The sequence below is a fragment of the Pisolithus orientalis genome (genome assembly GCF_024613125.1).
Source record: "Pisolithus orientalis strain OTSU chromosome Unknown F5J12scaffold_30, whole genome shotgun sequence".
NCBI lineage: Eukaryota > Fungi > Basidiomycota > Agaricomycetes > Boletales > Pisolithaceae > Pisolithus > Pisolithus orientalis.
Window position 1 is genome coordinate 322,514 of NW_026260811.1, and position 70,917 is coordinate 393,430.

General features: G+C 45.9%; 9 protein-coding genes across 9 annotated transcripts; 4 read left to right on the forward strand and 5 right to left on the reverse strand.

Moving 5' to 3' along the window:
* Nucleotides 1–6,088: 6,088 nt before the first annotated feature.
* Nucleotides 6,089–6,497, forward strand: F5J12DRAFT_784881 (uncharacterized protein; the record flags this gene model as incomplete). The annotated part of the gene is made up of 2 exons (XM_051743126.1): nucleotides 6,089–6,186; nucleotides 6,275–6,497. 2 exons carry the CDS (start codon nucleotides 6,089–6,091, stop codon nucleotides 6,495–6,497), a joined length of 321 nt encoding a protein of 106 aa, XP_051597342.1.
* A 2,950-nt stretch (nucleotides 6,498–9,447) lies between these two features.
* Nucleotides 9,448–9,837, reverse strand: F5J12DRAFT_724819 (uncharacterized protein; the record flags this gene model as incomplete). Its single annotated transcript, XM_051741567.1, has 1 exon — nucleotides 9,448–9,837. A coding segment is annotated over one exon (390 nt), but the record flags the coding sequence as incomplete, so codon positions are not given.
* A 1,449-nt stretch (nucleotides 9,838–11,286) lies between these two features.
* F5J12DRAFT_895482 (uncharacterized protein) lies at nucleotides 11,287–11,626 on the reverse strand (the record flags this gene model as incomplete). Its single annotated transcript, XM_051747834.1, has 2 exons — nucleotides 11,287–11,466; nucleotides 11,516–11,626. The coding sequence occupies 2 exons, from the start codon at nucleotides 11,624–11,626 to the stop codon at nucleotides 11,287–11,289; spliced, it is 291 nt and encodes a 96-aa protein (XP_051597344.1).
* Nucleotides 11,627–13,651: 2,025 nt separating this feature from the next.
* Nucleotides 13,652–16,457, reverse strand: F5J12DRAFT_784882 (uncharacterized protein; the record flags this gene model as incomplete). Its single annotated transcript, XM_051743127.1, has 13 exons — nucleotides 13,652–13,714; nucleotides 13,841–13,886; nucleotides 13,938–14,017; nucleotides 14,147–14,256; nucleotides 14,314–14,423; nucleotides 14,490–15,099; nucleotides 15,127–15,325; nucleotides 15,400–15,582; nucleotides 15,679–15,742; nucleotides 15,794–15,843; nucleotides 15,990–16,152; nucleotides 16,203–16,373; nucleotides 16,435–16,457. 13 exons carry the CDS (start codon nucleotides 16,455–16,457, stop codon nucleotides 13,652–13,654), a joined length of 1,872 nt encoding a protein of 623 aa, XP_051597345.1.
* An 8,927-nt stretch (nucleotides 16,458–25,384) lies between these two features.
* On the forward strand, nucleotides 25,385–26,209 carry F5J12DRAFT_895486 (uncharacterized protein; the record flags this gene model as incomplete). The annotated part of the gene is made up of 5 exons (XM_051747835.1): nucleotides 25,385–25,465; nucleotides 25,515–25,798; nucleotides 25,849–25,974; nucleotides 26,033–26,107; nucleotides 26,158–26,209. The coding sequence occupies 5 exons, from the start codon at nucleotides 25,385–25,387 to the stop codon at nucleotides 26,207–26,209; spliced, it is 618 nt and encodes a 205-aa protein (XP_051597346.1).
* A 1,756-nt stretch (nucleotides 26,210–27,965) lies between these two features.
* Nucleotides 27,966–28,388, reverse strand: F5J12DRAFT_895487 (uncharacterized protein; the record flags this gene model as incomplete). Its single annotated transcript, XM_051747836.1, has 1 exon — nucleotides 27,966–28,388. The coding sequence occupies one exon, from the start codon at nucleotides 28,386–28,388 to the stop codon at nucleotides 27,966–27,968; it is 423 nt and encodes a 140-aa protein (XP_051597347.1).
* Nucleotides 28,389–47,792: 19,404 nt separating this feature from the next.
* Nucleotides 47,793–51,101, reverse strand: F5J12DRAFT_928852 (uncharacterized protein; the record flags this gene model as incomplete). Its single annotated transcript, XM_051749464.1, has 10 exons — nucleotides 51,033–51,101; nucleotides 50,886–50,981; nucleotides 50,374–50,686; nucleotides 50,048–50,324; nucleotides 49,859–49,986; nucleotides 49,675–49,762; nucleotides 49,601–49,629; nucleotides 49,130–49,477; nucleotides 48,244–49,084; nucleotides 47,793–48,184 (listed from the first exon to the last, which is right to left on the reverse strand). Exons 3-10 carry the CDS (start codon nucleotides 50,656–50,658, stop codon nucleotides 47,793–47,795), a joined length of 2,388 nt encoding a protein of 795 aa, XP_051597348.1. The 5' UTR covers nucleotides 50,659–50,686; nucleotides 50,886–50,981; nucleotides 51,033–51,101.
* Nucleotides 51,102–51,345: 244 nt separating this feature from the next.
* Nucleotides 51,346–51,654, forward strand: F5J12DRAFT_895493 (uncharacterized protein; the record flags this gene model as incomplete). Its single annotated transcript, XM_051747837.1, has 1 exon — nucleotides 51,346–51,654. The coding sequence occupies one exon, from the start codon at nucleotides 51,346–51,348 to the stop codon at nucleotides 51,652–51,654; it is 309 nt and encodes a 102-aa protein (XP_051597349.1).
* A 1,302-nt stretch (nucleotides 51,655–52,956) lies between these two features.
* Nucleotides 52,957–53,631, forward strand: F5J12DRAFT_849480 (uncharacterized protein). Its single transcript, XM_051746465.1, has 4 exons — nucleotides 52,957–52,989; nucleotides 53,014–53,282; nucleotides 53,313–53,413; nucleotides 53,465–53,631. Exons 2-4 carry the CDS (start codon nucleotides 53,163–53,165, stop codon nucleotides 53,541–53,543), a joined length of 300 nt encoding a protein of 99 aa, XP_051597350.1. The 5' UTR covers nucleotides 52,957–52,989; nucleotides 53,014–53,162; the 3' UTR covers nucleotides 53,544–53,631.
* The last annotated feature ends 17,286 nt before the right edge of the window (nucleotides 53,632–70,917 follow it).

The following is a 70,917-nucleotide window of genomic DNA, read 5'->3' on the forward strand; positions in this document are numbered from 1 at the left end:
AGACACTCATCATTCAACAACCAGTTATGCAATGTTCCTTGGAACATCCCTTATCTCTTGGTGCTCTTGTAAACAGAAGATGATCACACTCTCTTCTACAGAAGCTGAGTATATGGCTCTCTGTGATGCCACATGTCAAATCAAATGGCTTCACATGCTATTCAATGAACTTAAACTTAAAACTGAAAAGACCATACTTTACTGTGACAATATGGGCACTCACTTTATAGCTGAGAACCCAGTCTCAGATGGACAATCTAAACATATTGACGTCCAATGGCATTTTGTATGCAAATGTGTACAAGATGGTTTGTTTGGTATTGAATATGTTCAAACTGACAAACAAAAAGCCAATGGTCTTACCAAATCCTTGATGTGACAAAAGTTTGAAACTAATCACTTGTCAATGGGACTTGTTAATCTCCCATTTTAGAGTGAGGGGGAGTGTTGGAAATATTTAATAGTTCTGACCATATAGATTTACATGTTTTGATACACATGTAATGTCACATGACATGCTGAGTGATACAGCTCCACAATGATGTCAAATGACATCATTAACTACATCATGTTCCATGACATTCTCTGCTATTCCTTACCTTAAGTGGTAGTTACAATGTAGCACCTTCCTTTTATGCTACTGGTCCATGTGTACTGCTACATGTATATAAACTCAGGGATTTCTGCTGTACTCCCCATTGTTCTACCAACAGAACAATCCACTTGTATTGAGCCCCAGCTCTACTCATTAAACCCTCTTCAAATCTACTGTTCAACTCAAGAATAAGGCAAGTGTTCTGTCTTAGCTCTTTGTCCTTCCTGTCCTCTGTGCAATACACACCTCAGACTTCTGTGGTAAGAAGGCTGAGGTGCATGAGGAAAAACTAACTGCCTAAGTGCAAAGAATTATTATGTAAGCTTGTATGCTGTAAATAAACAAACACAGGGGACATATGTTCCAACACACCCCCTCAGTGTAGTAAGTCTTGGAAAATAATTCCCATACCAAGAGAAAAGAGGTCATGCTTCTTGCATGACAGTCCCTTGGTGAGAATGTCAGTGACCTGTTCGTTCATAGATACATACTTGATGTCCACTTCTCCACCCTCAACATTCTTGCAGATAAAATGATGACAAATGGCTATGTGTTTTGTGTGGTCATGGAACATTGTGTTACTCATCAGAGCTATTGCAGACTGATTGTTGACTAGAAGGGGGGTAGGCTGTGCACTTGTGTCCATATCTAGTTCACATAGTAGGGTCCATAGCCAGAGTATTTCTTTTGCAGCTGCTGAGACTGCCATGTATTTGGCTTCCATGCTAGACAGAGCAATGGAGGTCTGTTTCTTTGATGACCAGCTAATAGCTCCACTGGACAGAGTAAAGACATAGTTTGTTACAGAACAATGGTCATTTACATCTGCAGCCCAGCCAGCATCAGCATAGCCTATGAGAGAACTTGCAGAGTCTCTCATGTACTGTAAATGCATGTCAATGGTTTTTCATAGGTATCTGTAAACACATTTGAGTGTGGTCCAGTGTTGGTCACCAGGGGTAGCCATGTGTCTGCTAAGCACACCCACAGTGAATGTGAGGTCTGGCCAGGTAGCCAGCATAGCATACATTAATGCTCTGAGAGCACTTTGATACTCATGTAGGTTGTGAAGGGGGGCATCAAGTTTCTCTAGTTTTAAATTCTGCTTGATAGGTGTAGACACCATGCAGCCATCCTGCATACCCATATGGTCAAGGATGAGTTCTACATAACAGTGCTGAGATAGCTCTATGGTTCCCTTGTCACAATCTTGTATAATTTCCATGTTGAGGATCCACTGAGCCCCACCTAAGTCAGAGACTTTGTACTCAGCTGATAGCTGGACTTTGAGGCAGTCAATAGCCTCATGGCTCTTTGAGAGGATCAGTTTGTCATCAATGTAAACAGCAACTATAATTAGGATCCCATTTTTGACTTTGTAGAAAAGGCTGTGGTCAGTGTCACTGTGTGTGAACCTGAGAGATTCAAAAACTTCTCATAGTCAACTGTACCAAGCTTTCAGAGCCTGTTTTAGTCTGTAGAGAGCACAATAAAGGCACCATATGACATCACTTAAGTCTTGGAAGGCAGGGGGAGGACAAAGATAAATCTCCTCCTTGAGTTTTCCATTCAAGAAAGTGGATTTCACATCCATCTGGTGAATCTCCCAGTCATACTTAGCAGCAAGAGCAAGTAGAGCTCTGATAGTGGCAAACTTAGCTACAGGTGTGAATGTCTCTGTATAGTCAATGCCATGGACCTGCATGAATCCCTTTGCAATGAGTCATGCCTTGTACTTATTGATGTTGCCTGTAGGGCCTTGCTTTATTTTGTAGACCCATTTTGAATCTATAACTTTTCTGTCAGGTGGGCACAGCACCTCATATAATCCAATAGCATGAAATGTCACCAATTCATCAGCCATCGCTGTGTACCAGCAGTCAGCATCAGTTCATCGCATTGCATCTGCAAATGTCATAGGTTCATCATCACATGTTGAGCTTGTTTGGTATGTGGTAACATTTTCCCTTTCTGGGTCATTGCCACTCTGCCTTGCCATTGCCACATCCTTGCATGTGCTCCTCTCTGTCTCTGTGCCCTCTCCCTCTATCTCAGCATCCTCCATGGATGGTAGGGTATGTTTTTTATATGCATTGATGAAATAGCACTGATTGTCATCTTGAATAGGTGCCTTTTTAGTTTGGGATGACCTGCAAAGTGCCAAGGGGGGAATTGGGATTGGATAAGGACCAGGAGGCCCAGGCATTGAGCCAGGGTGATGTACAGCCACAGACAGCACTTGGCATCAGTGCTCAGAGGGGTGTTCTGCTTCATTATGCTCATGGTTCAACCCACTAATGTTTTTCTCTGTTTTAATATGAGTTTTAGCCTCAGAGCTTGAGCAGCTGCAATCAGCAGGGATCGGCATGCCATTGTCAGCCACTGTCTTGTTGTTTTGACTACCCCAGGTGTGTCCTTCACCATTTCCACCATCTGACTCATTTTCAGAGTCATCTGAGCTCAGTTTGCTCTCTGGTAGTTCAGCCTCCCTTCAAATCCCTTGTGCATGAGTTGTGGGTGCTGTATGCTTCATTTCCTTAGTTGCCACATCTATCTGGACTTGAGACATGTCTGCACCATCCCCTTCATTGAAGATGGCATCATGTGTTTCAACAATTTGCCCAGTAGGACAATGTATGCATAGGTACACCTTCTTATTCTCTGAGTATCCCAAGAGTGCACACTCAAGGGACTTAACATCCAGCTTTTGACACTTTTCCTCTGGAACATGGATGTGAGCTGTGCATCCAAAAATTCAAAGATGAGTGACCAACAGTTTGTTCCTGTGTACACCTCATAGGGGGTATTGCCTTGCTTGAGCACTTTAGTCAGTAGTCTATTTATTATGTGTGCTGTGTGCAGTATGGCATCCCCCCAATACTTGTTGGGTAGTCTGGCATCACTGAGCATAGCACACATGGACTCAATGAGCATTTGATTCATCTGTTCAGCTACACCATTTTCCTGTGGTGTGTAGGCATTCATCTTTTCATAATGAATTCCTTTGAACTATATTCCCCACCACCATCGCTTTGAAAGTAGTTAGGGCATTGTCCAGTCTCTGCTTCAGCTCTTGCAAAGTATTCCTTGGTGAGTCCAAAGACTTCATCCTTTGTCTTGATTAACTTAACTACCAGGTGGTGTGAGTGTCTGTCAATAAATGTTATGAAGTACCAATGACTGGAGTGTCCTGCAGTCTCCATAGGTCTGCACATGTCCATGTAGGTCCTGTGCAGTAGACTTGGATTTTCTACACCTGACTTCAACAGTATAGGTTCCCAATGCTGTTTGCCATCGTGGCAGGCCTTGCATGAAGTCATGTTATGCTCCTTTGGTCCTGTCAGCTCCATCCCAGACACCATGCCTTTTTCAGGTAGTCTTAGGACATTTCTGATATTTGTGTGTCCAAGTCGATGATGCCAGGTGGTTAATGTAGCCTTAGATGTTGTTGTACATGAGGTGAAAGCCATGAAGGGTTCATCTGGATTTAGTGCATCAGGAGTATTGATAATGTATGCAGAATGACTTCTGGATACAATGCTTGCTTCAAGTATGTAGAGGGACTTTTGTTTAGTAGCCAGAGCTACAACCTTGTTGTTGGCATGCACCCTACACTCTCACTCTCCAAAGGTGACTAGAAGTCCCTTTGAGGCTAGTGCAGGCACTGACATGAGGTTTGTGTCTAGGTCTGGAACATAATAGACATCTCAGAGGATAGTCTCGCTTGTGCAGCCATCCTCAAGGTGCATGGAGACTTTGATTCTCCATTTCCTGATAGCTTGTATGGTTCTACCATCACCAATGATCACTGGCTGTGAGGGTGACATTTTGTTGAATGTTGCAAACCATGAGTGTTGACAGCACATGTGTGCTGAGGCACTGGAGTCGACTACCCACTCTGACACACTGGTCTCAGGGCATGCACATGCTACAAACAGGCAAAGAGGTTGGTTATCCTCTTCTGTGACTGTTGCAACCTTGGCTGTTAACTCTGCTTTGTCTGCCTTCTTTTTGTAGCATTCATCCTCTGTATGTCCAGTTTTGCCACAGGGGGCATAATTTCACTTCTTCTTCTTTTTCTTCTTGTCCATTGCTTTTGACTTTTTTCCTGGGTTAGTCTTAGCAGCAAGGGCAGAATGTGCTGTCAAAGTTTGTTGTGTTTTTTCTTCTACCAGGACTTGGGATATGACAGTCTCAATAGTGAGCTTGTCATTCATGGACATAAGCATTGTCTGGAGAGTGGAGTATGACTGTGGGAGAGAGATTACCATTGTGATTGCTACTGGCAAGTAATCGAGGGGTTGGCTGAGCAACAAGAGGATGTGGGCTTTTTGCTGCATGGCATTTAGCTGCATTTCCATAGGCTGGTCATCAGCAAGCATGCCATGAAATGGTTCTCCTATAAGATAGGCTATGGATTGCTTTCCTTTTCCTTCATACCACTTGCTCAGCTTTGTCCAGGTCTCTGCTGCAGTACTTGCATACAGAGCACTGCTAAGAGGCTCATCCTTGAGTGTTAAGGTAATCTGCATGCATGCTTCCTTGTCTTTAATTAGCAATTCCTTGTATTTGTCTGGGTTTGTGTCTGCATCTGGAGCAGTCTTCTCCATGCCAGCAACTACATTCCAGAGGCCTTGTATACCTAGAACCTTCTGCATCTGAAACTTCCACATTTGATAATTTTCTCCATCATCTGCAAGGGGCATTATATTGTAGAGTTGGCTTGAGCCTTGGGTGACCCTAGCACTAGTAGATGCAGAACCTGATGTGTTTGCACTTGTTGATGAGCCCAGTTGCCTGGACATTGATGCTGATGCTCCAGAGGACATGTTCATAGGTTATTTTGGTGGTACCACATTTGAGTTTGTTGATACTGTAAAGGTTAGAGCTGCTTGGGGCTCATAACCTCTTGAGAGAAGGCTGAAAGAAAGACTCAGACTTCTGTGGTAAGAAGGCTATAATATTAACAAGCTAACCTGAAAGAAAGGATTAAGGTAGAACATCAGTAAGGTAGCTGTAGAGTTAATATAATGAACACACCTCAGACTTCTGTGGTAAGAAGGCTGAGGTGCACAAGGAAAAACTAACTGCCTAAGTGCGAAGAATTATTATGTAAGCTCATATGCTGTAAATAAACCAACACAGGGGACATATGTTCCAACAACATAATGTACCTACATTGTACTGTATGACAGGGCCAGTGGAGGCTGACAATTTGCTGTGTCCCATGGGCCAGTGGAGGTTGAGCCCTACACTGAGTCATCCCTGTGCTGTATGGACCAGCCCAGTTTCTATTATCAAATAACACATGAGTAGGCCACAATCAAATTGTCCCTGTAGTACCTGGAGTAGCCTAGTGTAAGATGTCACCTGTCCAGTGGCATGCTGTGGCATGTGTAGATCAGCACTGGAAGGTGGCACAAGACCTCAGCATGCTTCAGGATAGCTCAGCAGTGTAATGTTGTAAGATTTTGGAGCACTCCAGGGCATACCATGGCCCTCTGGGGTGAGCTGTGGCATATGTTCCTAAGTGAGCTGTGGCAAGCCAGCCACTCTGGAGCAAATGGTGGAGCATGCCATTGTCCTCTGGGGTAAGCTGTGGCATGCCAACCACTCTGGAGCAAATTCTGGAGCACACTGCAGCACATGTGCCAGAGTATACCATAGCATGTGCCACAGCATGCCAGCCACTCCAGAGCAAATTCTGGGACACACTATGGCACATGTGCCAGAGCATACCATAGCATTCCAGAGAACTCTGGAGCAGGCCATGGCCCTCCAGGATAAGCTGTGGCATTCCAGCCACTCCATAGCAAATTCTGGAGTAAACTGCAGGACATGTGCCAGAGCATACTATAGCATTCCAGAGAACTCTGGAGCAGGCAATGGCCCTCCAGAATAAGCTGCAGCATATGTTCCAAACCAAGGTGTGGCATGGCAGACACTCTAGAGCAAATTGCAAAGCAAACTGTGGCACATGTGCCAGAGCATACCATAGCATTTCAGAGCACTTGGGAGCATGCAATGGCCCTCCAGGGTAAGCTTTTGGCATATGTTCTGAAGCAAACTGCAGCATGCCAGCCACTCCAGAGCAAATATTACCAGCATACCCTGCATGCCTACCCCTTGCAGATACTACCAGAATTGGCATAGCTTAAAAGGTTGGCATTCAGTGCCACAAACTAGGATGCAGCACCATGTATTCAGAAGCAGTAGCAACTGGCAGATATGGCATTCTGCATTATGGCACATTGCAGCATGCAGCATAATTCATGGGGAAGTTGTGGCAACATGTACTGTGGCACCTGGCAGCACCTGCTCCATAAGTCTCTGGAGGGTTGTGGCAGCCAGTGGATATTGCTCAGCACACACTGGCAATGTGGCCAAGTCAGCTAGACTTGACAGGGATGCCTGGCAGCTGGTGGCATTGGCATGGCATACAGTGGCAAACACCTGACTGGCTTAGGATCCATGTCAAGGCTTGATGTGTGGCATGGATGGTTCTGCATACAGCAGCACACAGTTAGATGCAGAGGAATAAACTGGCAGTTCTTGGCAGCCAATGGCATTGACCCAACATACTGTGGCACACATCAGGATTGAGTAGGATTCATGTCAGTGCATGGCATCCAGCATGGATAGTTCTGTATATGGCAGCACACAGCTAGGGTACTATAGATATGGACATGAAGCATAGCACAAATTGTCAGTATACTGCATATCTTACCACCAGTATAAGATCATAACCTATACTTCATATGATCACAGAAGGGTGGCTAGTAATATTGCATTGATTTCATATTTTTCATTCAAACTGAGATTGTTCCAATCAAATACTGGACACCCAGTGTGAGTCAAAGTGTGGTTCAGTGGTGAAAACCAACCAAAATCAACACAAAAGACAAAAAGAGCAAGTGGTGGTGTGCCTGTGCAGTACCTAGATAGTAGAACCTTTGACCTGGATGGGTTTTTGCAAGCTACAACACTCAAGGATGAGTGCTGAGGGTTGGGGGTGCTCCTGATGAAGAGGGAGCAAGAATGTGATAGAAAGCAATAGGGTAGACTGCTGTCAGCCTACAGAAGGATGGATGGCAACTTAATTTGATGTTCTAAGCTGCACTGAGCTCAGGGAGGGCCTGGAGTGAAGTATATTGATGATAGACAAGGATAAGCAAAGTAGACAATAGTTAGACCCTTAATAAAGTCTCAACTATCAAAGCTGCTGAATGAATTACTGAGTGATGATAAAATGTGAGCAAGAGGGGCTCTCTGACATCTTTTTTTTTTTTTGCTATCTAAGTACAGTGATTTATATACAGTACAGGGGTGTTGCCCTTGGAAAACAAGGTGCAAACACTTGGTAAGTGATTGGTAACTGATGAGTAAGGAATGTAAGTGATGGGTAATCATCTTGGAAAGCATTGGTAAGGACTAGCAAGCCAAAAGGCAAAGAATCAGTAAGCAAAGTCAAAAGATTGGTAAGTATTGGCAATAGGTGAGTCAGAGACAGTCAGAACATCAAAGTATGAGTCAAGTAATGTCAGGAACTGGGAAAGCACACTGGAATCATATTAGGGGGAGGCTGTGCATGTCACATCTCAAAGAGATCACTTCTAGGCCAAGGTGGGATGACAGGGAGGCAGTGCTGATCTGATGCCAATATAGTACATCCAAAAGTGGACAGGGTGAGTCAGATGTCAACAGGGGTCAAGTCTTGGGGGTCTGTGGGGTGACAGGAGCATAGGGGATCACAACTTTCCCCCCCAAACCATCCTCTCAGTGAAGTAAATAAAAACTTCATGAATGAGGCTCTGTTGGAAGAGAGGATGAAGGGGGAGTGTCTTCTGCTGTATCTTGCAACAAGGAGGCAAGATGAGCATCATACTCATGATGGATGCGATCAGGGAGAGTGGAGAACAGTGGATTATACTGTAGCTGTTGCAATCTTGGAAGAATGATGGATGAGACTGGTATGAAGACACTGCAGGGAGCAGGGAGGAAGGATCCATATGCTTCTTGGACCAGAGAGACTGAAATGACCACATAAGACCTTTCCAAGCAAATGACAGACCTGAGGCAACCAAAGAACATCCTCCTAGAGGTCATACTGACAAAAAGAACACACTGTCCAAGCTGGATGGGCTGAGAGGGCACAGACAAGGGTGGGATGTACCAGGATGCTTCAGGATGGAAGCTGGTAGGAACTCCTGGCAGATATATGTAGCCATGGTCCCTAGAAAAGGGGACAAGTGAAATGACTGATGTGGAGGTGGCCATATCAGAAGAATTTAGCAAAATGAGCATCTTTTGGAGGGAGTGCTGTAGAAATGTGTGTAGTGCACAAATCCTTTCCAATTTTGGAAGGTAAGATCACATGGCTGAGCACTACAAGCAAGTGTAGGAATGGTCTTGGTATCTGCAGAAATGGCAGAGATATGTCAAAAACTGGGATGCTGTACACAGGCACTTAAGAATTTTAACCAGTGCTTAACTCACTCCCTTTCTTTTTCTTTGGCACTGATGACTTGTTCTTGTGCAAGGGATGACTGCCAACATTTCTGGCTGTCCTTCTTTGCATGAGGGCTATGGTCTTCATCTCCATTCATCAGCTGTATTCATGTCCACCTCACCAAACACCTTTGGTGTGTGACACTGGGGCATTAAATAAGGACCAATACAATACAATACAAGGTGCCATGGGTGATTTACATGCCTGTGAGAGCCTGCCACACCAATGGAACATGCATCCAATCACTGCAAGGGACTCCAAGCCAGTTGTGAATATTGTCCTGCATGTAGAATGCTAGTGAGCAATGGTTGCCACTCACATCATTCACACCATGCTGCAAAAGCTAGCCAGAAAAGGCTACAACAGTGCTAGGCTGGTAATCAAATTGAAGACCAAGAGAGGGAATGTCAAGCATGCCTTCAGAATAATTGCTGACACTAATGAGCATGTCACACCAGTTGGCACAGGATTGTGGGTCATGATGGAGGGGAGCTGACCAGTTAGCAATCATGGAGATGTTGGTATAAACCATTGGCCAGTGTTGGAGTGCTGCTGACATTTTGGGATCATTCATGGCAGACCACTCAGTCAGCTGCCACATGGCTTGGTGACCAGCATTGTACAAAGGAGGGTGCATAATTGAAAGTGTAGCAGAGAGAATTGCTAATGGCATTTGGACAGCATGGATCCATTGCCAAGCAGCTGGAGCTGCAAGGTCAGCAGATATGGAAGGCTGGTGTGCCAGTGTCTACAACATTAGCAATGAGTATTTTGAGATAAAGCATGAGGATGACCCTCATGGCATGACCAAGTTGATGCTGGGCCAGCAAAAGCTCTAAGCAGCCTGCTGGCAAACAGTGATCCACCAGAAAGTAATCAGGTGATGTTCACCAGGAACCATCAGATATGCTTCAAGTCAACATATTGGAAAGTAGGGGAATAACTCCCACCATCTGGTTCTTGGTAGGGTTGTGAACTGGGGACAGCAGGATACATCACAATGCCTACCTGCATTGATTGGGACATTGCACTGGGTAGATACCACAAAGCAATTGCATCCCCTTCACCCAGAATGATTGCAGGGTTGTCCAAATACCCACTCAGACATGGTGGGTGAGTGGAAAGGATGTGGGCCTCCTGGTTCAAATTGAAACCTGTTTCTTGAGGTGATAGGCTTTCTGACAGCCTGATTAATTCAATGCTGGAGGGAACTGCAATAAATGTTAGCAGGATGCATGGCAGCACTCTTAAAATGGCATACAGGGATTACAATAGGCCTGGGCCAGTGTTGCCACCATTTGATTGAGTGCAATACATGTCTGGACCTTGAGTTTGAGAGGTTGTGGTGGGACAGCAGCAGTGCAAGGATGTGTCTCATGGAGAACTCAGCAGCGCATGTACTCCACAAGCTGGTCAGAAAGTAGATAGTTGGATGGGAATGTGCTGGTACCAGACATTTCTAATGTAATCAGGTTGGGGAAGTTAAGGGAACCCACCAGCAACAAGTGGGATATCATCCAGAGACACAAGGAACACACATGGCATGGATCCCTCCAGCCATGGCAATTGTGTGGCCAATGTTGTTGGCAATTGTAGTGACTAATGTGGCAACATTGAACTAAATGCAGCATAGAAGCTCTCTGCAGAAATGAGACCACAGCCTCATCAGCATTTTGGAATGCAGCCCAGCTGGAACACAACCTTGAACAGCTGTGAATGCTGCTGAAGTATACATTACAGAAGATATTAGCCCCTTCCACATGTTCCAATTGGGGGTTGCACATTTCTGATACTGCTGGCAACATGAATCAAGGTCCAGATTACCAGCCTGTTTCACTAGTGGGAGCATTGAATAGGCAGTTTTGGAGGACCATGCCAGAGATGGTTCAATGGTGCTGGCACATCACAGGTATCTGACTGTGAACCTAGTGGATGGCCTTATAGACTGCTGGCCCAAGAATGACATTGACATGATTGGGGCCACAGGGAGAGGAGTACACAAAAGACCCAGTGATCATGGGAATGCCCATATACATTTACTGGCATTGATTCTGATAAAGTAAAGCTACCAGCCCCAAAGGAAACTCATTATAGATGGTTGATAATATGTACAGTGGCTGTATGTTCATTCCCACACCTTTGACACTGACTCCACCCATGCAACCTGTAAAGCAAGTTTAGATCAGGTAACAGCTTCCAGTGATGACATCTGCTCCTGTGAATGTAAGATTAACTTGGAAAGATACAATAACTCCTGATCAATATCCTTCAAGCCTTCTGTGCACATTGCATGTAATGCAGCACATTTGGCAGTGGGTGATGGATGTGAATTAATAAGCAGGGGTAGCAAAATGCTGCCATTCTGATACCATGGGTGAGTTGGAAGTAAGCAAAGGTGTGCTGCCACTTACTGATACTCCTGCAAAAAATTCTGCAGCTTCTGCAATTATGTCCTGCAGCAGTCTCCTCTCATATCCCAATTCCACTTTGCCACTGTTGTTCTGCCACCATGTATGGGCCATGGTAGTGGCCAGTTTGAAATGGCACTCCTTAATCCTTGTCAGGCATGGATTGAAGCTTTTGATGAAAGCTTAAATGTTGCAGGGACTCTGATCACCATTGTTCAGGTATGTTAACAGCCTGTCAGCTGTGAGCAGTGTCACACACCAAAGGTGTTTGGTGAGGTGGACATGGATACAGCTGATGAATGGAGATGAAGACCATAGCCCTCATGCAAAGAAGGACAGCCAGAAATGTTGGCAGTCATCCCTCACACAAGAATGAGTCATTAGTGCCAAAGAAAAAGAAAGGGAGTGAGTTAAGCACTGGTTAAAATTCTTAAGCACCCATGTATGGCATTCCAGTTTTCAACATATCTCTGCTGTTTCTGCAGATACCAAGACCATCCCCACACTCACTTGTAGTGCTCAGCCACACGATCCTACCTTCCAAAATTGGAAAGGATTTGTGCACTCCACATGTTTCTACAGCACTCCCTCCAAAATATGCTCATTTTGCTAATTCTTCTGATATGGCTGCCTCTATGTCAATCATTTCACTTGTCCCCTTTGCTAGGGACCATGGCTACATATATCTGCCAGGAGTTCCTACCAGCTTCCATCCTGAAGCATCCTGGTACATCCCACCCTTGTCTGTGCCCTCTCAGCCCATCCAGCTTGGACAGTGTGTTCTTTTTGTCAGTATGACCTCTAGGAGGATGTTCTTTGGTTGCCTCAGGTCTGTCATTTGCTTGGAAAGGTCTTATGTGGTCATTTCAGTCTCTCTGGTCCAAGAAGCATATGGATCCTTCCTCCCTGCTCCCTGCAGTGTCTTCATACCAGTCTCATCCATCATTCTTCCAAGATTGCAACAGCTACAGTATAATCCACTGTTCTCCACTCTCCCTGATCGCATCCATCATGAGTATGATGCTCATCTTGCCTCCTTGTTGCAAGATACAGCAGAAGACACTCCCCCTTCATCCTCTCTTCCAACAGAGCCTCATTCATGAAGTTTTTATTTACTTCACTGAGAGGATGGTTTGGGGGGGAAAGTTGTGATCCCCTATGCTCCTGTCACCCCACAGACCCCCAAGACTTGACCCCTGTTGACATCTGACTCACCCTGTCCACTTTTGGATGTACTATATTGGCATCAGATCAGTGCTGCCTCTGTCATCCCACCTTCACCTAGAAGCAATCTCTTCAAGATGTGACATGCACAGCCTCCCCCTAATGTGATTCCAGTGCACTTCCCCAGTTCCTGACATTACTTGACTCACACTTTGACATTCTGACTATCTCTGACTCACCTATTGCCAATACTTACCAATCTTTTGACTTTGCTTACTGATTCTTTGCCTTTTGGCTTGCTTATACTTACCAATGCTTACCACTGCTTTCCAAGATGATTACCCATCACTTACATTCCTTACTCATCAGTTACCAATCACTTACCAAGTGTTTGCACCTTGTTTTCCATAGGCAACACCCCTGTACTGTATATAAATCACTGTACTTAGATAGCAAAAAAAAAAAGAGAAGAAGATGTCAGAGAGCCCCTCTTGCTCACATTTTATCATCACTTAGTAAATCCTCCATCAGCTTCAATAGTTGAGACTTTATTAAGGGTCTAACTATTGTCTACTTTGCTTATTATCATCTATCATCAATCTACCTTGCTCCAAGTCCTCCCTGAGCTCAGTGCAGCTCAGAGCATTGAATTAAGTCATCATCCATCCTTCTGTAGGCTGACAGCAGTCTACCCTATCACATTCTCTCTCATTCCTGCTCCTTCTTTGTCAGGAGCACCCCCAACCCTCCACACTTGTCTTTGAGTGTTATAGCTCACAAACACCCTCCCAAAGAACAGGTTCTACCATCTAGGTACCACATAGGCACACCACCACTCACTCTTTTTGTCTTTTGTGTTGGTTTTGGTTGGGTTTTCACTACTGAACCACACTTTGACTCACAGCAGCACAATCAGGGTAATGGGATGGTGAGATGCCATGCCCATCAGACACTCCATTGTACCCTGTACCACTATCAACCATTGCACCACCACAGGAACAGTGGCTTGCCACTTGTGCCAGGAAATGTTGATACCAACTAGTGTGCCAGTATTCAGACCAATCTGGCTTCTTCATGGCAGCAACAAGGCAACAAAACCTCATTCCCAAGTACTGTATGGCCATGGAGAGTTTGGTCATGGTGAATGTTGATGACATGACTTACTGGCATGTTGGCCAACTTTCCCACAGCTTTGCATGGTGGCATGCATCTGCCATTAAAGAAGTACTCATTAGCAAATGCTTAGCTCACATTCAACTACACCAACCAATATATGATTGAGAACCCTGGCATCATTTGGGAGTTCTCAAGAATGATGTCATTGCAGATAGCTAGTGGTCTCTAGATGGAAATGGTTCACAGAAGACATGCTAATCTGCCATACATCTGGCATTGCAATGTGGCATAGCATGCCAGCCTGGCCTGTCCCTTTGCCAATGTGGCAGCCTTTCTGCTGGTCCAAAATCTTACCTTGTTTTCAAAGAAGTTGTTAGTCCACTCCTGCTTGCATTTCAACAGCTGAACCTCCTCCTTCCATCTGTCCCACAGCACTCTCACCCAGAGCCAATTGACCCTGTAAACTAGAGAAAATGATAAGTAAATCTCAGATGCTGCTGCCATGTGATTGCTCCTCTCACATTCTGACATCCAATCATTAGTGGCCATGTCCCTTGGTACATCCATTGTCCAGATCCAAGGTAGGGTATCATCCCTGTGACCTCTGGCATTTGGGTCAGATACTGCCATGCTGATAGTTAGGTTGGAGTCATTCAACTCTTTGTATCACTCCAGGATATCCAGCCCAGCCCCTAACCTGCCCATTTGAATGTGGCACTGGCAGTACACAGTGGCATGATGTTGCATGGCTGCTTTGGCATTGGCCACCCTTCCCCAGGCATGCATGGCCATGTGGTAATTACTTCCATGGTGAATGTTGGTTTGAAAGATGACCACCTTCTCTGCAAGCACAAGCTGCAGTTCATGAAGACAATCATTGGCCTGTCCTTGCTGCAGTTGCAGCTCCATTAGTGTCACATACCCCAGGCCAGATTGTTCAAAATGATCTTTGCCAACATTGGATGGCAGTGGCAATGCAATGGTTTCTGGATCATGCAGGTTAGATGACCAGCACAGCTCAGCATCCTTGAATCTGTCCCCAAATAGTTTTTTGGCAGTGTTGAAAATGCCATGTATATGGGACTGGAGATGATCATGGCAACATGCAATGGTGAGATTTTGAGCTTCTGTTGCTCTTGAGCTGATGTGCCAGCATGCCACTGCAAGCTGGATTTGTGCTTCTTCTATCTTCAATGCCTTGGCAATCCAGGTCACCATACCCTGCAAATGCCCTGGCTGAGGGATGGCCAGTAAATCTATCTTGATTGCCTTTGCAGAGGGAGCTTCATTACCACTCAGCCCAAATCCTGTCCAGGATAACCTTCAATACCTACCTTTCTGCAGCCTGACCTCATATATATCCATGGCCTGTAGCCTTGACAGCCAGTTGTCCAATGCTGCTGCTGCTTCTCCCCCCCATGATTGGCTGATTGCCAGTGGGACATTACCATTCAAATCAGCAAACCTGCCTTCAACCACTAAATAAGATTCCTCAGCAACCTTGAGTTTCTGCTTGAGTCTCATTGCTGTAGTCTGATACAAGCACTAGACTTATGCATTCTGACCATTTTCAGGAAATTGCTATCATTCATTTGGAAATCAAGTACCTCCTGCCAATGAGGAGTAGCCACACCTCTAGCAGATGGGGACATGATATTCAGGGAGGGCCACAAGGTTTCCATGATCTCCCGATCCACCCAGCCAGCACCCACAATGAAATTGGGAGCATATTGTGCAAAGCATTCTGTGCAGTGGCCATGAACATGCCACAACCCAATGCCAGGGCAGATCTGCATGCCATCCAGCATGGATATATAGGCATTGGCATGTAGCCATCATTCTAAACTTTTGCTATACCAGCAGTTAATATCATAGAAATGTATCACTTGCTGGCCAGGGACTGTGCCATGCCTGACAGCATGCACAAGCACATAGTCCATGTTAACCTGCCTGTGATGTCAATGTCAATATTGTCATACATTGTTACAAGGTTATTCATACTGTTTGCCCTTCTGGAAGTCAACCATTGCATGTGGCACAAAACAGCCATGCTATGCACAGGCACATCCACCTATTCCTGTAGATGCAAGCTGCTGCCAGTTGGCATTTGCTTGATTAACTGCCTGATGATTGCTGCAATCTGAGATCTTGTAGTGTGATCAGTCCATTGGGTAATACATTCCTACACATCACCCACCTCAACCACATTTTTAGTGCTGCTCAAATATTCCTTGTATGGCTGTGATGCAACCATGTACCCCTTTCCATCCATCAACCAGGCTTTGCTGCCAGCATCCTTTGGATGCATATGCTCTGCCTTGAAATTACCATCCATGACCAAGCTTCTTTCCAGTGTCCAACTGGATTATACAGTGTATAAATGGCTAGCAGTGTTCATGGTATCACTCACTGGGAATAATCCATTGCATCTTCAGGAATGTTGATGCTGGGTTGGGGACATGCTGGACAAAATAACACTAATTCCCCAGGGCCAGCATCTTCTGTGCTTGTGTGGGATCTCTGCCATTTCAGTAGTTTCAGGAGCTGCCACATCCTAGCAACTCTCAGCAGTTCCCTGTACCTATCCTATCATCCAGCTAAGAGTTGTGTTGCAGTGATACAATTCAACAAATAGGACACACTGGCACCAGATGAGGAAAGGCATTGGAGGTTATGCAGCAAAGTTTGCTGTAGAAATTCATTGCTGAGGTACCACATTCCACATTGTCCTGAATGAAGTCATCAAGTACTTGGAAGGTAAATGCAGTTCTTGCAGCCTTTGTGGTAGCAGGAAACATCCCAACCCACATCAGCTGTATGTGTGAATCCTCTGCCCCAGGGCATCTACAATACTGCACATTGCAGTAGTGTATTCCATTGGTGTGCATGACAATTAGACAGCTTCAGTTCCTCAGGGCCTGCAGATTTGGTGGACAACCATCCTGATCCACATCCTCCCAATCATCTTCCTCCTCAGTTTTGACTTCATTGTTTGAACAACCACCAGCTGGGCAGTGTTGCCCACCATGCCCAACATGCAGTACCAAACTTCACAGAAGTATCTATACAAGTAACTCAGTCATGTGCAGACAGTGACAACATCTATATATATTTACCTATACAAGTAACTAGGTGCGCTGTAAGCATAGTAAAGTAAGCAGAAGGATATCGTACTCACCTCAGTCACACGCAGATAGCGACAACATCTGAGGTGATGGGGTCTACAGTGCAGAGCTAAATACTGTAATGTAACAATAGAAGTGAAACACCGGGTGTTGAACCCGTTTACAATAAGTATTGTCTTGTTGTGAGATGCGCTATGGTCTTCGTGGATAACAAGAGGACTCGCACATAAGTGCAAGACACTGTAAATACAATAAACATAAGGATGCGGAGAGTTAGTTTGCGCATTCAGTAACAGTGTTGAGTAAGAAAAGGGTCTAAAGCGGAAACCAGTTCTCACCACCCAGAGCGGATGCATTCGGAATGGGCTACATGTGACTTGCCAAATCTAACACTCCCCCTCAAGTAGGACGTAGACCAAGTTTGACGACAAAGTGCTTCACCTTGGGCGATGGTAAAGCTTTAGTCAGGGTGTCGGCAACCATATCGGTGGTGGGGCAGTAGATTAAGCGGATCTTGCTGTTTTCAATGACCCAGCAGATGAAGTGGAAACAGATATCGATATGTTTGGTGTGTGTGTGATATTGATGATCTTTGGTGAGCGCAATAGCTGATTGATTATCTGAGAACAACGTGGTTGGTTCAGCAAGTGGCCCAAACAGTCTCTGATGAGCGACCGAAGCCATAAGGCTTCCTTGGCCACATGGGTGGCTGCCACATACTCACTTTCAGTCATCGACAGCGAGATGATTTCCTGTCGTTTTGAGGACCATGACACAGCGCCACTGTCTATCAAGAAAGCGTACCCTGAGACCACTCTGCAGTCTTCCGCCATACTTCCATCTGTGTCTGCATATCCTACGAGCATGTTCAGTGTCCCACCATACGTCAACTTCAAATTCTTGGTTCCAAGAAGGTAACAATATATTCTTCTAACTGCTTCCCAGTGGGGAATCCCAGGATTTCCGGAGAAATGGGAGATGGTGGTCATGGCATATGAGATGTTGGGATGGGTACCCAGGGAGGCATACATCAGCAAGCCAACGGCTTTGCAATACAGTATGTGTTTCATCGCAGCATATTCAGCACCAGTGGAGGGTGACTGACCAGAGTGCAGCTTTGTGCTAGGTTCCATGGGGTTTGATATGGGTTTTAACTCATCAAAGCTGAAGCATTGGATGATCGATTCAATGTAGGGATGCTGGCACAGTGAGATAGTGCGTTCATCTCAGTTTCTGGTGACCTCTATCCCGAGCAACCAATGGAGCTCGCCAAGGTCAGTTATCTCGACGTACTTTCTGATGTCCCTTTTGAACTCATCAATCTCGCTTGAAAGTGTGGCGGCGATAGTGCAGTTGTCGATGTGTATGACGATGATTATGAGCTTGCCAGTGTTGCAACATCGGAAGTACACAGCTTGGTCAACAGAACACTGGGTGAACCCGAGCTTGTCTACTAATATCTCGACTAGCCTCTGGTACCAGCGACGACCACTTTGCTTTAGGCCGTACAAAGTTTTGCGAAGGCGGCAGACCTTGTGTGGGTGATCGGCAGATTCAAACCCAGGAGGCTGGCGCATGTAAATGACTTCATCGTCGGTGAGTGTGCCGTTTAGGTACGCTCCTTTGATATCTATCTGATGGAGTTGTAGATTGGAGTGAGCAGCCATCATGAGTACAACATGGATGGACACAAGCATTGCTACTGGTGCGAACATATCGAAGTAATTGACACCTTCGACCTGCGAGTACCCCTGGGCAACATGTCTGGCCTTGTGCCGCACAATGTTTCCTGCGGCATCCTTCTTGGCCTGGAACACCCATTTTGAACCTATGACATTTGCACCGGGGGGTAAGTTGACAAGTTCCCAAGTTCCTGCATCCCGTAACGTTGCTAACTCCTCTCTTATTCCATTTTCCCATTGCGGCCAATTGGGATGGCGACGAGCTTCAGCTAGTGAGCTGGGCTCGAGAGCTTCTGTTTCAGCAGTAATCTCGTCCATAGCCATAGCAAGGTCAATCTGACATAGGTCATCGTCCGAGTCTTCAATGATAGATGCGAGTAGGGCTGTGGCAGTCTCTTGCTCCCCCTCGAGCCTGACAGGGTTTGAATGTTCCTCGACAATGGTAGGTAACTGAACTCCTTTTGGTACTTCAGGTGTACTGCGATGGTTGGTACTACCTTTTCCAGCGAGAATCTCTGCGAGCCGCTGGCTGGGTTTTCAGATTTGTTTCGCAACAGGTGGATCAGCTGGAAGTGGTGGAGGCATGAGTTGAGCTGGAGCGACTGGTGGAGGTGATGGAGCTGCAGCAATCTCTGTGACGGGCGCTGTAGATGTTAGCATCGCATTTGGTAAGTACGCATCTTCTTCCTCCCCCTCACGAGGTAATGGCTCAGCCGAGGAGGGGTCCCAGTACACATTTCTTTCGACAGTGACTGACTTCTTTTCAGGCCAGTATATGCAACATCCGTTGGGGCTGTTATCGTCTATTCCAACCCATCGGCCTTCAGCGACACATCCTCCCAGCTTGCTTCTGCCCTCAATTCATACCCAGACGTTTGAGCCCCATGCATGGGCTCGACTAAGGTCAGGTTTCTTCCCAGTCACAGCTTCGAGAGGCGTTCCTCCATCAAGTGCTTTAGTGGGGGTTCTGTTCTTCAACCAGACAGCGTGACATACTGCCTCACCCCAAAGGGTGCAAGGTAATCCACTCTCATGTAGCATGGCATGTACTTTCTCCAGCAACGTGCAGTTAAGGCGCTCAGCGATGCCGTTGTGCTGTGGGGTATCGTGTACAGTGAGTTTTTGCTTTGTACCAGCTGCCCTGAGGTACATCACAAATTCTTTTCCTAGGTACTCACTGCCTCAATCGGAATGAAGAGTCTTCACGCAGGCATTATGTTGGGTGCGACACCAGGCCTCGAAATCTTTATAGGCCAAGAAAGCTTCACTTTTCTGACGGAGGAGATGGATATAGGTGAGTTGTGTCTTGTCATTGGTGAACGAGATGTAGTAATGCCGTCCTCTGAGAGTTTCAACAGGTGCAGGTCCCCAGAGGTCGGTATGCACTTCTTCCACGAATTCAGTAGCTTGGTCTCCAACACGTTCCTTTGCAACAGGCTTTCTGGTCGCCTTCGCATATACATAAGCTTTGCAGAACATTGGTTCGTCCTTTGACAAGTCGAATTTCAGTCCTGACATGAGTCCCTTTTCAGCTAAGCAGCAGGCAGCGGTTGGAGATATGTGACCCATCCTTCGGTGAAGCTCCATGACAGTAACTGTTTCAGTCATGGAGTTCACTTGGTCACGATCATCATTGTGAATGACGCAATAGAGACCAGCTTTGGACTTGGGGACACATCCAACAATGTCGTCGGTGGGGTTCCTGATGATGCAGGTGCCTTCAGCGAAGGTGATGGAGTACCCTAGCTGATCAAGGCGGCTGACGGATATGAGGGTGTATCCTACCTCGGGCGAATATAGCACCTCCGTAAGTCTCAATTTAGTCACATCATACCCATTTGGTACTTCTATGACCATCTCCCCCATAGCTGTGGCGTTAAAGAGTTGTTTGTTCACCGCTGAGAACGACCTAGGCAGTATGCTTGTTAGGGCCTCAAATCTCTCCTTGTAGGGGGAGATGTGATGAGTGGATCCGGAATCGTAGAGTTTGACGACACGTGCATTAATAGGGCTGTCATTTACAAGGTTTGTGAACTCTGGGGAGGTTTCAGTGCCTCGCCATCCACTTCCTCTACCTCACTGAACCAGTCCTTGTTGCAGGTGGTGAAGTGTTGCTGATATTTGTCATCGTCGTCCGAGGATATGCTCAATAGATCAGGGAGCATCACCTCATCATCCAGCTTGTCCAAGGTGTGGGCCGAGAAGGCGCCCTCTTCATCAGAGTCAAGTGTCACAGCATGAGCGGATCCATTTGTAGCAGTGGATGTAGCTTCTTTCTTTTTATCAGGATCAGGACATTGAGACTTGTAGTGCTCCCTTGACCTGCAGTTCCAGCAGGGTCCATGCTGGCGAGCGTGCCCTCTGGAGCTTCCTCCTCGACCTCTCCAACTCCCTCGTCCTTGATTAGAGGAGTTTCCAGGGGTCATGGCCAAGGCTATGTCGCCTTCACAGGTTCTTTGCTTAGGACGTGAGTGTCATGTCTCCTTGCAGCTTCGTCTTTCTGATTCTTCAATAATAAGGGAGATGAGAATATCAGGGTCGACAGTTTGCGTTGGGCTGTACAAACGAGCGGTTGTGAGCTGACCAGATGCGAAGCTGGTGAGGTATTTGGGTAAGGATTGGATGATGGTCGATCGATAGTCCTTTTCTTCGATCTGTACGCTGATGGCTGCCAACTTGTCTCTCTTCGTACGCAGATTGTCCAGGAATTGGTGGACGTTGCCATTGGCAGGGCATTGCATGCCTAATAACTTTGTTCACAGATCCATCTGAGTGTAAGCTCCCTTCTCGGTGTACTCGCAAATGATCTCATTCCACATGGCAGCGATGCTGCTAAGGCTATGCACCCGAAGGGCAGTGGAATTGGGGATCCGTTGAGTAAGTAAATGTTTTGCCATATTTTTGCTTTTCTGCCACTTGGCGAGTTCGTCAGCATTGGGAGGGACTACTGTCATGAATCCATCCTGATCAGTGGAGGTTATACCGGCAGGGCAAAGAGAGGTTCCATTGAAGTGGGACCATAGCTCCTTAGCTTCGACAGCGGTCTGGAAGCGAAGGGAGAAGATTGCCCAGTTTGCGCCTTTGATATTGAGCTTCGGAACATTGCCCAGGAGTGTATCAGTGGTGACAGGGATAGCAGTGGTCATTGCGGGGAGATGAGGGTCAATTTAACAGCAAGAATATCGAAACGATGGTGAGACGTTCATAGGCTATTAGAGCTCGGGGCTCATAACCTCACAGAAGTATAAGTATCTATACAAGTAACTCAGTCACACGCAGACAGTGACAACATCTATATATATTTACCTATACAAGTAACTAGGTGCGCCATAAGCATAGTAAAGTAAGCAGAAGGATATCATACTCACCTCAGTCACACGCAGACAGCGACAACATCTGAGGTGATGGGGTCTACAGTGCAGAGCTAAATACTGTAATGTAACAATAGAAGTGAAACACTGGGTGTTGAACCTGTTTACAATAAGTATTGTCTTGTTGTGAGATGTGCTATGGTCTTCATGGATAACAAGAGGACTCACACATAAGTGTGAGACACTGTAAATACAATAAACATAAGGACACGGTGTCACACACCAAAGGTGTTTGGTGAGGTGGACATGGATGTAGCTGATGAATGGAGGTGAAGACCATAGCCCTCATGTGAAGAAGGACAGCCAGCAATGTCGGCAGTCATCCCTCGCACAAGAACAGGTTGTCAGTGCCAAAGAAAAAGGAGGAGGCGGGTTAAGCGCCAATAAAATTCTTAAGTGCCCATGTATGGCATTCCGGTTTTCGATGTATCTCCACCAGTTCTGCAGACACCGAAACCATTCCCACACTCACTTGTAGTGCTCAGCCACGTGATCCTACCTTCCAAGATTGGAAAGGATTTGCACACTCCACACGTTTCTACAGCACTCCCTCCAAAAGACGCTCATTTCGCTAATTCTTCTGATATGGCTGCCTCCACATCAGTCATTTCGCTTGTCCCCTTTGCTAGGGACAATGGCTACATATATCTACCAGGAGTTCCTACCAGCTTCTGTCCTGAAGCATCCTGGTACATCCCACCCTCATCTGCCCCCTCTCAGCCCATCCAGCTTGGACAGCATGTTCTTTTTGTCAGTATGACCTCCAGGAGGACATTCTTTGGTCGCCTCAGGTCTGTCATTTGCTTGGAAAGGTCTTATGTGGTCATTTCAGTCTCTCCAGTCCAAGAAGCATATGGATCCTTCCTCCCTGCTCCCTGCAACGTCTTCATACCAGTCTCGTCCATCATTCTTCCAAAATTGCGACAGCTACAGTATAATCTACTGTTCTCCACTCTCCCTGATCACATCCATGATGAGTATGATGCACATCTTGCCTCCTTGTTGCAAGATACAGCAGAAGACACTCCCCCTTCATCCTCTCTTCCAACAGAGCCTCATTCATGAAGTTTTTATTTACTTCACTGAGAGGATGGTTTGGGGGGGAAAGTTGTGATCCCCTATGCTCCTGTCACCCCACAGACCCCCAAAGCTTGACCCCTGTTGACATCTGACTCACCCTGTCCGCTTTTGGATGTACTATATCGGCATCAGATCAGCACTGCCTCTCTGTCATCCCACCTTGGCCTAGAAGCGATCTCTTCAAGATGTGACATGCACAGCCTCCCCCTAATGCGATTCCAGTGCACTTTCCCAGTTCCTGACATTGCTTGACTCATACTGTGACATTCTGACTGTCTTTGACTCACCTATTGCCAATACTTACCAATCTTTTGACTTTGCTTACTGATTCTTTGCCTTTTGGCTTACTTATCCTTACCAATGCTTACCAATGCTTTCCAAGATGATTACCCATCGCTTACATTCCTTACTCATCAGTTACCAATTGCTTACCAGGTATTTGCACCTTGTTTTCCATAGGCAACGCCCCTGTACTGTATATAAGTCACTGTACTTAGGTAGCAAAAAAGAAGACATCAGAGAGCCCCTCTTGCTCGCAATTTATCATCTCTCAGTAAATCATTCATCAGCTTCGATAGTTGAGACTTTATTAAGGGTCTAGCTATTGTCTACTTCGCTTATCATCATCTATCATCCATATACTTTTCTCCAAGCCCTCCCTGAGCTCAGTACAGCTTAGGACATTGAATTAAGTCACCATCCATCCTTCTGTAGGCTGACAGCAGCCTACCCTATCGCTTTCTATCACATTCTTGCTCCCTCTTCATCAGGAGCACCCCCAACCCTCAGCACTCATCTTCAAGTGTTGTAGCTCGCAAAAAAACCTCCCAAAGAACAGGTTCTACCATCTAGGTACTGCATAGGCACACCACCACTCGCTTTTGTTGTCTTTTGTGTTGGTTTTGGTTGGTTTTCACCACTGAACCACACTTTGACTCACAGCGGAGAGTTAGTTTGCATGTTCAGTAACAGTGTTGAGTAAGAAAAGGGTCTAAAGCAGAAACCAGTTCTCACCACCCAGAGTGGATGCGTTCGGAACAGGCTACGTGCGACTTGCCAAATCTAACAAAACTGGCCTGAATGGTAAATACAGGAACAACCATCATGATTCAGCTGCTTACCAGCTGCAGGGATGATTCCTCAAAGAATGTTCCATTCCATTGTTCCACCCTGTGGAATGGCCAGTGCTTGTGTTCTGCCCAGCCAGAAGACCAGCCAATGGGCACACTCAGTGCACCAGAAAATTCCATCCACTCCACACAGGACACAATCCCTTGGCTCAGGTGGGGCCTCCATGTCCAACAGGATGGCTAGATAATGCTGTTGGTGTGGCAACCACTGCTGCAGATAACTATTCTACAATTGTGTGCCACTGTCATTGCAGGTTTGTTGGGCAATGCAGCATTCCACACACCTGACTTTTCCAAGGTTTATAAGGTGTTGCAGGCAATACATCATTATTGGAAGGTAGTTGGTCACCCACATCATCCAACAGGCAGTCCAGGTGATCCAGGATAACAGAGCCAGGCTGTACAGGAGGCTGAGTTGCATGGCCTGGCACCTGCTTTCTGGGTGCTACTTTTATCATCTTATCCCTATATCCTCAGGTGGTTTTCACTCTTTTCCAGGTCACCTTGGTCACTCTTGTCGCATGTCCTGCTGGTGCAAACTTTGACTTCCCCATGATGAATGTTGCAATGCAGAAGGGTTTTGATCACAACAAATACATGCAGCCAACACATGCTAGCAAGGTCTGACCACCAACTATGGTAATGCTATCTTAGGATCTGGCACATGATTTCAGTGCTAGCACCTGCACATTGCCTAGAGATCAATGAAATGAATGAGCACTTGCAAAAAGCCTTGTCCTACATCATGCCCATAGTGCCTATACCATCCACAGCATCTCAATGCACATTGCCCAATTACCAAAGATCTCAGATCCATGAAGTCTGAGAGGCACTGCCTTTGCACATGGCTCAGGGATGGAAATCTCATGATTGACTAACAACCTTAGCCATCTTGGGAAACTGTCCAATCAACTGGCATGCAAGAATGGACTAGACACCAAAATGTAACCTTCATTGACATGGGAGAATGCTGGAGAAGTCTATTCTCCTCAAGAGACATTGTACTAGCTGTCCCCCAAAAATCTGCACACAAGCACCTCCATCCTCAATGCCATCCAGTGACTATGAAAGTGACTCATTCTCCAACAACACCAAACCCTCCCTGCCACAAAAGGGGACCAGTCTTCAGCCAGCCAAAATTGATATTCTTGAGGCTGAGCTAGAGTCATGGAAAAATGCTGACTGAAACAAGAGGAACTCCATCATGTTAACCCTCAGAAACAAGATAAAGAACCTTGATGCTAATGTGATGCTGAAAACACATGAATGGGTTCAGAAGAAGAAGGTGTGCCACACCTGCCATTGATTACCTGGCATGTCCTTACCATTTCCAGGCAATTCAGACTTGGTTGTACAACCACAGCTGGAGCCATAGTCAACAGGCTCTGATCAAATATGGTGGCAGTTGGACACTGAGGAAGGTGGTCATGCACCATCAAAAGAAATCAATCAACAAAGTGTTGGAAGAAGCCAGGATCAAGCTGGGATCCACAGAAATGATCAAGTCTTATCAGAAGGCTGTTGACACTGTCATGAGGTCCCTTACTGCCAAGGAGATACAGGAGGCCAAGGCATTGGCCAAAGAATGGAATGTGCAGCAGCCACCTCAGGATGTTCAGTCAGAGTACATACCATTTGGCAATGCTGCCCATCACTCACAAGAAACAGAACCACAGAGAAGAAAGGCCATAAATATGCCAAGGAATTTGCTAAGGAAATGTGGAAGCAGTGTGGTGTCAGGGTGGTAGTGATGGTGGCATGGGAAGATGCTGATGGAGAGGTGATAGTTGGAGTGTGAGGAACTTGTTCTTTGTGCAGATGAGTACCACCAGATTTTGACTGACTCATCCAGACATGATTTCAATGATGAATTGGGTAATGGCAAATTATTTGAGGAGTTGGACAAGTGCCAGGATATATTGGTAAAGTATGCATGAATGGCATTTGGGAATGGTGGGACTGATGCTGAGTTGCCAGACAAAGATGCTGCTCCATGGTCAAGGCAGAGAAAGAGCAATGGGAAACCTAAAACCATCCTGCTGGTCAGTGAAAACAGCACACCATACAACCTGAACATATTGGACATGTGGGCACCAAAGTTGAAGGATATCATGCAGACATTTGTGACATTTCACTATCATATGTATAACAATAGGAGAAATACTGTTCATTGACATGTGTTACAGGGAAGGCCTGCAGGAATTCACAGGTGACTGTTCCATGAAGCACAATAATGACCAACACTGCACTTTATATTGCACCACAGTTTCTGCCACCTGAGGTTCCCTTGAAAGAGCTGAGTTGACTTACCCAGGATGAGTTGACAGCAATCTTGGAATGGTGGCAAGAGTGAAAAGAGTGGCATCCCAATAATATATTCAGCTTCAAGAAGTGGAGAGATGCTGGAGGGTCCCTCCAAATGCTGGTAGCAGAGGCTGACAGCAGTGGAGCAAGGATAGGTGCAAGCAGGATTTGGATGGGAACCCAGACCACTTGACAGGCAAAAGGACAATGGATAGAATGATGCAGGGTAGGAGGAAGCAGTGATGGCAAACAGGTATGAAGGAATGCATCTGGAACTTAAATGTGTGGCAATATTATCTAATGGGGGACAAAGTTGTAGGGTCTGATTCTGACAATGAATCCAATCTCTGTCAAATACCACCAACATTGCTGTCAAATAGAAATGATGCTACAGGCCCAAGCATGGTGGATGAAGATGCCACAGAGGCAGTACCATTGCTGGATTCCCAGCAGTGGATTTCCAGATGCCAAGTGGCTGAGGGTGACACCTGCCAGCCAATTGGTAAGCCAGTGGGATCACAACAGCCAAATATTGTTAACATTAATGGCTGACATGTTTCAGCCATTGGCAAGGAACCACAAAATGCCTGGTGGCAGGTTGTGGGTGGCAATACAAGCCCTGTGCAACCTATGCCAGAAGGCCACCACATTGATTTGCCTGATTCTCTCCACCTGGCAGATCCTTTGGCAGTGCCAACAACTATCAAGAGAGGCCATAAACAGGAAGATTCAAAGCACAAGTTGCCCACTCCATCGATGAGTCAGTACTTGTGCCACAGTTGCTGAATTGTTGATTCAATTTATCTCTCAATCCTAGTACCCATGCACTGGACTGGCATAGACAATGTGAGGGGTATGTGGCAATCAAAATGGGTATGGAAGGCACCAAAGTGGCCCAATGATGATGTTCCTACTCCCAGTCCCTCCAAGAAACATAGGCAATGTTAACATTTGTATTTTACATGGCCATGGAATGTGATACTACATTTTGACAACCAATAGCTACAATTACAATAAATCCTCATCCAGTTCCAATTCATCCTCACCATCCCAATTGCTGGTCATTAAATCTTGTATATATTGCTGAGTCCTTGCCAGCTGTGCTCTCCTTGCAAGCAACAGGTGAAACCAGATGCTTGATTCCACCAATATATTGCTGTAGTGGTTGTAGGCCACAATGATTGGCCCATTGGTGGTGGTGTTAAGACAGGGCAGGTGCTCATCAGCCAGTCCTGTGAGAAGAACTGCAAGCCACTGTGCTTTTTCCACTGCCAGATGATTGATATATATGCAAGGGATATCATAAAACAACTTACATGTTGTAATTGGCCCTTCATCATGAATTCCTTGTATACCCAAGTCACTGGTGAAACATTGCAACACTGAAAAGCAAGCTAATACACTTAATACTGGCAGCAACAAGAGATGACATGGCACTTGCCAGCAGTGGCATCGGTGGCCATAGGCCATGGAGATGGTTGCTATGATGTAGCCAGGATGGGCTGTGGCTTGGAGGCTGCCACACCATCTAACCACTCATCCATATATGCATGATCTGGGGGAGATGGCACAGTTTGTGGAATTTGTGCAGATGCCAGCAATGATCTAGGTGGGGGTGAGACTGCCAGGGAAGATGTTGGTGAATCCCAGCTAGGTGCAATGGCAGCCAAGGATGGCATGGAATGACTTGCTTGCCATGCCTCCCATTGTTGATCAGCAGCAGATGGCTGCACCTCCAGTGAAAGTAGTGGGGAGTCCCAAGATGGTGCAAGCATACTGAGCAATGGACAGGAAGGGCTGGCATTCAGCAGCATGGAGGACGATGGCAATCCCAGCTGATGGCCCCAAGCTGCAGCATTTGCAGCTGCTCTGAATGGTAGAAATTCTGGTTCATCTACAACCATATCTGTATTGTTGGCACCTGGCAATACCTGAGGTTTATTATGCAGGGAGATGACTGGTGAAGGTTATTGACAGTTGTATGTTATAACAACTACTTACATTGAGTGTCCAGACTGCCTGGCCTCCACCTTACTGACTTTTGCTCCATGATATTCAGCAATCTGTAGAATGTTGATAAGTTGATTGAAATATTGTTCAATTGTGTCAAAATGTCAGATTTGACTATTTGGGCTTGTTTGTCTACTGGCCAGTGTTGATGCCAGCACAATGGTTCATGAAAATATAAAATGCAGCTGCACTGCTGATGCAATTGTCAACTATCACTTGACTGCACTGCTCTCACACCAGTACCCCACTTCCACAAAAATGTCCCAACACACTGAAGCATCCCAAACTGCCACCACCACTCCCTCTGTCACTCTCCCACATGAAATAGTCACTAATGCTGCAGACATAGTCCTGGTGGAGCTTTTGATGCTCCATGACCACAGGAACAAGCAATACTGGAAAAGAGCTATGCATGTCATTTGGGAACAATTGGTTTGTGGCATGCTGATCTATTTATCCTCTGATATTTATAACATTCCAGACCCATGTGCACCCTTTGGTTGAGGAACTGCCCTCAAAATTCACCATCCCCACCCACATCATCACTGCCAAAATGATTATGAGAGATCTGGTGGTGCTTATGGCATTGAAGGAGTGGCTCAACTTTGACAAGATCAGAGATGCAATGGATGCCAATGTTGTGGACCATCCATGGTACCAGATTGGAAGGCCCATTGATAAGGGTAAAGGGCACACAGTTCCATTAGACCCACTTCAGATAAGTGACAATGCTGCTGCCACCACTGACACTTTGGAAGAACCCTGTGGCCAATCAACCAGTCACACTGCTCCTACTGGCACTCAGCCCAGAAGTCAAAGGCCACAGAAGCATACAAGGTCAGTGGCAGCAAGTGATGCCAATGTTTTGACAGTAACTGCTGGAGCATCTGCTGGTCACAGCCACTTGGTTGCAGCTCTTGCAACCCCTGCCACTGGCTATATGCCTGTTTCCAAAGAAGACCAATGTGATAGGTGCATGGAGAACAATCTGCCATGCATGGTCAAGCCAGGTTCTGCATGCTGGCAGTGTAGCTGCCAGAAGTACAGGTGCAGTATCTTTGCTGGAGTGAAGGCTGCACAGTCACAGTCAAGGCAACCCTGCAGTTGTGCTGTAACTGAGGTGCCTGATGCAGCAGTGGACTGTCCCCAAACTGTTGCAGCCACCTGTCCCCCCAGCTGATGCCATCCTCAAAGCCCTTCACCAGGGCCATCAGCCACAATATCCTTGGAACCCACCACTCCTGTGTGGCAGACCCAGAAGCAGTGGGTGGCCACTAGGAGTATGACACCTGCCACTGGCAAGACAACCACCTCAGCTTCTCCAAGCTCCCACAGGCAAAGTAAGTCCTCCATTTCTTTCATTCCACTGTAGGGAGCAGGTTCAAGCTCCCTAGGAGAAGTTGTCTTGGTCAGAAGAAGATAGGGGTTTGGGGACTTGTATTTCATTTGTTGCTTTTGTTTTTGTGTTTATACCACTGGACTTAGTGGTGAGCAGCTGTGTTGCTGACTAAGCACATGTGCTGTGTTCACGCAAGTTCAGTTTACCAAAAAAACCAATCCATGTCACAGGCCCTCAGTAGTAGGGTGATTTTGTCTCACATTTTGGCAAGTTTTTGAAGTTAGAATTATTACTTTGGGGAGTACCCAAAGGGCCAGGAGGACTGGCAAGAGGTATTAGACAGGCAGAGCTAAGTATTCATTTCAGTTCACATTCTTACATTTTTACTACACTTCTTTCTCCAGAGAGAACCTCCCTTTTGGGTCAAGCACTATACTTGCCCATTTACTGATAATTACTATTTCTAGGTATCTTCTATTACCTATTCCTACACCACTATTCTTATTTGAGCCTAACATAGTTTTTGATGGAGTGGTCATCATCACTCCATCCTGGCAGCAGTCAGGTCAGCAGACATCAAGCCTGGGATCCTGGGGGGCAGCAACATCCCAAAGCCATCTCACTACCCCATCCCACCCAGTGACCCCCAATGCCACCCCCATGGAGCATATGGAAGAGGAGATCACAGCATTGCAGCAGCAGCATATGGAGATGGCACAAGATCTCCTGGATACCTGCCACAAGCTTGCCAATACCCAGTGGGCCCTTGCAGATACCCAGACTGAGTTGCAGATGCTTTGCAATCTTGTCAAGGCCTTACACCAGTGCCTGTACCCATTGCCACACTCCTCACCTGATGCACCTGGACCCTCCCACCCCTCCCCCATCAGCTTTGCAATTACATGTCATCAAGCAGTCATTCCCACTGATGGTGCAAGGATACTTGACCTTGCACCCACTATGATGGTCCAGGAGGTTGTGATTGATACCAGCATCCTCCAGAACCTCCCAGGTGATATGCTTGTAGCCCCTTCTACATTCCTGCCACCCCCCCCCCCACCATTTTGCATACTCATCCACCCCTGATGTAGGAGAAGCCTGGCCCCCTATCTATGTCTCTTTGGGGGCAGTTGCTGACCATGCTGGTGGAGATGATGCCAATGATGAGGATGCTGCTAATTGGATGGATGTAGATTAACATGTCCATAGAATGTACTATTACTGTTTCATTGTTGCTATTCCTGAGAATCATCATCCCCACCCACTTTTGCTTTACATGGTGCAGATATGGTCTCTCTGGTGTGTGCCATCCCATTTGAGTCTGGCCAGGTGACTGGCCTTGTGATATATAAATCCACTGGTACAGCTAAGCTAGTGCACACTGGCAGCACCCTCAACTCATGCATGATACTTGCCACATATGTCCTGCACAATTGCAAGGGTTTAACCCTCTGACCCAGGTTATGGCTGTGCAATCATGGCCTATGCTGCTTAATGCTGATGCTGCCAGTGAATAGCACTTGATGTTGCCCATTCCTGTCTATGCCACTCAATGCTGGTGACACCTGACCCCTGCCACTACCATTCCCATGTATGCTGCTGTGAGTCAAAGTGTGGAAAGGTGGTGAAAACCAACCAAAACCAACACCAAAGACAAATATGAGCAAGTGGTAGTTTACCTCTGTGGAACCTGGAGGGCAGAGAAACCTAAAGTGGGGGAAATTTTGATGGCAGGTGCTCCTAGTGCAAGTCAACAATGAGTTATGCAGGAGAAGATGAATGAATGCTGATTGAGAAGGGGATGCTGAACAGAGTGAAGGTGTTCAGCCAAAAGTACTTGGGAGTAATGGACTTCAATAGAATATGCTCCTGGCACAAGTTGATGACAAGTTATGCAGGAGTGGATGGATGACTAAGCAGACTTACTGACTAAGTGTGGATGAAGCTTCAGATAATGATGGAGGTAGATAGACCCCTTTGTAGAGCCTCAACTACCAATGATATGAATGAAGACAGATAGACTCTTCTGAATGAGCCTCAACTGTCAACAATGAGTTGTGCTGAGTTGAGCTGAACTGACTGCTGAGTGAATGGCTTCTGGTTCACTGGAGGTGTAGCTAAGTACATGGGGGTTTATATACTGTGGGGGGAGCACAGCTTGTGACAAACAAGGCACAAACACTTGGTAAGTAATGAGTAAGGACTGAGTAATCATGATGAGTAAGCAAAAAATGAAAAATAAGCAAGCAAAGAAGATTGGTAAGTATTGGCAATAGATGAGTCAAGGACAGTCAAAATATCACAGAATGAGTCAAATGGAGTCAGAAACTGAGTAAGCACACTGATATCACATTAGGGGGTGGCAATGCAAGTCAGATCTTGGTGGAGACATCTCTAGATCCAAAGATGGCATGACAGATGGACAGTGTTTCCAGATAGGGAAGTATTAATTCCAGAATTGAAGGGCATGAGTCAGGTGTCAAAGGGGCTAGGGCATTGGGGGTCTGTGGGGCAATGGGAGCATAAGTGATTGTGTCTCCCACCCTTTCATCCTCTCAGCAAAGTTAACAAAAGCTTCATGAATGGGGCTCTGACAGAGGAGGAGGAGAAGGGGGGACATCTTCTGCTGGACCTTGCAGTAAGAAGGCAAGATGCACATCATACTTGCCATGAATGCAATCAGGGAGGCTGGAGAACAGTAGACTATGCTGCAGCTGTCACAATGTGGGAAGAATGATGGACAAGATTGGAATAAAGATGGTGCAGGGAGCAGGGAGGAATGATCCATATGCTTCATCAAGAGGGGAGATCAAAATGACCACATAAGACCTTTCTAACTGAGTGACAGACCTGAGGCAACCAAAGAACATCCTTCTGGAAGTCATACTGACAAGGAGAACATGCTGACCAAGCTGCATGGGATGAGATGGGGCTGACAATGATGGGATGAACCAGGGGGCTTCAGGATGGAAGCTGGTGGGAATGCCTGGCAGATATACATAGCCACTGTCTCTGGAAAATGAGACAAGCAAGATGATCAATGAAGAGGCAGCCATAATTGATGGACTTAGCAAAATGAGCATCTGATGGATGGAATGCTGTAGAAACATGCAGGGTGTGAGGATCCTCTCCAAATTTGGAAGGCAGAACCATGTGGCTGAGCACTTTAAGCAAGTGTGAGAACAGAGTCAATATCTTTGGAAATGGTGGAGATATGACAAAAACCAGAATGCCATACATGGGTGCTAAAAACCTTTAATGTGTGCTTAACTCACTTCCTCTTTTCTCTTTAGCACTGATGACTTGTTCTTGTGTGAAGGATGACTGTTAACATCCAGCAGTCTTTCTACACATGAGACTTTAGTCTTCATCTGCATGGCATGGGCATTGCACACAACTTGTTGACAAGTTAGGCAGAGTCAGCTGTAACCATGTCCACAACACCTTTGGTGTGTGACACCACCACTCATTCCCCTCTATGCTGCCTGATGCCATTGACACCCACCCCTGCTGGCACCTCACATCCATGCTGCCAGCCCATTCCCAACTATGCTGCTGCTCATTGCTGTCTATGCTGCTTGATGCTGTCAACTTCCACCCCCTGCCAGTACCTGATATCCATACTGCTACCCCATTCCCACATATGCTGCCCAATGCCATTGACCCCTGCCAGTACCTCATATCCATGCTGCCACCCCATTCCCATCTATGCTGCACAATCCTGCCAGCTTCTGCTCTGCACTAGTGATTACTGCTCCCTGCTTGCTACTGCTGTGTCATGCTGGTGAGTTCTGCTGGCAATGAATCTTGCACTCTCCTCACTACCCCACCCTGTCTCTATATGCAAAACTATGCTGACACATACTAGTGTATGTGGCCATATGCTTTTGCATCTTCACTGGCTTACCACTTACCACACTGTCAGATGCAAGAAAATGCCACTTTTGCCTTAGTCATGCTCAGATGGTCCTTGCCACTGGTACTCACCACTCCAGTAATCCACCTGGCATTTGGTGCAATGGCATATCATGTTTCCACCATGTTCCAGGAGTGGCTGCTGTGTGCCACTGTATGCCTGGACATACTGTGTTGTCATGTTGGGCTGCCCTATGTACACAATGCAGATCTAGTCTGGGCTATGCTATATATTTTCCTATGACATGATGATATTCTATTTAAAGCCTCTCCATGTAACACCTAAAAATATAATTGTAGCCAATTCTGCTGTCATGCATGACAATACAATTGTAGCCAATCCTGAATGACACATAACAACATAATCACAGCTGATCCCTATGTTATGGTGACAACTTGTAGATTGAGAAGCTCATTCATTCAAAAAAGAATGTCTTCAATGCAGGACACCATGGATTGCAAGCCTACCATGCACAAGCCATCCAAAGCTGCCTATGGATGGTAGTCCAAAATCAGAAAAATCATACTGAGGCTTCTGAATGTGCTGCTGAAAAGGCAGGGTTTTTCTGAGCGGTGGGGAGGGCATATGGTGCACTGTTGGGTGAAGAAATGGGTTGATGGGCATGAGCTGCCTGTTTCATTTTGAGGGTGCCACCCAAAATCATTTTCACTTTATGACAATCCTGCAATATGAGATGAATTACAGTCATTCCTACACTCAAACAAGTGGGCTGTGGATCATGAAAAACTTGTTGCCTTCAGCAAGGAAAAAATGGTCCCTGCTGCTGCAGAGCATTATCTCAAGCACATCACTGATGTTGAGATGCCTCAAGGTCTCAGGGAATACATGGAGATTGAACTATTCCCTTGCATTCAACTGAAGCCAAGTAAAGGAATTTCCTTGGGAACTGCATGCCATCTGCTGAGTCAAGAGGGATTCCAATTCCAGAAGTACAAAAAATCACTATATTATGATGGCCATGAGTGCCTGGATGTTGTCTCAGACCACCAAAACTGATTTCTTCCAGAGATGGCTAAGCATAGGAAACAGCTAGTGGAATATGTTGTCAGGAGCACTGAGCAAGAACTGCTAAAAACACCTCATAATTATGTTGAGAGGCAACTTGTGCTTTGTGCACATGATGAGATGATGGTACAAGCAAATGACAACACAGGAAAAGGTTGGATCCTGGATGGAGAACAGCCACTGTGGAAGAAGGGTGTGGGGCATGGCTTGCACCAGAGTGATGTCATTTGTTCCACAGTTGGATGGTTGTCAGACAGGAGTCACACATTAGAATATGGGATGAATTATGAGGGATACTGGACAGGAGAGCTCTTTGTTAAACAGGTACTATGTTCCTTATCATTCAATTAAAGAGATTCTGCTTATTCTGGTATCAAAAGCTGAAAGAAAAGATCATCCCTGCATTTGAATGTGCCCATGGTGCTGGATATCAAATACTTCTTATGGTTGACAATTCACAAGGGCATGCTGCTTATGCCAAGGATGCACTCCTCACATCACATATGAACATGAATCCAGGTGGTAAACAAGCATGCATGTGGGATGGCTGGTTCATGTGCAATGGAGCAAAGGTCACACAACAGATGGTTTTTCCACAAGATCATCCTGAATTCCCAGACATGCCAAAGGGGATGAAGCATGTCCTTATCAAATGAGGTTTGTGGCAAGATGGTCTCTGTGGGTGGTGCAAAGACAGTTGCACATCAGACCATTGTTGTGTGAAACAAATGCTTGACAGTCAACCAGACTTCCAGGCACAGCAGTCACTTATCCAAGAAGTTATTGAGTCATCTGGCCACCTGTGTATCTTCCTTCTGAAGTTTCACTGTGAGCTGAATTTTATTGAATATTTCTGGGGGGCCACAGAGCAGTATCTGTGTGCACACTGTGATTAAAAATTCATCTCGCTCCAGGAAAATATGCCATTAGCTCTGGCATCAGTGGGCATTCACACAATTTGCAAATGGGAACACAGGATGAAGCAGTGGATGGAAGCTTATGGGGCTGGGCTGGGTGCACGAGATGCTCAATTTCAAGTGCAAGCATTCAGCTCAAGGAAATACAAGTCACACTGACATGTAACTGATAAGGTTGCAAACATCGTGGAGGGGCATTAATCCATAAATGGTAATATAGAGGGGTCTCCTTCCTTATTAGACTATTCCCACGCCATAGCGCCATTTTCGTATGTACCAGATTTTATAACTCTGTCATTTTTCAAGATATCAAAAATCTGGCTGGTGAATTTCTTGTGATAATAAATTGGGACAACTTCACAAAGAGACTAACAATTTTGCAAAGATTTGTGTGTGCTATAACATTTGTACAAAAGTAGAGGTGTCTAGGTGACGTGTACCATTTGTGACTTCCAGCCAGTGACTCTGCAATCCTATGCTCCAATTACATAATTGTTGGCCATAAATCAAGGAAGGCAGTCATTTCTGAACCTTGTTTGGAGATGAACCACAAGGGCCATTCCACACACACAGTTCATTTTTCATTTAGTTTCCTGGTGTGGTTCATGCCCCATTTAGAGGGACTCCCGGTAACTTAGCTTGCACTGCTTCTGCTTATGGCATCGAGAGAATGAAAACACTAGAACTCGGGGGTTTGCCTGCTGCCTCTGGTCATACTGTGACATGTAACCTAGTGCGGTTAGCCCCATCATGGTTTCTGGTATTGTTACCCTGCATCGATACAACATTGGTTCAGCGTTCTGGTCTCTTCTTCGTGATGATGTTTGTCTATTAATCTGTTGGGTCATGCGGAAATTTTTACATCCACTCACAACATACAATAGTGGCATTCAAAATAAATCTGAGTCAAACAAATTTGGCCCAGGAATCAGTGTGAGCATGGCAAGCGGGTCCAGTGCATGTGGTTTAATTCAAGCTCCGCTTGAAAATGCCTCCCCATCGTCCATGCACAAGACACTCTGCATGCCTGCAAGTGAGACAGACGACTATGATGGCATCGACTCCCCCTCAGATTCCAGCCAGAAACGCAGGTTCTAATCCTCCTTTCCCTTCTCAAGTTATATCCCTGCCCCAAAATACAATCTCTACATCCCAGAGAGGGAAGCCAAAGACCAGGGGATCCAAGTCCCAGGCTACTGGCTCTCGCAAGCAAATGACAACTACCCTGGGAGGTCCTCCACAGGAATTGAGGGAAACCATTTTCTGGGAACAATATCCCCACCTCACTAGCACACTCCTGAGCTGGCTCTTGCAACATCCTGCTGATCATGCCATCCTATTCAGCAGTGCTAAGCAGCGAAGTGCGCAAGAAGGCTCTGCTTCCCTCAGAAAGCCCCATGGGCGAATGAAGAAAGAAATTCATGCTGTTGTTGCAAAGGTGCTTTTTGCAAATGATCCAGAATATTGCAGTGGGTATGAGATGCAGCTGGAGAAGTTCAATACAAGTGTCTATGCACGCCTTGCAACGTATGTCTTTATCTAATGATGGGAGATGGCATAACTCAATGGTCAATGCAGGTTAAAGAAGAGATATTGAGAGCAACTTGATCGTTTCAAGTCCACTGGTGGCGGGATCATTCCTGGTGATGCGAGGTATCCAAACCTGCTGGGTGAGTCTGTTAGATCATGTTCCCATTCAGTCCCACTGATGATCTGGTTTCAGTTGATGCCATTGCGCATTTCCCTTGGTTCGAGGAATGTGATCAAATGTGGAGGGGAATTCCATCAATCAACACCCAACCACAAAACTCTACTCCTGGCCTCAATCGTGCTGGCAATTTTCTTGCAATTATTCAACCCGATTCCCCCTCTGTACCCCCCCCCCTCCCTCCAGTACTTCCCAGTCTGTGCCAGATTTGTTTGGAGAGTGTGATGATGATGAGACCATGGTCCAGCAGATGGAACATCCAGGTTTTCCTGGTGTTGTCACTGATGATGACCGCATGTGTATGGAAGAGGAGGCCAGTGGCAATGAAACAAGAGGGCATGATATCGATGAAGAAGAATGTGACGATGACTGGATGCATGATTCTTCCCTCCCGACAGCAGGCCCAAGCCAATCAAATACTTTTTCGCCAGCAGTCCCATCTTTTGCTAAGGCAAGTTACCAATATCTCCTAAGTGGTCGCACTGTACAAAAACTAACATGAACAATATAGTCTTTCAGTGGCCCAAGTGACTTTCATAATCAGCAACCTAATCCTCCTGCTATGAAGCACAAGACACCATCCTGGGAAAATTGCAGTATGTTCCGCTCTTCCCCATACCCCAAGCATGTCCTGTCATCGACTTCAATGGTCACATCAACGTCATCACCACTGTCTATTGTCACTAAGAGTCATGGCCACAGTCCTGGTTCTGTGGCATCGGGGGGAAGCTCAGGAAGTGCAAGATCTGTCTCCAAGCTCGAGGTCATGCTAGCAGAGAAGTTGCAAGGACTTTCAGGAGATACTTCTGACCGAGAATACCAGATCACTCTTCTCAAGAATGAATGTCACATCACAAAATATAACATGCACATGCATATGAAGGAGATTGAGCACGATGAGTGCGAGCATCAGTGTGAATGTAGTGAAGCTGACAAGATCCACCATTGCATACTGGAGATGTGGAACCATGACATCCAGCTCCACAAGCTGGATGCAGAGGTGTTTTCTAGGGAATCCGAGGTCCTCAAGCTCAAGCTCAAGCTTGCAGAGATCGAGGCTCAGAAGGCCCTTGCTGCTGGTGGCCAAGCATCATCCTCTGCTACTCCTATGTCATCGATAATTACTCCTGCAGATCTTCCTCCATCCCTTACCTGATGTCACTTGTAGGACAAACAAGTATGTTTTATCCATTTGTCCAAGTTGTCACCGTCGCCCTTTGTTTTTTTTACAAAATGCAAAATGTATTCAGATTCATATCCCTCTCTCCACGATCAACCTCTCCATTAAGTGCATGTGGAATTGTTGTCCTACTGATCCTGGTTCTAGGGCCAGCAGCATATTGTTGTCATTCCCTTCATCAGGCTCCCCTTCCCTCATCGCCCAATCCATTGTCCCTCACCCCAACTCTTCACAGCGCCTTTCTTCAAATTGCACAACCATATTGTGCAGGATAAAGCAACATGTCATCCAGTACGCAGCCAGATCCATATTCCCCAGTTTGTTACCAATTTTGATATGGAGTTCTCTCAGTGACTGAAACTGGCCTTTCAAGGCTGCAAATGCATGCTCTACCCTGACTCAAATCTTCTGAATTGTCAAGGATGTGCCATGGAACACTTGGTAAGTATGTACCTTTGAAACATAACGATTATATGTGTTCTGACGCTTTGTCAAGTTCCCCCCTCATGGCTTTTTAAACGGCACAACACACCACTTCTCCAAGGGATATGCTGTATCAGCCCAAGTCCAGTGTCTGTGTGGCATAACACCGATTGGATCCTTGAAGATCCGCATTCCCTGAAATGCATATGCATCATGGACACTCCCTGGATTCCCCAGCGCATAATCAACAATGGCCAAGTTGTGCAGCATTATTACAACCTGCATGCCCATAAGTTGTCTGTTTCTGCACGACATCATACTCACCTACCTGACAGTTTAGTGAGAAATTTGATTTGTGGTTGTAGTAGCTGTCAGCAAATGACTTCGGTCACGCATAAAGGTTAACAGTCATTCCATCCACAGCAAAAACTCTGTTTCTCCAAGACCAGCAAGTTCGTGACTCCACAAATTCTCGTGCACACCTCAGTTCTGGGGATTGCACATCTGGCACATAAATGAAGTTGTCGTGCTTGTCCAGCAGTGCTGCCATTATCTGGTGAGTACAATTGATGACTGTTCCGACACTAACGCCTGCCCACTGGGCAGCATCCTCAGGTGAAGATGCATTACCATAGTGCCCCACGCGGAAAAGGAAAATTGCGAGTTGAACAGCCACAGGTAATTGTTTGTTGTTCGACTTGTTCAAAAATATGTAGTGGTCACTAATTTGGTCTAAAATGTCATTGAATATCACAGGATTGATGTGCAACTTTTTCCGGAACAAGAGTGGTCAGTGGATAGCAAAATGATCAAGGAGTGGCAGTTGAGATGCACACATCATTGGTACGCCTGGTTGCTCGAAGACTTGTGCCATGTGGACCTCATCATAGAGCGCCTGAATGGTCTGCAGCACCGCTGTATATGGAGCAGTTATCCTCTTCACAGAATTGAGTGAGCTGAGGGATGAGGACGATGAGGCGGACATGGATGAAATTGGAGATAAGATCATTGGGGACAAGGGTTCGGACAAGACATCTGTCCAGTCGCCATCTGACATGCTAGAATCAGAGTCATTGTCGTCGGCCTCCATGTAAGTCCCTAGCTGCTGCAACTGCATTTCAGCGACTCTGACTGCTGCATCGCCCAGGATCTCTAGGGTCTCTTGACGAGCAGACTTATGGACCATTGTGGCAGAAGGAGGACAGTGTTATCTACTCATATCTAATACCATATCCGAGCTGCCCCCTACAAATATCGCTCGCGAGTGAATGTTCGAACTTAGATGTTGAATATAAAAAGACATGATGTCATGCTGTGTAGCACAGCACTCCAAAAACGCAAAGTGAGCGGAGGTTTAAAAAATCGGAACTTGAAATTTGTCAAAGTCGCGGCTGAAGTTTCTGCTAGGGTTCAGTGCCGAACTCAGCCAACTCAGCTAGGGTTTAGCGCCAAAATCACTCCAACTCAGTTTATTTTGAGCACCACTAGTGTCTCGCACTTATGTGCGAGTCCTCTTGTTATCCACGAAGACCATAGCGCGTCTCACAACGAGACAATACTTATTGTAAACAGGTTCAACACCCGGTGTTTTCACTTCTATTGTTACATTACAGTATTTAGTTCTGCACTGTAGACCCCATCACCTCAGACGTTGTCGCTGTCTGCGCGCGACTGAGGTGAGTACGATATCCTTCTGCTTACTTTACTATGCTTACCGCGCACCTAGTTACTTGTATAGGTAAATATATACAGACGTTGTCGCTGTCTGCGCGCGACTGAGTTACTTGTATAGATACTTCTGTGAGAACTTATGCAACTACAGATCCCAATAATCTCCCCACTTAATGCTGTCATTGCTTTTGCCTGCGGTGATCGCAATGTTGTGAACTTATAGTGCCTGCAGGGACATAGACCCTAGCAGTGGTAGTCAATGACGCCATATGTGTTAACATACATGGGTACAATATGGGCGGCACGCATTGCAACGACAATCTGTATGGTTCGTACTTGGGCCAATTTAGCCATCTAAGCCGTGTAACCTCAGGGGCTGCTATATCCTAGGGAAGGAGAGTAGGCTATTGTAGACAGTGCTTGGAAGTCAAAAAATGATGAGCAATCACCAGCGTTGGCTTAGTGGCTGGCTTCAGCGCTTATTAATATTGGTCTTATCGTTGTCACACTCGTTTCTTTGAGTCGCCAACTAGCCTATCATCATGTCTGGAACTCGTCCCCGTGAATCTGCTGACAATGCATCATCATCACATCATGCGAACACAATGAACTTTGGGGCATCCTGCTGTGCCATCATCATCTGTTTTGCTTCTCTTTTTACCAACTTAGTCAGTTCTGTGCCAATTCATCTCGGAGTCAATACTACTGCGCCTCTTTCCTGTCCTGCCAACCTCCTTGTCCTCAAGGATATGGCGCCGCGACCTGCTGTGCACTTTTCGCTATCGTTCGAAACGATGCACGAGGTATGCATCATTTTAGTCGCGCTCCGAAGAAAAAGCCCCGCACTATGAACGTTTGAATGCCTCGTTTATCTGCTTCTAATGGGTACTGAAGGTTGAGTTTGTCCCTCTTCTAGTCATCATCAAGAGATCCTCTCAAGATGATAGGCCTATCAACGGCCTTTTGTCGAGGATGACACCCGGTACCTTGCAACACTCGTTGCTCCAAAGTGTGTTGTTCAGTAAATGAGAGGTGATTGCTATCCAGAGACGGTATGTCACCCTTCAACTCAATTAATTTCATTTACATGTTTTACATTTTTGGCGTCTTTATACTGCATACTCGGATGTCTTCACTTCCGCTCACCTTACGCGATGTGACTGTGGATGACTCTACTCGGCTGTTTCTGAGTGCCCAGGGTGCCAAGACTGCAGGTGCCCATGTTTGATATTGCCCCTAATTCCCCGCAGCTCTGCTTTGACCACCATTTCTGGTATCAGGCAACACCTCTTCCATCAAGCGGAGTATTTGTTCTCTTGGATACTCGTTGCGTGCCCTGAACGCCAACTGCTTACAATAGCGACGTACTCCGTCATCATTACCATCAGTTGCACAACATCGACCTCCCTCCCGAGGACTTCTAGGCTACTCGTTATGCATACTATCTCGTTACATGGTTCCGAACGCTTGGACGCAGTCGCCATATCCCCAGACTCACTAATTTATCTTCGCAGGGTTTTCCCTCACCGACGCCATTTGAGCCTATGAGTTTCACAGTGGGCTGCTGATTTGGCTGCAAGCAACTTTCAAGGTTTGCGCCGTCCGCACTGTGGGCAGTGAACCGTGCAGCATGTTCATCGTGCCTGAATGTCCAAGATTAATACCATTTTCTTTCCAGTGCAACGATTTAGCTGTGCCCATCTAATGGCGCACTCCTATGGCGTTGATACTCTACATTCAAGACGCCACTCAGGCAGCCACACTTTCCATTAAACTTGCATGATGGGGGAACGTTACACAGGTCACGGCCTCCGCGCCAAGTTGGCCTCGCTTACATAATCTATAAACCGGCAGAACTGAGTCGCAGCGGCGGACGTCCAGTGGGCCTAGTCAGGTGGGTATTCCGCGCGTCCGCCTTGACTCACGGATTTAGTTATGTAATACATTGGCAAGGCTTCCGTGGTATAGGGTAAAGTTCTCCGCGGAACGCCCTGTCGTTGCAGGACTGCATTGTGCGTCCGCGGAGCTCGCGCTTTGTTCCGTTAAAGTCTTCCATCTACCTGTTCTGCTGCTCCACTCACACTGGGTCGTGTAGCTTAAAGCGCCACGGGGACAAATTGGGTCTCCAATTTTGATGTCGTCGTTATCTGCAATCCAGGGTGAGTTCTCCGCTTATCTCGCATAACTTCTGACATTACTCTCTGACTCCAGGAAAGTTGCACTTCTTTCCAATCGCATAGTGACGATTCTACCCATGTTCGTGGGATAAGAAGTTCATCAGGATTAGTTAGGAACATGATATGTGATCCTTAGGTTGTATTTTCGCATAGCTGATTCTCACGGATTGCGAGTTTCAACAGCATTGGGCAGCTAAAATCAAATCGTTCTCTGTGTACTGGTCAATTGCGAAGGTCACGCTGGGCAGCTCTTGTGTATACAAGATTGTTCAGCCTAATTTCCAGAAGCCCTGAAATGAGCATGGCATGTGTGCCCCATTCATCGAGGACCACACTCTGGGGCAGAACTCTGTCGATCACATCTCATCATTCCGCAGTGTACAAATGGGTCCAAGGTCCCGGGTCTTCCTTGCCAAGACACGAGGTCAATTAGAATCTTCAAATCAGTCGGTAAATGCGCGGAGGCTAGCACGGATGGAACACGTGGAACACGTACATGAATTGGAGGCGGCGTGTGCTGTTCGTGTTGCGGCTGATCACAGGGAGGTGCACTTATGGACGTGGTACGTCTGTTCCGCAACTTTCGGATGATGGGAAAGAAAGAGATCAGTTGATGGCGAACATGCATTATTTTTTGAGATCAGATCGCCACGAAGATGATGATCAAGGGAGCACTCCGGACTATTCACTATTCCGCGAGGTATTGGTATAATGCCATGCGTGTTCTCCCATGGCGTCTTGTCGACGGCCGGTTCTGAGTTCTGACGGTAATAGAGGGAGAGCATCGTGTTATAGATCAAGATGCAAATCTATGATCGTTTGGATTCGGTGAAAAAGTTGCTGAATGAAATTCGCTGCTCTTTGGCCTACCGAAATCGACACTGCATCCATTGAACCACGCTGAATGGCTGTAAAACAACATGCACTCTGATAGCCCTTCTAAAAAGGCAAGGTGTCGTAGGGATGAAGTCCTCGATCCAATCCAAGTGCAGAAGACTCGAATCCTGTAAACCCTTCGACAATGCCTGACAAGATCATTGTTACTTCTGAATTCGAAAGACCCGGACACTATGAGGGCCCAGCTACTTTGTTTGTCATCCCTCGTTATTCCACTCGTTGTGCGCTCATGCCATGGTACACCAGTTCATCCAGTTCTAGTGCAATTGCTAGTGCGTTTCCATCTCAAGCTCCAGGTGCAAATGCCATCCACCCCGACGACGTAAGTTTTTACGTGGAGAGAGGTTGATGCACGTGTGAACTTTTGTTTAGCAGATCGAAGTTCCTGGGCCTGTTGTGTACGCCTCCATAGGCGGAACAATGTTTGGCGAAACCGATATTCAACTTCACCCTCATGAGCTCGAGGTGTTGCTACACTCCGATAATGTTAATCAGTACGGTACCCTTCTTTGCTCCACTCGTGCGCTCATGGAATGATGCAGTGATTCGTATACACCCGTGAGCGTTCCTGAACTTGAAGTTCCTCCCAACCAAGCCCCAGATAGGGGCCCCATCAACAATGTGAGTCTATCCATAGAGAGTGGTCGATACTTGTATAAACAGTTTTTTGTCCCTTCCGTTGTCTGTGCAGGTTCCGGAAATCAGTGACAACGAAACCACATATCACAGTCCCAATATGCGACCCCAACATGACGGCAATAACCAGTAGTCATGCAAAGGATACACTCTTCACATACCCTTCGCATCATTTTGCGAAGATTCCGTAGAAAGCAAACCCATACTAATGCTTTGAGATGGATTCATTACATGTTTTCTTCTGTAAATTACTCGCGCACGTTTGTCAAGGTCTGGACGGACCGTCCGGGCCATACCCACCTCTCGCGAACGCTTCCAGGAGACATAGATAGGGTTACTTGTTGCTGTGGGCAGGCTTGCTCGCCTGTCTCCAAGTACCCGGGTACCAAGAGTGTGGTTGGCGTGTGTTAAGAGTTTTCTTATATGGTGTTACATTTGTGCAAAAATTATTTGACGTCGGGAATTTACTTGATTGTGCGGGACAAACAAGATTTTTGTGTCCCGCAACCAGAATTGATTATGTAAGCACTCACATCGCACTAGCTTTGAGTGTAGTTAGGCCTACCAAATGGCCTCATCACCTATTATGACTCATATACTGTATGTATAACATTCTAGTGGCACATTGTTATGACTAGATCTGCCCCCCCTTAGGAGCTTCTCCCCACAAATCCCCACAGTTCATTCTCATCACTCCTCTGCATTCTATATAATTACATAGGCATACAGGGGTGCAGCCACTACACCCAAAACATGGCCTCATTTGGCACATGTCTGATATCCAACATTCCCACGCACTGCCCTCATTGCCCCCCCCTTCATGTATTAGACCTTTGATGAATGCTTTTCTGCCCATCCCAATGGGCCTAAATGGTTGGAAAGTGTGATAGGGAGAAAAACAGAAAAAGCAGGTGCTTTTTTGATACATTGGACATATCTATCAGGTTATTATGTCCCCTTGAAGGGGCCATGTGTGCCTACAACATATCAAAAGTTCATAGGCTGGGATGGGGTGCTTCAAGTGTAGTGGCACACTTGGCTCCTTTCTGTGTTACACCCTAGAAATATTTTTTTAGGCTTTGTGACACTAGTAATGTAATTGGACATGGTATATTTATGTGCCACTAGGATGTTATACATACAGTATATGAGTCATAGTAGGTGATGAGGCCATTGGTAGGCCTAACTACACTCAAAGCTAGTGCGATGTGAGTGCTTACATAATCAATTCTGGTTGTGGGACACAAAAATCTTGTTTGTCCTGCACAATCAAGTAAATTCCCAATGTCAAACAATTTTTGTACAAATGTAATGCCATATTCTTAGGGTCCTTTATGAGATGGAATTATTCATTGCTATCAGTGTGGTGTCACACACCAAAGGTGTTTGGTGAGGTGGACATGGATACAGTTGATGAGTGGAGGTGGAGACCACAGCCCTCATGTGAAGAAGGACAGCCAGAAATGTCAGCAGTCATCCCTCACACAAGAATGAGTCATCAGTGCCAAAGAAAAAGAAAGAGAGCAAGTTAAGCACTGGTTAAAATTCTTAAGTGCCCATGTATGGCATTCCAGTTTTCGACATATCTCTGCTGTTTCTGCAGATACTGAGACCATTCCCACACTCACTTGTAGTGCTTGGCCACATGATCTTACCTTCCAAAATTGGAAAGGATTTGCACACTCCACATGTTTCTACAGCACTCCCTCCAAAAGATGCTCATTTCACTAAATTCTTCTGATATGGCCACCTCCACATCAGTCATTTCACTTGTCCCCTTTGCTAGGGACCATGGCTACATATATCTGCCAGGAGTTCCTACCAGCTTCTGTCCTGAAGCATCCTGGTACATCCCACCCTTGTCTGTGCCCTCTCAGCCCATCCAGCTTGGACAGCATGTTCTTTTTGTCAGTATGACCTCTAGGAGGATGTTCTTTGGTCACCTCAGTCCAAGAAGCATATGGGTCCTTCCTCCCTACTCCCTGCAATGTCTTCATACCAGTCTCATCCATCATTCTTCCAAGATTGCAACAGCTACAGTATAATCCACTGTTCTCCACTCTCCCTGATCACATCCATGATGAGTATGATGCTCATCTTGACTCCTTGTTGCAAGATATGGCAGAGGACACTCCCCCTTCATCCTCTCTTCCAACAGAGCCTCATTCATGAAGTTTTTATTTACTTCACTGAGAGGATGGTTTGGGGGGGAAAGTTGTGATCCCCTATGCTCCTGTCACCCCACAGACCCCCAAAGCTTGACCCCTGTTGACATCTGACTCACCCTGTCCACTTTTGGATGTACTATATTGGCATCAGATCAGTGCTGCCTCTCTGTCATCCTGCCTTGGCCTAGAAGCAATCTCTTCAAGATGTGACATGCACAGCCTCCCCCTAATGTGATTCCAGTGCACTTTCCCAGTTCCTGACATTACTTGACTCATACTTTGATGTTCTGACTGTCTCTGACTCACCTATTGCCAATACTTACCAATCTTTTGATTTTGCTTACTGATTCTTTGCCTTTTGGCTTGCTAATCCTTGCCAATGCTTTCCAAGACAATTACCCATCGCTTACATTCCTTACTCATCAGTTACCAATCACTTACCAAGTGTTTGTACCTTGTTTTCCAAGGGCAACACCCCTGTACTGTATATAAATCACTGTACTTAGATAGCAAAAAAAAAAAGAGAAGAAGACATCAGAGAGCCCCTCTTGCTCGCATTTTATCATCACTCAGTAATTCATTCAGCAGCTTTGATAGTTGAGACTTTATTGAGGGTCTAACTATTGTCTACTTTGCTTATCCTTGTCTATCATCAATATACTTCACTCCAGGCCCTCCCTGAGCTCAGTGCAGCTTAGAACATCAAATTAAGTTGCCATCCATCCTTCTGTAGGCTGACAGCAGTCTACCCTATCACTTTCTATCACATTCTTGCTCCCTCTTCATCAGGAGCACCCCCAGCCCTCAGCACTTGTCCTTGAGTGTTGTGGCTTGCAAAAACCCACCCAGGTCAAAGGTTCTACCATCTAGGTAACACATAGGCACACCACCACTTGCTCTTTTTGTCTTTTGTGTTGGTTTTGGTTGGTTTTCACCACTGAACCACACTTTGACTCACAGCAGTTAATGGTTTTGATTCTCTGCAACCCTGCTTAGTTAACCCCCATACACCAGTCATCAGCAAAATGCTGAAATGAATGCTTAGCAAGCAAGACCTTGACAGGTAACAGAATGTTATGTTCACTCAAATGACAACTGCTGATTGGCTGGTTAGTTTGCCATTCAGTGATGTTCATGATGCATCTTATCTTTGAAGTACTTCGGAATATTGTATCTAATTAGCCTATCTGTGACTCTGCTGGGCACTGAAAAAATTGTCTCTTGATTTTGATAGCCTACACTAGATCTGTACTGATCTATATTCATACAATGTATCAAAAGCTTCCTTGTCAGTATAGTAGTTGAGGTAGAAGTGTTGGTACACCTCCTGTGATGTTGCCAGTGTCACTGTGTGGTCTACTTCCTTCCCAAATGCAGGCACTAGGTCTGCTGAATGACAAACTTCAGTTGAAGGAAGAATAAAGCCAACACAGCAAGCCAATGTTGGACATAAAGAGGGGGAGTATACCCTCTCAAGCATCCACAAGCATGTGTCTAGTTGACTTTCTGGTGTTGTGATGATATGGAATGGCTGAACATAAAGGAGAGGCTGAGCTAAAAAGGGGGGAGGCAGCTCTTGAGAGTGGTGGGAGTGGGCCATCTGAAATACTACTTGTACTTGTGCAACATGATCTGTATGAATAAATAGAATAGTGTGTTAGTCATACAGCAACATGCATTGAACAACTTACAACCAGGATTGCATTGACTCTGCCCATTGACATTCAGAAGGATGGCATCACAGTTGCTGAGGGGGAAGCTGGTTGATGGAGGCTGAGCTTGAACCACTTGACTAGGCATGATGGTTGAAGGCTGGGATACTGAGTACTGTTGAATATGGAATTTATGCCAGACCATAATTTCATTGAATGACTGAAAGATTGAGTGGGATGTTGAACCTCCTGTGCACTGCAAAATGTATTCCTCGAGCCTAGTGGTGAAGTCAGGAAGCATGTAAATATCTCCAATATCAACAATCCTGAGTTTTGTGCAGTCAGGAGTGATTGTGATGGACAGTGCAGTTGTGGCACTGCTGGAGCTAATACCATCTGTAAAAATATTGTGAATGGGCCAAGGAGAGTTAAAATGGTATTGTTTGCCAGGGGCAACATGGGAGACCCATGCCGAAGTAGGATCTGCTGAACAGAGAAGATCTTCTTCATCACTGGCAGCATTGACCAAGGGTTCATTGTATTTGTGAAGTAGGAGGTACACATCCAAGAGGCGCATATGCTCCTTGTGGTCGAGAGGGTGGATGATCTGTTTGGTGAAATTGGGCTGCTTGTTCATCCAAGTGAATGGAGTCTTGCAATGGGTAATGAGCAGGCACTCTGAGACATCAGCACTATACTGTATCAAACTGCCACTCCTTCTAATAGCATCTGCAAAGCTTAACAAAAGCTCCAGCTTAGGGATGTTAAAGTTTTCTTTCCCTGAGTGACTGCCAGCAGTGATGATGGCATGTTTTGTTGAATGAAACTCTAAGAGTGATGCTTCCATGCTTCTAATTGATGATTCTGTGTGAAGTGGCCTCTGAGCAAGATAGAAAAAATTGATGAGTGCACAGACAGGTCAAACCATCATGGAAGGGGCAGCACCAGCAATCATAGGGACAATAGTACATTGGATGTCACAATAACCACAGCCTGTCATCTGGCTCCCATGTGATACACCAGCAGTGAAGTGGTGCACCCCAACACATTTGTGGTGGACCTTGTAGTGGGTGTCAAGTTCATCACTCCCAACCACCTCCTTGCACCACTTTAACACATGATTGAAGAAAAGCTTGTGGACTGTGTGGAGAATTTCAGGGATGAGGAAACAGCAAACATTGCTATTTTTCCAGTCCTGCCAAAATGGAAGATGTACCCCAAGGAGATGATTAGCCTTCGCCAACTTTTGGAAGGCATCAAGGTCCCAAGGTTTCTTTTGACAACTGATGGTGTGGATGAGGTCAAGTGTGTAGGCTTTCATGCAGAAGGGCTGACAAGTTGAGTCTCTAAATTTGTTGAGAGTTGCCAGAGTGACTGGGGATGCATTTCTACTTACAGTGGCAATCAGCTGTTGCTCTGGCAGGTCTGCAGTCCATGCAACCAAAGGTGTGTAACAACATCAGACATCACCAAATGGATCAGCCATGAACTCTCTGCAATTGGCAGCATGCTTCAGCTTCTCTGTGATGATGTCAACACATTTGTGCCAGAGCCAGGACTGCAAGATCATCTGGTAATCTGAATGAACCTTGAATTTGACAACAGGCACAAAAGCCACACATCACCAGGCATGTGCTGTGGCCTTCATACAGACATTGGCATCAATATTGGCAATCATGAGGAAAAGTGGGTGCATCTCAAGCCCACCCATGTACCTTGTAACAGGTGTCTTGTCTGAAGCAGCAATAACAGGAACAAGGGTCATGCCATCAGGGAGAGTGTCTGTAATTAATATTAGCAACTAGAAGATTCAGTGAAGAATAAGAATGATTGACCTGGATACATGTTGCCTCCTGTGCTGTGAACCATTCCCTGTATTCCTCCTCTCCATTTCTCTGTATGCAAAGCAGGTTGAAAGTCATATTCTGGGCAAAAATTGGGTTTCCGAAAAGGCTCTCTACAACCTCTAGTCCATCACAATAAATAAGATCGATCTTCTTCCCTGTGTTGTAGCCACCAACCTTGAGTTGCATTACTTGCCACCCTGGCCCTGATGGCAGGGTGTCCATCCAGTCAAGGAGCTGGCACACTGATGTGAATGATGGTTTTTGACCATCCAGCTGTATTGGAATTTATAATATGAACATTCCAAGCTGTATCAGAACTCACCCAATCCAGTTTGAGGAAAGTATTGATCTGAGCCTGCATGAGGTTCTCAGAAAGAAATTTGCCCAGTCTCCATTCCACATGACTTTGGAAAGGCCAGTGGATATTTGTTTCCTGATTCTTCTGATATTGATCATCTTGAATTCGTTCAAGTGTGTTCTTCAACCAACCATATATCCAACCTGACTTCTCATGGTACTGGGCAGTGCGATCCCCAGACTCTGTCAATGAGTGAAGAGCAGGGGGTAATGGATAGGTATGTTTCCAGTGTTGAGGAGGTTCCATCATTAGCTTTGTGAAGTACAGCACTCCTGAGCTGTTCAGTGCCCAGCCAAATTTTTCTAAGTCTTTTGAACTCCACTTCCTTGCTTTCACCCACCAACAGTGTGCATACTCACATCTTAGGCTGAATGCATATACAGCTATGTCTTGCCCCCTTACCCCTCCTCCAAGTTCTCCACAAACCCATCAATATGAATATCACAAGGGATCTCCCTCCCAAGTTCCTCCCTCACCTCCTCAGAGCCTCAGCACTGAGGAAGTGCAGATGCCACTTTGACTTCACAACAAGAGTTACCCAGGGGACAATCTTTCTGTGTTCATCCCTCCTGCTGCTCATAATCTGTCAGCTCATGTTAAGCATTCTCATGCCAAGTTCACACCTTACAGCAAGCCCAGTGCTATTGAGCTCCACTTTGCCAAGAAGTCACTTGGATGACAATCAGTTAGTGATATCACCTTGGAAGATGCACAAGTGGTAAAATCTCTCATATACCTGTACATGCACTATATGTTCTTACAAATATTATTCAGGGAAGAACACTTTTTGTCCATGGATTGATGGGGTTGTCTGAGAGAGCCTTCCAAAAGGCTTTGGCAATGAAGGAGGCTGACTGAGAATTGAGGTGACTCCATGCTCTTACTACTGCTTTGGAGATCAAGGCTATCAACTGCCAGAGAGATTTCCTCCTTGCAATGCAAGAAGAAGAGACTCAGTTCCTTCAGTCAACTAAAGATCTCCAGTTTTTCAAGGATATCATGGAGCATCACTCAGTCAGTCAATTGGAAGAGGAGGAAGAGTACCACATTGGGGCTTATGGACAGGATTTAACACTGATTGCATTGGAGGATGAATGCCTCAACCAGATGGAGGAAGTCACAGGTAAACTCAAAGACAACAAAGTGCTTGACTCCAAGGATAATCTGATGGCCTTCTTGGCCACTTCCATTAATGTTGATGAAAGTGACACAGATGTGAGTGAAGAAGACAAAAGTGAAAATTGATCATGATAATTTCGGTAAGCCTCTATTCTTCTTTGCATCATCACAACTCCAACCACCATGCCAGCCTCAGTGGCTATTTGTTCTTTTTTCTTTCTTTTCTTTAGTCAATTAGCATGATCATTCCACATTGTGTAATGAAACTCTCCATGCTTTCCCTGTATACAAATTTGTATTTGATTGATGCCCAATATATGTGATAAGATACACACATGTAAGCCACGATGTCTCCTGGACAAGGATGTGTTGTGTTTTCAACCACCATGAGCTTGCAGGCAAAAAGCAAAAAAGCAAAGGTGAGCAAATCTGTGCACTCAGAAAAAGATGCTAACACTTTGGTTTCTTACAGATGAGGCCAAAGTACCCTGCTTCATCTGGTTTGAACCCAGCAGGAAACCCAGTGGCAAGCCAGCTGAACATTGCAGATGAGCAATGATTGACCAGCAACTGCAGTCTCAAGCAAACTCTCTTTAATATCAGTACCCCGATGACCATGATCAAGGTCTCCTAACTACCACAGACACCAGACATGAACACCCTCATCCCCCAATCTCCAATCCTGCCAATGCTAGCTATGGTGCTGCACTGCCACTCCCCTTTGATCCTGCCAATGCTAGCTACAGCACTGTGCCACCAGTCCCTTTCAATCTCACCAATGCTAGCTACAGCACTGTGCCACCAGTCCCCTTCAATCCTGCCAACACTAGCTACAGCACTGCACCACCAATTCCCATGGATCTTGGACATCTGATGGGTTCAACGGCATATCTGTATTTGCCCCCAAATTTCAATTATGCACCATCAGCCCTTGTCACAAGGCAGCTAAACCACTTATCATCCAGAATCTTTCTGTATTCCCCTCAAACACAATGCATTGGGCACATTGAAAGGCCCCTTTGAGGTGGAGAGGAAGTATCCAACCAGTGTTTTGTTGTCACTGGGAAATCCGTTATTTGAGTAAGTACTAGGAATTGTAGCAAATGTATGTAAGCAACTCTAACACATTTTACAGCAAGTCAGTCAAACAACATGGAGTATTGCACAAGGCTCCACCTCAGCTTCACTGCCCACAGTACATCCAACACCAGACACTAGCAGCTCAGCCACTATTGACCCAGGACTTCAAGCAGCTGACATCAGCACAGCTGTGCATTTCAACCTGAAGAGGCACCTTTTTATTACAAACCTCCTGCCCAAGAAATCTGAATTATCTGCAATGATTACACAGGCATTGCAGGAAACTGTGTTAGGCCACACCAGAGGTAAGCCTGCAAACATTGCTGTTGACAATCTGACAGCTGCTGCAGGCAACTGGTTAAGAACCAACATAATGAGCAAGACAAACAAGTTGAAGGAGGTCATGACAAACATACACTCTGACTTCAGGAGTGCTGCACACATCCTGGTGTTACCACTCTATGGCCTCATGGTTCCAGTACAAAGGCACAGTGAAGAGGTGCAGCTACACAAAGACTGGATCCTGTACCTCCTCAAAGATTTCATGTGGCTAGATGAACCTAAAATGGTACAAATCCTTTCTCCATTTGATGTGTGTACTCAATCATCTTAAGTGTGCAGCCAGTGACAGCATCACTGTAGCTCCCTTTGGCCACCCTGCACTTGTACAACTTGTCCTCAATCTCCTGTGGGGAGAGAAGTAGTATTGTAGGTTTGTCAACACTGAGCAAAGGGACCTCAAAGTGGTGATTGCCCTCACAAGCATGGCCTTGCAACTGGCACTCAGAGGATATTCCAGCAGAATGTTTTTGGCACTTGAATTCAGTCTCAAGGACAATCATGCTATACATTGAAGTATAACCTGTTGTATTATGAACTTGCAGGGAACTGAACTTCTGGACTACACCATGTTGGTGGATGATTTGATTGCATGAGGAAAGGAGATGATAGGAGCTCCTTAACATCTTATCACATCTTTGATAGTGTCAGATAATGTCATGTACCAATCAGACAAGCAATAGCATATCCGATACATCACCATGTTGTGTGATAATCTAATGAAGAGCAAAGAACATCACTTTACATCACAACTTAGACAGTGCTTGTACTACTTGCTAAATGGGGGCTCTAAGAGTCTCTTAGACCTTGCTTACATTTGCAGATGGTGTTTCCTGGCCAAATTTATTCCTCTGCCTGACGGGGTTATGGAATCGATAGTAATACACGGCACAAGTAGTCGCCGGGGTCACCCAGTGCATACCAGTCGCGAACTTGTAGTGGGTGCTCCACCCTGACAGAGGTAGTTAATGACTTCCGTGGTGTAGGGTACAGTCCCCACAGAGCGCCCAATTGTCGCCTTACTAATTTTACCGACCGCTGCGCCAGCATCGCGCTGCAATTCAACACTCTTCAGGTGATCGCTGTGACGATTCGCCTATCCCCAGGTAGCACGGAGTAGTGGATTAAAACAGTGAATTCTCCCACGCTGACTCGGTCTCTCTTTACCCCATTGGGGTCTTACAAGAAAGCCACCAGTCCCGCATATCTGCGTTGTGTTCGTGGAATATTGAACGTTAAGATTATCAGTTGGACGCATGCACCACCTGAGCGCCTGACTGAATAGTAGGATTGGTCGTCTTTTTACACACTCTGATTCTCACGGATTATGGATTCCAGCGGATTGGGCACCTGTCACTCTTTGTCTACTGTTCCATTGGATGGTCACGCTGGGCAGCTCTTGTGTACGCAAATTAATTTATCTTCAAGTCCAGGTAGAAGAAGCCCGGTGGCTTGCAGGCCCCACTCGAAGGTGAGACCCTGTCTTTTGCGATGCATTTCAACAGGTTCAAGGTCACAGACGCTCCTAGTCCATGCTAGCCTGGTGGTTGATAGAGCTCCCGCCGATCTCGTATCTTGGCAAGTTGGAGGTGGCATAAGCTGCTCATGCAGCTGCGCAGCCGATCACGGGGGGCGGTGCCTATGCTCGTGCTACGTTTTTTCCCGGAACCCCGCCGAACGGCTGTAAATGACGAACACCGTAACTGCCCCTTTAAAAAAGAAGGGCGTTGTGTAGATGGAGTCCTCAATCCACTGCAAGAGCAGAGGAGACGAGTATTCCAAATCCTTCGACAATGGCCGACACCAATCCTTTTGACCCCGAGGGTCTCGAGCATAACAACGGTTCTCAATCCACTGCAAGCGCAGAGGAGACGAGTATTTCAAATCCTCCAACAGTGCCCGACGAAACCAATCTTCCTGACCCCGAAGGGCATGGGCACCACGATAATCCGGCTGTCTTGTGTGTTATCCCTCGTCAATCGGCTCGCCATGCCCCGATGCCATGAAATGTAGCGCACTCGCTAATGCTTTGCATCATCCAACTCCGCCTGTAAATGCTGCGCCAATGGATGAGGTGAGTTTTTGCGTGGCGGCTGATGCACCCGTAAACTTCCCCTCTCTCTCTCTCTTTTTTTTTTAGCAGATTATTCTGCCAGCACTGGTGCTGGACGCAAGTGGCGACGAAATTCGTGAATCTTTTGGGGTGGAAAGAAGGTATCCACTCAAGTTATCACATCCCTTAGCAGAAACTGGATTGATATCGGTACTTTGAGATGGATTCTCTGTCTTTGTTGTTTTCGCTCGTGATCCTGTAATGAGTTTTGCATGTGTAAGATCGTTGTTGAATATTCACTGGCTTCGCGTCGAGCTACCCGGCGAAGGTTTCAGCGTTTAATTACTTCGTGAACCATCAAAGGACTGTGACTGAACGTGACTCAGCGTGTTGCTCGTTTGCTGGCCACCTGCGTCGTGTCTTCACTACCGGTTCTACAAACACTCTCACTCTCGCGATTCGAGTCCTACTTGGGGCCTGTCCTGGTTCCATGGTCTTTGGTCGTGCTGTGCACCATCGGGCGTGAACATTATGATAAGGTTGATTCAGAGTGGTGAAGTATCGGCCAACTTTGTTCGTTTAGAAAACTCCTTGGGTACTCCTGTCTTTTCTTAGTATGGACAGCTGATAGAAGCTTGTTATAGATCTCATGGTGAGGTTCATCCCGGTTCGTCATTCATCAGCTTCTATGCACAACGATCCGCATGTTTTTGATGTGTTACCAGACTGCTGGTTGCCAACAGTCTGTCTGCTCTAATCTGCTTTGGTCATCAAGACTCGTTGGCCATCTTTGCGGACTTGATGCTTTTCTTGGATCGACATCATATGTTTTTTTTGGGTCTTACCAACCGACGTGCAATATGTCCTCGAGGAAACCACATTGCGTTGTACGCTTTGCCACCATGGATCTGATCCTGAAAGATCTAGCACACTCCTACCACCATCTTCTGGAAATTGGTACTACTTTCACATTCATTTGTCTGCTTCTGATAGGTCATATGAATTAGATCTCTTACCCTCTGATCACCATGAAGTGAGGATGTCGAGAGGGTAGGCGTATCAATTGTTGCTCGGGATCCATGTGTTGTTCCAATCCGAGAGCAGGTTTGCATCCGATCCTCTGCCTTCACGTTAGAGATGTGATAATAATTACAGGTTGAAAACTAAATTGCTTCCAGAAGAACATTATCTCCACCCAGCACTCGTTTCCGATCGTTTTCTCAGAGAGCGTCTGAGTACATTCAATTGAAACCCTAGGCGTTTCCCGGTGGAAGCATTCGTTGCCCATACAGATTGCATTGTTAAGTGGTGGCGAATTTAAGCTCCTAGACAGGGCCGGCAAATGGTTTGTGTTTTCGTTCCCTTGGGGTTATCAAGGCGCTACCCAGGGATGGCCACGAGTTAGACTGCGTTCAGACCCGGTGACACTAGAGTGTGTGGCGAAGTTGACTGGTCTACATGGTTGGAAAGCATGGCGGCCGTTTGCTATGCCTTGCGTCTCACAGGGAGAATGTGTAGGTAAGTGTGATTATGAAACGTTAAAGTTAAAGCGTTTTCTATCGATCTCCCAGTGCAACGGTTCTGATGTGCGCACCCGGCTGTGCTCCGTATGCAGCGTGGCCAACGTTTCAGGCTAAGGGGTATGGCTTGTGATAACCTGCCCTGCATGACGCCACGCTTGCCAACACTGCACGGCGGAGCTGAAAAAGAATCACTAATTGTTCTCCGTCTCACTTCAGTTGAAAAACTATTTCACAAGAAAATATGCTCGACCGAGCATTGATCGATGATCAATCACCGGTGGCCAGTTCACAGAGTGGCCTTTTTCTTCTTCTTCCATCTGTATATTATCTCAACATAACGGAAATTGGTGGTTATTATCCTGTCTAGCAACGATTTGGAGAACTTCGATGGTGTAGGGTTTAGTTTCTGCTCTGCCATGACAGCTGACCAAATATTCCAGCGCACCAGTCAACGGATACCAATTTTACCGATTCTTCTGCCGGTATCGCCGTGCAATGCGGAACTAATATAGGACCTTTGGCCGCTACGATCGGTGCGCGCCTAGTAGCCCGGTGAACGTTTCATGCCGATTAAAGGGGGAAAATCGAAATATGGGAAGGTTGTATATCAGTCCCCGCAGAACTCGCTCTTAACCACAAAAGGACACTCAGTAAATTGTCCTCAAACTGCTCCATTCCAGTGTCGAGTGAATCAAGGTAAAGTTTAGGTGAAGACCAATGTCCGATCCTACCACATGTCGACATAGCATCTCTAAGCGTGCAACGCAGTGTGAGTGAGTACTTCTGTAGGCCCCACACAGCCTTGTTTGGGAGGTGGAATCAGTCCAAACTAGGACCCGCGGGGAACATTGTATACTACATACATATACAGCACAAACTCGTTGCGTTTCGTGTTTCCGTGACCCTGCCTGCAGGGTCTCGGAGGTAATAAACCAACTTCAGGCCGCAATAAGAGCATTCGCGTAAACACTTGTATGAACCTGGCAGTAAGTAGGGAGCGGATGCAAAAGCCGTCCGTTGGAGTCGTTGTTCTGCGGTGCAGGCTTCTGGTCGAGATACAGGGCGACTGGAGACACGATCAGCCAGGAAGAGAACTGGGCTGGGTCGGAGAGAACTCCTTATTGCACATATGGTACAAACGTGACCTACACCATCCGTCCTGCGGCTTCGGAGCACGAAAGGTGATGCATGACTTGGCTCACCAATCACCCGTTTTGCCAGTCTACATTCCATATTTCACAGCCAAATCACAGCAAGATTGATGATCAGGAGTGGTTTTGCCATTCATCATTCCAAAGCACTACGCCAGGGTATCGTGGCGCCACGTCTGCTCCTACAGGAGTTTCAGTGACGTTGTTAAACTCGGAACACACGCGATCAGAAGGCAAGCATCATGCTATGGTCCAAGATGTAGATCTATAAGCTGTTTGTCTCAGGGAAGAAACCCGCTCGATGATTTGGAGTGGGGGAACCCGTTGCTCCTCTGCCAATCCGACGGACGATAAGGGGGAGGTAGGAGGGTAAACCGTGGTTGCCCCTTTAAAAACGAAGCACTCTGCAATCCACAGGAAGTGCAAAGATTCACAGAAACGAGTCACCATTCATTGACGATGTGCCGTCATTACAGCCTGTATTCTTACCCTCATGATCCGGAGGCCCCAATTCATTACAACGGTGTCAACCCGTAGGTCACCGGTCACCCTTCTTCACCTTAGTCGTTAACTCATGCAATGATGCAGGCGTTCATACACGCTTGTGGAAGCTCTGGGGCCCAACCCGTCGGCAGGCGCAACTTCTGCCAACACTGCGAAAGCTTGCGTCGAGAGCGGTCGACACATGTATGAGTTCCCTGACGCCAGTACTGGTGAGCGCGGAAAACGGATGAGAAGGAGCGATAGCTTTCCTTCGAATTCTCGACTTCCTTAGCGGCGACTATCTGCAGAAGACGAACGGGCCAAAATTTGCATGACATCGACCACCTTCGTTTACTCTAATCGCTTGTGCAGCACGTCTTCCTGTAAACCACATGTGTCCCCCCTTCGTACGACTTTCCCCACGAAAATTTCAGAATGTCTTGTAGACCAATGCACACTCACATACTTTAAGTACTCTGTACGATCTTAGGTGTTTCAGTTGAGTTGCGCCGCCTGTGGTGATAGCCGCGCGCTCCGAAGCGTGGTCGTCGGACTTCTCCCGATTTTCAAGCCCAGCTCCTGAAGATCGATCAGCAGTGTATTACTAGTATGCCAGGCTCACTTCTGAAGCAGTTGCCAACACCTGGCTCCGATTCGAATCCTGCATTGTCTGGACCTTGTGTCTGCTTCTCCGGGTGTTGCCCCAGACCAACCCGCAGTGCTTGAATTGCACGCTGGGCCATCAAGGTAGTTTGATGTTCCTGCAAAGGCATACTAGTGCTCTGACACGACTGAGTGTATTTGTTGTCTCTGCCCAATCTCTGCCCGTCAGGCGTCCTGTAGATTACTTGTGAACATGTAAGAATGTTGTCGTGGTCGGAAGGCTCGTGGGCCAGGTCATCACCACCTCCCGCGAACTCGATGCCATTAAAAGGGGTCGGTTAGGGTCGATTATGTTACGCTGCCACGCAATGACGTGCCAAAACCATCTGTTCAAGACATAGTGCCCGCACAACTACTCTCCCTGTGTACATAGTACCTCCACCGCTGTAGCATAGCGCCCCTCACACCACCCTGGTGGCGCGATTTGACTTTGAACCTACCACCGCTTCTAACTTCGCTCGCCAGCCAGTCGTACAAACGTAGTGGTGATGTCTAGAGGCTGTGCAGGACTGCAGACTGGCCCAGCATATGTCAAACTTCACTTCACGATTAAGCCTGGTTCGGGTGATGCAAACTCTGTCGAATTCCAGAAAATCCGCTGGGACTACTTTCCCTACGGAACTACTTTTCCTATAATCCAATCGATTGATATCAGAGTTCGCTATAGGTTTCGCGGGGCCTGAGACTCGCCTCGGTCTTTGTGAATACCAACTTCTATGCATCTCGGTCCACGGTTTACCGAACCACCGGTTGTCACAGGTCTACTTATCTGCTGTTCATTTGTTTTGGTGTGACTCCTGAATTCTCTCTTGACGGTGGTCAGGGGATAAGAGATCCAACTCATGTGATCTATCAGAAGCTGGCGAATGAACGTGAACATAGTACCGATGTTCAGAAGATGGCGGTAGAAGTGCACTATGTCCATCAAGACCACGCCAATTCACGGCAGGAAATGCGTACGTGGGCAACAGCGAAGTGTCCTCGAGAACATACTGCATGGGGTTAGTAGGACATGAAAGAAGTACAGCAATGTTCACCTCAACATGCGGTGGCGTTCTCACGGTATTTGCTGCATCGCAATCGCGCCACAAAGGAAGGAAAATTTGTTTTCCGATCGCGTGTCGAAAAAAACCGAACTGCTTCTAGGAGAGCATCATATGATACTCATCCTCATACAGTATTTGTTTCTCGTTGTTTCATCAGACAGATGTATGAGTACCACTCATTTGAAATAGGTATTTCTCGTTGGAAGTGCTCCAGATATCACTACTATGTGGTGACAGATTCAAGCCCTCAACCAGGGGTGATAATTGGTTTGTGTCTTAGTGCAGTGAACGTTGAGCGGTCCACATGAAGGGTAGTGAACAGTATCTGCTTGCTATTCTCTGCACCTCCCGAAGAACATGCGTAGGTAGGCAAAATCATGAGGCGCCGAAGCTTAAGTAAATGTTTGTTTTGTCTTCCCAGTGAAACAGTCCTGGTGTGCGTATGTGATTGCGATCTGTACACAACGGCCCTCGATCAAGTCAAGGGGTATCGCCGGCGACGTTGAGCTTGCTGCCGACCTTCACGCCCCCCTGAGGTAACCGCGTCGATGACAGATGGTGGGGAGGGAACCGTTTCATTTTCAAATCATTCCTCTGCTTTCCTTCAGTTGACAAGCCATCCCAAGATGCTCGACAGAGCACAGGACGATTCCCCAATAGCCGGTTCGCTCAGTGTTCTTGTTTTCATCACAGCAGTCTGCATATTCGAAGTTGGCGATTGCTATGCCACCGGAAGTGCAGTAAACCCGTTGGAAACGCTGCTTCTGGGTTGATGGTATAGGGTTCAGTAGTTAGGGCTCCACTGTGATAAATGGTCTTTCAGGCAGTGGACTTTGCCGTTTCCTCTGCCAGTACTACATATATCGTTGTGCGATCGAACGTGTGGGAAGCACAATCTAAGCCTGGTCAAGCATTCGTGTGACGAAAGTGACTTCGTTTAAGTCACACGGGGGTAGTCCGTTCTCATTGGAGTAAGTCTTACAGTCACTCAGGAAGAACTGGCCAAAAGTCTCTTCAAGGTAGACTGGGGAGCAAGTACATCAGTAACTACAGTTTATATATGTTCAGAGTGCAGCAGGAGACAAACAAGTAACTAAAAAGGGAGGTATAAAGGAAGAGAAAGAAAAGGGAAAATAAAACATTATTATTCTGAGGTGTTAATGGTCATGTAAGATCATGAATTGTTACATTCACCCTCCTGACCTTCGACAAGAAGGTTAAATCGTTTAGTTCATTACCATGCTATCCATTGGAGTAGCAGCTGTGTAGATCATAAGTATCATCACAGAGAAAATGAAGATGATAATCCAACCTGTGGATGGACCAGCAGTCTCTGAGCTGGCAGGGGTATTCTGAGAACCATCAATGGTAGAGTTGATCTCTAGGTTCTGTAACATAGCATCGACATTTTCTGAGTAGTTATTGAGCTTGCAAAAAAGGTCACAAGGGTTATTAGATGGAAAAGACATGTTGGGCTGAGCTGGGGTCTGAGAGAAATTCTTGAAGGGTTGATTGCAGAAGTTGTGAGAGTGGTTCTTAAAGAAAGTAGCCTGCCCTCCTTGCTTGGGGTGATTGTGGTGTTCACACCTTCTGCCTCAACCCCTGGGTGCATAAGGTTCATGCCAGTGGTGCCTTTGACTACCATGAGCTGTGTTTGCTTGTTGAGTGGCAGTATCTGCTGTGAAGTGATCAAAAATGACCTGGGTTAGGTATCCAGCTTGGTTGTTACTGCATCAAGTAGAGTTCCTTCTGGGCTTTGCCATTTGAGCTTGCCCAAATGCAGGAGGAAGGGGGTATCATAGATATGGATCAGGATTGTCTGCATGAAGGATGCAGAAGCTAACATAACCAGGTGGAATGACATCTCATTTGATGTCAAATGAGCCATCATGGATGGCTGTAGCAGTGACACAGAAATGTTCTAGTTCAAGCAGCATGAAGTGCATGTTTGATTGTGGGGAGCTGGTTGACTGGGTATTCATAGTTTGCTTTTTAAATGTTCTTGGGCTCCTCCTGGGGGTGGTCCTTGAGGCTGAGGAGTAATCGGTGGACAGAGCTGGTGGAGTTGCCCAGCTGTCATTCATAGTGATGCTGTCAATGATGTCCAGTGCTTCATGACAGGCAGTGCAGTCAAGCACAGATATAGCTAGCACAGGCAGTTCCTGCAGAGTGCAGTTGCTCTGGTTCCTGGGTGCAAGATTGTCAGTGCTAGAGACATTTAATGCTTCTAGGTACTGAGTGAAAGCTTCGAGGTGTGAGACCTCATGGAGAGGAAGCCAAACCTTGTCACCACTGGAGTATTCAACCTGGAATAGGGAGTCCCTCCCCTTTCCATGGTGATCCATGATCTGTTTGACTGAAAGGTTTTCAACCTTTCTGAGGCTGATGATTTGGGGAAGTTGTCACCCAGGGAAGCATTGATCATCATTAGGGATGTGTAGACATGATAGGCTGGCATGGAAAGTGGGGTGAATGCCACACTGTTTGAGGTCATTTGGCAAATCAAGTAGGAATGTGTTGTTCTGGTAGTCATCTAGAATTTTATAGGGGTTGATAAACTTAGGCACAAGTTTTCGAGCATGCCCTTTAGGTAATGCTAGATTGGCTGTAGAGAGGTATACTAAGTCACCTTTTACAAATGGTGCATCTCTACACTTTCAGTTTGCCATAGTAGTTTGCTTTATGCATGCAGCAATAATTGAGTCATGGGCCTGCATAATGGCATTTTTCATGCATTGGGCAAATATTCTTATGCCAGGGAATTCTGAGTTGGTTTCCCAGATCATGGATCTTAGTGACCACCTGTAGTTTAGCATAAATGGGGTAAACCCAGTAGTTTCCAACTGAGCTGAGTTCATTGCGAATTCAATGCTGGTAGTTTCAAGGCCCAGTCCTTCTGATTCAGGGATTGACAGTTAGGTAATTGATTATGACAAGTGTCATGTTGAAGGTTCCATTAAGTGTATGTGATTCTGGCAAGGGGCCAACAAAGTCAATTCCAATGGTTTCCCAGGGGTATGTGGGGACATCAAGCATTTCCAATAGTCCATAGCTGGGATGATTACTGGGCTTAGAGGTCTGACATAGTGTACAGGATTTGCAGAATTTGTCTACATCTGAATTGATCCCCTTCCACCATACATTGTCATGTAGGTAGTTGGTAGTTTTCCCAGAGCCTAGGTGTGCTAAGATTGAATGTGTGTGTGAGATCAAGATCTCAGATAAGCAGCAGGAACCTATACTTATATCAGGAATACAAAGAATTCACTGTCCTTTGTCTTTCAGGTAAATCAGACCATTGTCTACTTCAAAATTTTTGTAGTTCTTAGGGTTTTTAACAATGTCAATAAAGAATTTATCCTTATGGTATTGATGGTGTATGTCCTTGCATATGTCTAAGTCTGACTCTGCCATGGTGACTAATTCAGGCAATGAGGTTGGTACCTGTTCACTGGGTGTGTCAGCCATGATGTCATCATCTGGGCTGTTGTCAACACATGTTGTAGGTATTTTTGTCTTGGCAGGTGTCTTGGGTATTGTTGGCACATCAGGTGATGTGTCAGGCTTTGGCATACTCCCACCCTCCAGTGATCATGTTGGGTCACCAGGTAACTTCAGGATCACTTGCTTTGCATTAGGGAATGCTTCCCATGCACTAGACTGATGCCTCATTGCTCCCAGGAAGATTGGTGAGCCCATGTACAGTGGGGTGGTAATCAAGTTCAGTAGCAGCATTGAAGGTGCATGCTCCTCTTCCACACTGACATATTCCAAGGCTGATCATACCATCCCCTTAGGTTCATCTGAGTATATATGGCTCAGTGCATCAGTGATGACATTTGTCTTGCCTGGTATATGTACAATCTCAAAATCAAAGTCACCCAATGTTTTGAGCCACCTAGCCTGCTGTGGGGACAGCTTTTGTCATGTCTGGATCCATTCAAGTCCTTTATGGTCTGTGAATATGCAGAATTTCATGCCTTGCAGTAAGTGTTGGAATCTTTTCAATGACTCAACTATAGCTAATAGTTCCTGTTCATGCACAGGGTAATTCTGCTGAGCTGGGTTAAATTTACCAGACCAAAACATGACAATGTTCCTTTTTTCCATAGTTTCTCCCTGCCAAATTACACCACTTCCACCTGACAGGCATGCATCACAAGACAAGTTTATTGGGGCATGTCCAGGTGAGTAGTCTAGCATCATTCATTGTATCTCATGATGCCTATGTACTAACTCCTTTACTGAATCAAATGCCCTTTGTTCCATGAATGACCAGCACCAAGGAGTGTTGGCCACCACTGTCTTGTGCAGGTGCCTGAGGGGTATGCAAATGCCTTTGCATCTGGGTGTGAGATACCCAACCACTCTGATGAAGCCTGTGAGTAGGTCTTTGTTAGTGGGTGCTTTCCAATTAATGATTTTATCTACTTTGTCAGGGTCCATTCTAATACCATCTGTGTTGATCACATGTCCCAGGATTTGTAATTCATCCATAAAGAACTGCAGTTTGTGTTCACTTAGGTAGAATTCATGTCTTCACAGAGTGTCAATGACAATTTTAATGTGCTTTACATGTTCTTTGAGTGAGTCAGAGTAGATCACTATGTCATCTAGGTAGACATCCATGAAGATTCCTATGTACAGCACAAATATGTGGTTCATTAATGACTGATAAGTCATGCCTGCATTGCAGTCACCAATCTGCATTACATGACTGATCATGGTCCCATCAGGTGTTGTAAATAATGTTTTGGGAACATCCTCAGGAGTGATGCAGATCTGCTCATAGGTGTCCTTGCCATCAAGCAGGGACCTGTAGGTGTGAGACATGACATTGCAGAGGATTGCCTCCATGTCTGGTAGTGGGGATGCTAGTTTCCTGGTATTCACATTTCATTCCCTTGTATCTATTACCGTTTGTAGTCTTAGCGACCCATCCTTAGTAGCTTTCTTTAACATTAGCATTGGGACAGCATTGGTACTGCTACTGAATTCCCAACATCCAGTTCAAATATAATCATCATGCTTCAAGTGCCAAAGGGGCTTAAGAGGTTCAGGGCAATGAGATGGTCACCATGAATATACTTTATTTTCATCAATCAATGGAATAACATGGTTAATATCATGGAGAGGGGGAAGGGGGGGTTTGATGGCTTCTTTGCATATATCCCTCACATATGCTCTTAGTTCCTCTTGGCACTGTTCCTTTTCATCTGTCAGTAGCTCGGCTGCATGTGACTCAAGTGCAATTGTTTGTGGTCCTCAGATCAGCAGTGAGTTATTGCTGTGAACAGTGATCTGAGATGGGTTAAACCCAAGTAACACTTGGTGTTGAAATAGGAATGGCATACCTAAGATTAGGTCATATGAGTCAAGGTTCATGATGTCCAGTACATGCTTCTCATGAATATTCTGGTACAAGATCCAGGGTGTTGTGGTTGCTTTGACCTTTCTGAATGATCCCAAGACTGCGAGCTGGAGGTTCAGGGGTTTTTCAAGTAGATTGAGGGGTAGTTGCAATTGATCTATGAGTGTGGTAGAAATAAAGTTGGATGATGAACCAGAATCAAGCATGGCTTGATAGGGCTTGTCATTGACATGGACTACGATGATGATGGGCTTGGGTAGGAGGCAAGTGGTGCCTTTGACACATGCAGCACTGTGTTCAAGCATGTAGGTTTCATTTTCATGACCCCCCTCAGGGGAGTGCATTCAAGCTGCTCTGCACTCCAAGGTTTCAGTGCTGATGGGCTTAAGGCAATTTGGGATTGTGGGAGAGGGCCTGTTGTAGGAAACAAGTGTTTTAAGTGAGGAGTGAGGGGAAGGGTGAAATCTGATGGGAGAGAGTAGGCCAAAAGGGGCTTCTATAGCCTGGGACTGGATCCTGGTAGTCATCTGAAGGCTTCTATGGCTGTCTGGGTGCAAGGAAATGACCTGCTCAAGCTTGTCTCTCGTCTTAGGGTAACTCATCTATTTTTAAAAAAACTAACTACATCAAGTACTGGGTAGGGCTGACTAAGCAACAAAAAAAGTGAAATTCTAAGTACCACTAACAGAAAAACACAGAATGAAAACTAAATAAAACAAACAAAATAAAGCAAGTCCCCTAGTAGGGAAATTACATTCCCTACACCATGCCATCTCATTTCACACTTGTCAAAGACTAGTTCTTTGTAGCACTTGGTTTTCTTCAGGTGGAGCCAATGGACAACATTAAAATCTGAATCAGTGAGATCCTCATAGTAGAGAATGTGATTGTTGAGGGTGTGTTGGTCTGTCAGTAAGTATGTGTCTGGGCTGCCATAGTCTTCCAAGGTAAAATGGTTGTGCTGGTAAGGGGAATTGTCTGGGTCAATCTGCTGGTCAAGAGTTAAAGGGACAGCATTGTACAGCATAGCTAGCATACAGGCCTTCAGGGTCTCTTGTTTCAGCTGGAGGAGTTCAGGTGTTTCTGAGTGAGTAATTCCTAGTGCAAATAGGCCAAGTTCAGCCCCTTCTTTGATGGCTGTGAGGCAAGCTTCAGCAGGGGACATGTTAACAATGTTAAGACAGACATGCAGTCCTTTCTGCTTGTCCCTGGTCTGCCAATGCTTGGGGCAATTCTGTTCCAGATGGTCTGTGCCTTTGCAGTTGAAGCACTTACCTTCTGCACGAAGGTGCCTCTTTCTCTCCTTATCAAGGTTCTGATCCTTTGAGTGCTGACACATGATTTTGTCCTTGTTATGGATTGCATTCCCTGCATCTGTCACACTGTTAGTCTTTACAATGGCTGTGCTAAGGTGATCCATGCTTTGCCTGTGTGCATATCTTTGGTCATGTGGGGACCTGTGATTTCTGTCTACACATTCAGATTCTAGAGTCACAATAGAGACTGTAGTTGCATCGAATCCACTCTTGGTAAGTTCCACTCTCAAGTAAGGTTGGCATTGTCTCCAAAATGCAAGAACTACTTCCTGTTCACTAATGTCACCCACAGTATCTGCTATTTCCTGTAATTTTCTCAAAAAGTCTGGGACTGAGTGTCCTGCTTGATGGCATGCATTGAACTTATCATGCTGTTGCATTTGGAAGTCTGCAGGGAATATATAATCAAACAAGTCCTTGAAGAAGATTGTGAGGTTATATTATTTCTTCAAGTCAAGTATGTTTCATTTGTAGAATTGGTAAGCACTGTAGGAAATGAGTGATTTAAGTGAGGAGTGAGGGGAATGACAAGATCTGAGGGGAGAGAGTAGGACAAAAGGGGCTTCTATAGCCTGGGACTGGATCCTGGTAGTCTTCTGAAGGCTTCTATGGCTGTCTGGGTGCAGGGAAATGACCTGCTCAAGCTCGTCTCTTGTCTTAGGGTAACTTGTCTATTCTTTAAAGGAAAAAAACCATACACAAGTAGCACTACTGCTGACTAAGCAACCAAAAATGCGAAATCTAAGTGCAACTCATAGAAAAAAAGTATCTAGAATGAAAATGAAGTAAAACAAGGAAAATAAACCAATTCCCCTGGTAGGGAAATTACATTCCCTACAGCACATCTGCTCAGGTATTTCCCTGCTAGCCTAATACTCTTTTTACAGTCTAGTCATGCATGTTTTACCCAGTTGTGCAGCTCACAACACCATTTCTTAAAGAGTCCCACTTGTACTTCACCTCAGTAAGTGAACAGTGGGTCTTCCTTCAAAAATGCTTGCTGATACTTCAACTTATTCAGTTTTGCACAGTAGTGATGCTTCTTCTTGCATTTCCACACCTTTTCTCTGTCTGAGTCATTGGTGCCAATAGTAAATGGTTCTTCCTCAAAGAAATCTGAGCTGAATGAGGAGTCTCCCTCTGATGAGGAGTCACTGTCATTTGTTGAGGACAAGTCAGATGGATCACTCAGGGTGATCACTTGCTGATTATAGTTTCCTGTAGGTTTCTTATGTCCTTTAGCCATGCTGTCTGAGCTTGATGAGCTGTTGTCATCACCAGGATCTCTGCACATTGTGTGCAGCACAGTACTCTCACATGGGAATACAGATGAAGCTCGAGCATTGGAGGTTACCTTATTCGCTGGGGTCTTATCCCTGTGGTGGGCCTTTCCATTGATTATAGTCTCTGGCAAGTCTGATTGTTTAACAGGTTTAGTGCTACTGGTAGAATAGTACTTTGTAGCATTTGTGTTATTTGGTTCAGTCAAGCCAATATTCTCATCTGTCCAGTTCACATGTTCCTTTTGCTCGACACTGAGTCCTGATGGTCCCAGATTTACAGACTCATGTTTTGTGTGATGCTTGAATGATTCAATGATTGCTTGCTGTTTGTGGATCAAAGCCTCAGCACTATTGAGCTGCTCAACCAGGCCAGCCTCCTTCAGCTTCATGATCATGTTTCTGGTATTCTCATCTTGTTCTTCTTGTTCCAAGATGGAACATTGAATATTAATGTCTACAGGATGTTCTTCTGAAGTTTTGCTGTGGGCAGGCACTTTCCATTTTCCTTTCACCTCTGCAGTGAATCTCAGTAAACTTGCATCTGAAACAGTTTGACCATGTTTCATAATTTCAGGCTGGTCATTCTTGTCTGTGACTGCTGGATTCCCAAACCACTGCAGTACAACTTTCCTTAATTCTTCATTGTTCTTGACAAGATCTGACCACAAAACCTTAGGGCTAGGTTTATCTTCATTTTTAGTAATAACTTCAGACTCATTGTGCATCCAGGCAGGCCACCTATTCTGGTCTAACAAGACAGACATTGGGACTACCAAAACATTGCTACAAGCAGGTGAACATGGCTTCATAAAACCATCATCCTCTGTGTGTGCTATTCTATCCACTCCAGTCATTGCTGGGGGGTCTGGGGCACAGCCTTGCAGCATGCTCCCAAGCTTGCAAACTGGCTGTGTGACAGCTCTACTTGGCATGTCACTCACATCATCGATGCAGCCTTGGGCATTGCCTGGTGTCCTAACAGGTTCTGAGTACCTGTGAGCTAGCAGAGATGTCACATCATCAGGTGTTGTCATGTAATCATAGTCAAACACCCCTCATGACTCCTCCAAACTGGATCAAACCAACCCACTCTGGCTTGATAGCCCAGAAGTGGCATCAGATTTCCTCATTTATTGCTTGTGGATTAAACAGAGAGTTCATCAGTACAGACTTTAATGTTGCTACTATGCACCAGTTGGCCAGACCAATAGTGAGCAGGCAATGTCGAGGTCAAAAGGCAGGTTAAGAGAGTAGAAACAGAGGGTTTAAAGGCAGTTCAAAATATGTGATGAAAGCAACTTCATTTACAGCTGTTTGCAAAACGATGCAGAAAATCTGTTCGACAATCAGACTGTTCAGATATAGCCAGGATAGGACCCCAGAAGTACCTTAGTGGGTAGCTACTGTCTGTTAACGTAGTACACTAAGAATCAAACATACTGCCTGCATGCCCTCTTGCATGGTATCCATCGACCTCAAGTCTCATATTCCTGTCCTTCACCAAAATGGCTATAGCATCAAGCAAATCTGTAGTATTCTAGGCATCAAGAAAACACTCATTTACAAAACTCTCAGACTTCACACCAAGTACAGTGTCGTGTACAACCCAAACACTTATTCCCATACCATCAGGTCATCATCGCATTCTCAGCCTTGAAGACATTCACGTTTATCCTTGCCATCATTCAACATCGCAGCACAATCTACCTAGATGAACTTCGAGAGGAGCTCTGGCTCAAGCATCAAGTTCATATCACTCCATCTACACTTTCTTGAACTCTTCAGGGCCTCCACATCACTCAGAAGGTCATCTCCACATCTGCCTCTGAGAGGAACGAGGAGTCATGCACGCTCTACATGAATCGCATTGCAGCAGAAGTGCCAGACCTGAATATGCTTGTCTTCATTGATGAAGCTTCCAAGGACAAGCATACCTCCACTCACCCACATGGGCGAACAGTCAGAGGTCTACATTGCCAAGTCAGGAGGTACTTCGTACATGGAATGTGCTACTCTATTCTCCCTGCCATCATGCTTGATGGCATCATCGCATATGATATCATTGAGGGCACTGTTGATGGAGAGCAATTTCTGCAATTTCTGAAGGAGCACATCATAAGTGAATCATCTTCAAGCCGGTACATGCTAATCTATCCAACAGATGCCTTTTACCAACCCATATCCTGGCCCCCACAGCATTATTATTATGGACAACTGCTGCATTCACCACAGTGAGGAAATTCACAAGTTAGTTGAAGATATGCATCATATGTGACTATCCATCAATTGATATTTCTTTCACTGACATCTCACAGTCTGCAAGTTGATCTATCTCCTGCCATACTCACCAGACTACAACCCCATCAAGCAAGCATTTTCTATGATCAAGGCATACTTGTGTCTCCACTCAGACGACTTATCAATGATGGTGATTGTTCGTGCATGTCAAAGTATTACACCTGAAAAGGCTGAGGGTTATTTCCATGCATCTGGGTACATAGTGTAGTGACTGTATCACTGTGTCTAAGTAGATTCCCCCTTCAATTACCAGTCGATTTTGCATGCAGGTTCAATGTAGTATGAATGTGAAAAATGGCCTCTAGGCTGACATTGCAATTGATATGATACCTATGTATGTGACATAGGCGTTACATGAAGCAAGGTATGTAGGCATTATGTAGAAAAAATGTCGTCCTCTGATTCCTCCCCAGTCTCATCAACAACGAAACCCTGGGGCACAGGTAACCACTGATCTTGACTCTCACAGTGATAATAAAGGTCGTAGTCAAGTGGGGCTGGCTTGCTACCATCATCATCTTTGTCAATCATCATCGGAGATGCTGTGAAATGACACCCACCACTGTCCTTGAATCACTTCTCATACACAATCTTCTTCAATGGCCTGGTGGGTGGGGATGAGGCTTGGCCCACTCACTTGTTGCCTGACAATGCCCCAGTGTCGCTACACTTCCTCTTCACATCAGGACCATTCCACCAAAGTAAACTTCCCTTCTTGAGACGAATGATGTCACCAGTGGCAATACCAGCCCTAGTGAGTGTCTGGTCATCAATATCCATGAG

Excerpts from the sequence above, each read along its gene's own strand:
- F5J12DRAFT_849480 (XM_051746465.1), top strand. The coding sequence starts at position 53,163 with ATGAACCTAAAATGGTACAAATCCTTTCTCCATTTGATGTGTGTACTC. Across the intron at positions 53,283-53,312 it reads ACCCTGCACTTGTACAACTT|TATTGTAGGTTTGTCAACAC; the intron begins GTCCTCAATCTC and ends GGAGAGAAGTAG. Across the intron at positions 53,414-53,464 it reads AGAGGATATTCCAGCAGAAT|TATAACCTGTTGTATTATGA; the intron begins GTTTTTGGCACT and ends TATACATTGAAG.